General features: G+C 39.6%; 1 protein-coding gene across 2 annotated transcripts; it reads right to left on the bottom strand.

The window, feature by feature from the left end:
• Positions 1-1392: 1392 nt before the first annotated feature.
• TBX20 (T-box transcription factor 20) lies at positions 1393-47115 on the bottom strand. Of its 2 annotated transcripts, XM_043873436.1 has the most exons (9): positions 46920-47115; positions 46529-46614; positions 42941-43199; positions 41736-41900; positions 37723-37831; positions 34274-34432; positions 25503-25579; positions 4906-5018; positions 1393-2252 (listed from the first exon to the last, which is right to left on the bottom strand). In XM_043873436.1, the coding sequence occupies exons 1-9, from the start codon at positions 46970-46972 to the stop codon at positions 1912-1914; spliced, it is 1362 nt and encodes a 453-aa protein (XP_043729371.1). In that variant the 5' UTR covers positions 46973-47115; the 3' UTR covers positions 1393-1911. The 2 variants fall into 2 exon arrangements, with proteins under 2 accessions (XP_043729371.1, XP_043729372.1); XM_043873437.1 differs by having other exon boundaries at positions 46529-47061.
• Positions 47116-60948: the final 13833 nt, after the last annotated feature.

The following is a 60948-nucleotide window of genomic DNA, read 5'->3' as shown; positions in this document are numbered from 1 at the left end:
CACCTCTACTCTCAGCAGCAAGATTTCCCATCTCTTCGAACAGATTCAGTACTTTCATAGTTAGAACAAAGTAGAATGGATATTACATTAAAAAAAAGAGTATTGGGGAGCTTTGTGAAGAAGACAGGTTAAATCCTGTATCTAGAGTGCATTATATCTACAGCTGAAGGACTACAAACTTCATTAAACCTCTGTTATTAGGGAAATGAACTGTTGCAAAATGCCAAATATACTACCCTGATTGTAAATGCCTACATATATATGGCTCAAAAATAATACAAACATAACTATGATATAGTTAAACTATTATAAATATCAAAATAAGGCTTAAGATAGCAAGAGTTGACAATAAAGTGAATAAATTCTTCAGATTTACTTATAAGGACTTTTAACATTTCAGTCAGGGTATCATTGTGTTAACATGCAATTTCATATTATGGACCTAGAAGAATGATTGAGTCACTGAATGTAACACAGTGAGAAAAAAGAACCAATCAGATATATGAACATATAACTATTCATGACCACGGGTTAAGTGATTAAGTAGTGGCTACATGGGCATTGAGGATGGTCATTCATAAACCTTGTCAGTCAGTGGCAGTGGCTGATCAAACCACAAAGCAGATTTACTGAAAATGAGAATTTGATCTGGTGCATTTTAACATCCATAAGGTCTTCCAAGGGGCTTCCCTCGTGGCTCAGTGGAAAAGAATCTGCCTGCAATGCAGGAGATGCGGGTTCAATCCCTGGGTTGGGAAGATGCCCTGGAGAAGGAAATGACAACCCACTCCAGTATTCTTGCCTGGAAAATCCCATGGACAGAGGAGCCTGGCAGGGTACAGCCTATGGGGTCACAAAAGAGTCGGATACAACTTCGTGACTAAACAACAACAAACAAAGGTCTCTCAAAGCTGAAGTAAAAATGAAGGGGACTTTGGTACTCATGGCAGAGAAATTCCTTTCAGAATAGGGCAACCATCTTTTTATTATAGCTGTTAAGTGAAAGAAGGTCTCACATGTCAAGGTGTAGAGACTTTAGAGTGTCCCTCAGTGAATAAGTAAGCAGTGTATTTGCAATGCAATCTAGAAAAAGAAAACCTCAGTTTTACAATGTAACATATAGAGCCTCTTATTTCACAATTGTATATGGAAAATTTTTCCTACATAAATGGCAAATAATTGCAAGAAACAGAATTAGGAAGAAAGAAGACAAGACTGTGAAAAAGAACTTGTCAGGTACTGGCCCTTCAATATTATAGAAAGAACTTTGTGAACTCATTACCACCTACTCATCCACAAAATAGGATGCATTAGCATTATTATCTCAGCTCCTTCTCCAGCAAACTAACACAAAGGAAAACTAAACATGCTTGAGCTACAGCACTATAAATATTTCTCTATTGGCTCTCATTTCCACAGACAGAATGGGACTTAAGTTAGTCATTATGCATTATGGTCAGTATGTTATACAGTATTGCCTCTTTGAAGATTCTTTTAACCTGTGGAAACTGGAAAGAAAACCTATACATGTTGACTTTATACATTACTGCATTGACACAGCATTTTTAACCACTAGGAATAATGCACCTTAAGATTCATCTGCCTTGTATTATTAAACTTTCTGGGTAAATTGATAATCCTTTTAGTTCCAGGACTTAGGCTGGCTAAGAACTTTACACTGATTCTCTCTCAAACTCAAAAGCTGTCCCCCAGCTACAGATGAAGCCTGGTCCATGGTGCTTTCCCTCAGTGGTAGGTTTTATTGTTGAGTCCAGCTCTCCTCTTTCATAGGTCCCATGTCTCCTGGAGAGCCCCTGCTCCAACATCCCACATCCCACCCCCCCAACCCTGTCCTATATTTCCATACCCATCTGCACATTCTGGATCTGGACTCTCCTATGCTTAGAAGAGTCATACAAATGGCGTCATCACAGCAGAAGAATGGCGCAGTCCTTGGATAGCAGCATATGGCCCCTGCTGAAAGTAGTGATGATACCGGGGCATGTGGAATGAGGGGAATGTTGGGCCACTCCCCTGCATGGAGCTGGCAATGGCTGATGGGGTCAGAGGCATCCCAAGTCGGCTATATGGTGGCAGAGAGCCCTGTATGGGGTGAGGAATGGGTGTTGCTATGGATGCCGTGCTGGTGCCGAGAGCAGTCAGGGACTGTGGGTGCTGAAATGCAGGAAAACTGGATGAAGACGATACCCAGGAGCTAAGAGACAAATTATCAGATGTTGTAAAGGCTGATCCTGAAAGGAAAAAAAAAAAACTCATTAGACGAGAAACTCTACTTCAACATGCTAATCAAGAATTACATTATCTGTAAGCGTCAATTTAAAAAAATATATATAGATATAGATCTACAGTTTTAAAGAGAAACAGTTCAATCAGGAGGCATCTCTACCTTTCCACACAAGAGGATATCATTTATAGCATATATGGAAGAGAGAATTTGATAAATAGAAAAAGACCTACTCATTAGATTCCCTGCATACTCTCTAAGAGTGGCTACAGTGCTAGCACCCTGCCTTAAGATAATGACCTGATTCCCTTTAAAGAAGTTCCAAATAGCTGATCACTGTCGTAACCTCCAGCATCCCCATAAGTAAGGCTGGACAGATAAGCCTCAACAAAGCTACCTGGTTGCCAAAGCCATTGTGAAAACCCACAAGAGTGCTTTTCTTTTCTTCTTTAATTTTTTTTTTTAGCTTCTATAACCCTTTTCTTTTTGAAATAATGAGAATATTTACTATGTTGATTATATTTAAGACAGATACACAAAAATCAAACATATTTTAATGTGCCAGCTATACCCAGAAGTTGAAATGTGGGAATAATAAACACTACCAAAAATAAACAATAAATACTTAGAAATGACTCTAAAAAATGCATGATACTTACTTCAAGTTTTTCACACAACTCTACTTTAAGATGGAAGGAAAGGTTTTAATAATTGGAGACACATGCCATATTCTGGGATGAAAAATAAAATGTCTCTTTAAAATTCATTTATTCCCAAATTAATTTATTGGTTTAGTATAAAGCCAATGAATGGCTTCCCTGGTGGCTAGATGGTAAAGAATTTGTCAGTAATGCAGGTGACCTGAGTTCAATCCCTGGGTTGGAAGATCCCCTGGAGAAGGAAATGGCAACCCACTCCAGTATTCTTGCCTGGAGAATTCCATGGACAGAGGAGCCTGGTGGGTTACAGTCCATAGGATCACAAAGAGTCAAACACAACTGTGTGACTAACACCTTAACTTTCAAAGCCAATGAAATGCCAAACGTTTTTCCACGTTCAACTCAATTTGCAAAATTATCAGGACAAATAATGTTTAGAATATTAAGATATTTTTAATTGTAACAAGGATAGATTTTCCCTACCAGATATAAAAACACATTATCATGTTTTAAAAACAAAATACTGTGTTTATGAAAATAGCATAGTACTGAGCAAGATTAGAAGCCACATCAATAGAAAATAACAAATTGTCACAATATAATATATACGTGCATACTGTATTATCATATACTTAGTATATTGTAGGGGGACTTCCAGGTGATGCAGTGATAAAGAATCTGCCTGCCAGTGTAGGAGATACAAGAAATGTGGGTTTGATCCCTGGGTTGGGAAGATGCCCTGGAATAGGAAATGGCAACCCACTCCAGTATTCTTGCCTGGAAAATCCCATGGACAGAGGAGCCTGATGGGCTGTATGTAATCCATGGGGTCACAAAGAGTCGGACATGACTGAGGGACTAACAGACATTCAAAGCCTGAGCACACATGCACATCATTACAGACTATGAGGAATGACAGCTTAGTTTCCATAATTTTTTATTAGCTAATTAACAAGTTGCAAGAGTAAGTTTTTCTTATATCACAATATCTATCCAGAAGTTTAAACAAAGGTTGACAGTGAATTTTCCAACTGCATAATTACTACTAGCTCATTTGGATTTATTTACAAGAGATGTCATACATTCTGTCTGTTTATGCTATTACTTATCATGGACATAAAAATATGTCCATATAAGACTCTCCCTATACAAACATCCCTGTGCCTAGGCACCCTCTAGTCTCTTTTGTCTGAACTCTCAGATGCAAAGGGCTCCTCCCTTAACATCTGCACAGAGGAACTTTTTAATACTCCCGGACTCTCACCACCCAGGCCACCACCTCCACACAATACGCTCCACTAGGAGAACCTTCATTTTTCAAATATTTTCCATTCTAATTATTGATCCTAATAAGATATTCCTGATAGAAGTAAAACAGATATATTCCCTGATTTTCAGATTGTAAAACAGATTCAGAAAGACTAAGAAACTACCCCTCAAATCCACTAGTTCTTTGGTAGTAGGTAACAGAGAAATCGGAGAAAGCAATGGCATCCCACTCCAGTACTATTGCCTGGAAAATCCCATGGACAGAGGAGCCTGGTAGGCTGCAGTCCATAGGTTCATGAAGAGTCGGATACAACTGAGCGACTTCACTTTCACTTTTCACTTTCATGCATTGGAAAAGGAAATGGCAACCCACTCCAGTATTCTTGCCTGGAGAATCCCAGGGACAGAGGAGCCTAGTGGGCGCACAGAGTCAGACATGACTAAAGTGACTTAGCAGCAGCAGCAACAGAGAAATAACTCCTAAGCCCTGACTCAGAGGCTCAGTGTCCTTTAACTGGAAAACAAGCCACAGGAAAGCTTCAGGCAGCATAATCACTTAAGAGGTAAAGGCAAAATAATGATCAGCCTCAGGCTATCCCTTCCTGAAGAGGCTCCTGAAATACCTTGGGGCCATCTCTCTTCTGAGGACTAGAAGTCTCATCACCTCCCTGTCTTTGTTCTCCATTGGGCACTCTTGCTCCTAGCAGTTGCATAGCCTGGAAGCAGTCTTACCTCGATTTTGTGTTGTCTGAACCTCATCCCCCAGCACATCCTCTTCTCCTCCATAGGTACGGATGGGTGAGCGGGCATAGGAATGCTTTTGAATCAGGCTCTCCACACTTTCCCTAGGTTAGAGAATGACACATGGTGAGTAAACCAAAAAGTTAAGTAATCAGAGGAGAGGAGTCTTAAAAATGATTTACTAGTCAGTAAAACCCATTTTTATGCGAAGAGTTGACTCATTGGAAAAGACCCTGATGCTGGGAGGGATTGGGGGCAGGAGGAGAAGGGGACAACAGAAGATGAGATGGCTGGATGGCATCACCGATTCGATGGACATGAGTTTGAGTAAACTCCGGGAGTCGGTGATGGACAGGGAGGCCTGGCGTGCTGCGATTCATGGGGTCACAGAGTCGGACACGACTGAGCAACTGAACTGAACTGAAAACCATTTTCTCAAAAAAACCACCACTTCAGAGGCAGACAACATTCAAAACATACACATTTCATTGTAGACGCCTCAGAAACATGACCTCAAGCATACAAATATGAGAAACTTTGAATTTGTTTCTTATAAATACAAAGAAACAAATAGGACAGGATATGGACAGTCCCCCAAAATTCTACAAAATTAGGGGCAAATGTGAACAAGGAGCTATAAAACATAACCATAGGAATATAGAGTTTAAATGATGTTTAAAAAAAATATAACAATGAATTTACCACAAGGAGCTGCAGCCCTGTGACTTTATCAGTTAATGAACACAAAACACTCACCTGATATGAACGGCATTAATTGAACATCTGATGAAATACTGGCCCATAGTTCAAAATATCATTAGTCATACAAATACTCCGTGTTTACTAATAAAACCAGTAAGTGCATAGAGTATATGATAATTGCTGAGTCACTTACTCAAGGTCTTAATTCACTATAATATTAGAGCATGACTGTCTTTCTGGGTAACTTGGGTCATTAAGAAAAAAGTCAATTGAGATGCACAAACTTTAATAAAATGACAGCTATAATATTCAAGCTGGTAAATCTGATTAATCTAATTCAAGCTTTTAATCTAAGCCATGTGTCATACTGTTACTATTTAAAATGAATTTAGGAAAGAATTAGTTATTTTCACATGAGAAAAGAACTTGCTTCAGATACCCTGAAAGACAGCTTCTCTTTGTAAAGTTATAAAGGCTTGACCATCAGTGGGCTGAAATCATGGATGATGTATTTCTAAAGTGTATTCTACTGCCCATCCTAGGCATTTAGACTGTTCTCTCTCAGCATTTAAGTTCAAAAGCAGAGTGTAGTATCTGCCTCTCTAAAAATGCCCTAATATAAAATCATTTAAACCTTTTTCACATACACCCAAGAAAAACTGTTTAAATAATATAATAAATCATGGCTTTGTGAAATATTTTGCTTCTCTATAAGAAGTATATTATATTCATTTTTTCCTTGGAAAATCACTGGTAGCATTACTTATTCTCATCTCTAAGAGGGAGGAAAAAAAGGATTTTATTGAAGTGATTTATTTGTGTCAGGCCTGGAAGTGAACTGAAAGCAATGGCAGTTCTTATATAAAGGATGGCATAATTAAATTATTGCCTTTTAAGTGATTGAAAACAGTGGTGCAAATCAGGGCCATCTCTTCGAAGATGTTACAAAGAATAGACAGCCCATGTTGTTTACTTTATGTCTAATCCCTGTTTCCAGTAGGATGAAAAGTGCAAAGAATTTGTTTAGCCTGGAAGACTATTGTGAGGATTTCTAGACTACTGTGCTCTGGAAAATAAGGGATGACTCATTTAATGAGTTAAGTGATTTAGGTATTACAAGCTAGGACAGTGCCTTGTAATGCTCAGTTCTGTTATATCCCAAAGCAAGAGACAGTAGTTACTTTGGATTTTAATAGATAAATAAACTGGGTAACATTATTGAAGGTTGACTTTTCAATATCTAACACTAACTTATTTTTCCAGGCAAAAAGAATACATCATTATCTTAGGTATCTTTAAGAGCTCTCTTCTGACTAATAGGTAAGCATCAATTCCAAGAATAATATACATGTGAAGGACACAATCATAGCCAGAAGGTGGGCAAGATAATAGGATAACTGCAGTTATAAGTTGATTCTGCAAAAATGCTCCAGAAATACTAGAAGTCATCTGAACTATTTGTTCAAACTCCAGATAAGCAAAACCAACATACTCTCATCAGTATTGTGAGTTGACTGCCCTTCCTCTATCTCTGAAACTTCAGTACAAATTTCTTAATGCTCAAAATGCAAATCTTCCCTTTTCCTTCACACTCTCCTTTGCACCACTGCTGTACCTAATATATTCCTCTTTAAATGCATTTACTAGATGGATGGCAATTATGTGTTTGCATGATCATCTCTACCACTACACTGTTGGCCTCTGATTGAGGGAGAAAACAATGCTTTATCTAGGCAGTGGTTCTCAAACTTTAGTGTTTTATGAACTGTTTGTGTCCCCCAAATTCTTGTTGAAATCTTAATCCCCATTGTGATGATTTTAGGATGTGCATTCTTTAGTAGACAATTAGGTCTTAAGGGTGAAGCCCTCATGATGGGATTAGTACCCTTGTAAGAAGAGAATTTGCTTTAGCTTTCTTTTCCTCAGCCGTGTGAGGACACAGTGAGAAGATAGCTGTCTATGAACCAGAAAGCAGGTCCTCATGAAAAACTGAAATCTGCCAGCTCATTGATCTTAGACTCCCCAACTGTGAGAAATAAATGTCTGTTGTTTAAATCACTCACAGTCTATGGCATTTTTGTTATAGTAGCCCAACCAGACTAAGACAGTGTTCATCAGAATTGCTCAGAGGGCTGGCCAAAACACAGATTTTTGGACCCCACCCTCGAGTTTTTGATTTAGTAAGTCCAAAGTATGATTTCCAGTGTGTTTTCAGGTAACACTGATGCTGCTGATACGGAAGTCACACTTGGAGAACCACCACCCTAGTGTAGTAGTTACTGGAACCTGCTTAGCTCAAATCCTAGTCCTGCCACTTGTTTTGTGTGCCTTTGGGCAAATCATTTCACTTCTCTGTGCCTCAGTTTTGTTATCTGCAACATGAGGATATTAGGTCTTAGAATTATTATTAATTCTAATGGGAGGGAGGTCTGGGAGGGAGGGGACATGGTGTGCCTATGGCTGATTCTTATTGATGTATGACAGAAAACCACAAAATTCTGTAAAGCAATTATCCTTCAATTAAAAAATTTTTTAAAAATCTCACTAGGATTACGTGATACAGGCTTTAGACATTAGTCATCCTTGTTACTCATTTCACTTTTGTTAAGTAGTGCAAGTAATTAATTTTCTGTTCACTGGAAACTTCTCACCAATTATCTTTTGTAATTGTTGTGTTGGTTGTAATTGTTGTGTTGGTTGTAACAGAGATGTGGAGGATTTGGTATATTTAATTAAATCAATACTAGACTGAACTCAAAGAATAAACAAAATAATATGACTTAAAAAAAATATTGAATGAGTTAAACACACAGAGTTTATATTGGCATTTGGCATATAATAAGTGCTCAGTAATGTTTATAGGTAACAAAATTAAGTTACTATTAAGTATCAAAATCATATTCCTAAAGCTGGCTACATAATCATAATCATTTTAAATTAAATTGAGACTTCTAGTTGCTATAACATGCTATTCTTCATTTAAACCATCCTATAATATATATGGGGTCGCACGAGTTGGACACGACTGAAGCGACTTAGCAGCAGCAGCAGCAGCATAATATATATGTCACAGAGAAAATTAAGTAAAAATTAAATGTTATTTCAATTTACATTCTAACTTTCTCTCTTTCTAAATATAGACCTGGAAAAAAGCTGCATTCAGGGATAAAATGTCAGGTTTATTAAAATCAAATCTAATTTATAGGAAACAGAATATTTAAAGTTATCCTTGCTCATCAGTTTTCTCATGTTTATATCATGTCTTACTGAGCCTTTATAAATAACTTCTTGTCACAATATTTTTCTAAAGATTTATGCAGATAATGTTATAAATTACCATTAGATAATATATCAATATTTGTTGCTTCCACAAACTACTTAATAAATGAAAACTTTAGATAATATAATTGGAGATGTATTATAAATCATTAATTTTAATTTGAGAATAGAAATACACACAATGTACTTTGGAAAAACAAAGTAACTCTAATCTTTTTAAAAGCTCTTTCAGATTTTTGTATTTGACTTAATCTTACTAATTTTTCTTTTCAATAGTAATCTGTGTTTCTGGTTTTATATCATTATTAGCAACTTAAGTAAACTGTACCACTGTTGGGGAAAAAATAGTTCCCTAAGTCTAACCTTTGTGACTAGAACAAAGGTCCCAACCAAAGTACAGATTATGCAGCCTCTAAAAATAAACTTTAGTTAATTGTGAGGTAGGGAACAAATATCCTTCTTACAGATAGAAAGACACAAGCAAGAAAAAAAGAATAAATTACGACCATGAATCAACTGTGAATAACTTTGGTACTCTATCAAATTCACTGGTTTGTTTGACACTGTTTTGTAATATAAATGTTTCCTCTTAGAAGCTGTGAATAAATGAGCAACATTTTAAATGCAGGAACATAGATTGCTAGTTAAAAAAGTTTTGTTGTAACTACTTGTCATTCTGTTAAATGTCATCTCTTCTTTTTTGTGGTTATTGTCATCAGACTATTTCAATTTATTACACTAATAGATTTTATTTAAAAGCAGGCCTTAACCTGGCTACCAAACAAAATAACTTTCATTTTATACATACAGTCTCTTACACTAACTCTGTCTTCATTGGAGATGATGAAAAAGAAGTTTCTTTAATAAGAAGCTGTGTAGTCAGATTCCTTATCTGAGTCTGGTCTCTGCTTTCTCCCATTTAATGAAGGTATAGCAGGGAAATGGTGGGCTGGATAGATGATCTCTAAGATCTATTATGGCTCTAACAATTTATGAACCTACAAATATATAAATAGAAGTAAATTTTTTAAAGAGTCATTTTGAGAAAGTCCAGGACTCGTTGCAAAGAACCCTGAGTTCTAACCCCAAGTCTTCTACTGACGAATTGTTTGATCTGGCAGATCACTCTAGGTCCCACTTGCCTCACTGGTATAATGATAGGGAAACTAAAAATAGTTAAAAATCTTTCTGTGGTTCTTTTTGTCTTTAGTGTAGATTCTACTAGAGTGTTTTTGTTTTGTATGTTTTTGTTTTGGTAGTCATACCACCAACCTAATGATACACATTTAAGTTAATGTTTTATTGTATTTTTTATTTTTTGGAATTTAAAAAAGCATAATTTTCTTATATGGTTATTTAATAAATGATTTACATGATTTCAAGACAAATTTAGAGCACATGGCGTATTCAAAGGCAAAAAAAAAAAAAACAAATACACTCTAGTAGAATCTACACTAAGGACAAAAATAGCCATAAAAAGATTTTTAACTATTTCTAGTTGTCACATTGTTGGAGATAACTTGACATACATGTTCTAAGATTGCTATACTTCTACATGCTGTGGGATAAAGCACAGGAGCAGTGACAGAATATTCTCTCATAATTCCTGGTGTCACAGAGCTAGAGGCTCAGCATGAATGAGAAGAGATGTAGGTGTAAGGTCAGAGGGGTTCAGTAAAAACCTTATCATTCTGAGCAGAAGTGGGAAGGATTAGTATGAACTCAAGTAGGATTTTACCTTTAAGGTACATGTAGGTACACATACACACATACCCTTCAAATGAGAACAGAGTCTGTCTGGGGAGAGGAGGATTCTGAGAGGTGGAGACTCACATTTGACTTATTTAAAGTTTGAGCACTGGATTTTTACACATTTAAAATATCATTATTTTTCCATTTTATAATGCAAGTTTGGGAAACATTGGGAAAAGTATTTTCTACTTCCTTAATAATAAACTGGATTATGTTTTAGAAGCTTTTCTAACACTTACTTTCCCAAATGCCTTTTATACTGTTTTCTAAAGGCCCTACAAGTTTCTAGTACTCTGAAAGAGAAAAAAAAATTACAACCTATTTTTCAATTATTCATAATTTATGAGGCACAAGACAGAAGATATATAAAAGTATCATAGATAATTAAAATTTATAGATAATTTTTAAAAGTATGCATCTCCAGGTTGTTACTTTGTCATCCTGCTTTGCTGTCTTTCTTCTGGCTTGAACTACAGGTACTAAAATGATCCTAAGAACATGTCTCAAAAACTACCACTGTAAAGACAGGAAGGATAAAGTATTGGCAGAGATCAGATCTCACCAGCTTTGTCAATTAGCATCACCACATGGGCCTCATAATGAAATTATGAGTTTCTTCATTTTAAATATCATCCTAAGAAGGTAAAATTTCTGGGTAGGAGTTTTCCTCGCTGCCATCATTTCCACAGGCCCTTAAAGCTCTAAGCCTGGGATCAGCAAATTTTCTCTGTAAAGGCCAGATGGGAAACATTTTAAGCTTTGTAGGCCTTAGGATCTCTGTCAGATATACTCAGCTCTGTCTGTCATTGTAGCCCGAAAGCAACCACATATACATAAATTGAAAAACGTGATTGTCCTTTAATAAAAATGTATACACAATCAATTTTAATTTTATATTATTACATGTCACAAAATGTTATTTTTATAACTTTTTCAACCATTTAAAATGTAAAGATCATTCTTATCTTGAGGGCTATACCAAACAGGTGGTAGACAACAAGAGTTTTCCAACCCCTGCTCTAAGCTATTTAACATATTAGAGATGGGCCCCACTTACCCCACACAGCTCTTTATGAAAACTTTACTGCCTCAGAAACTCCACAAGCCAGCTCAGAGCTATGTTAGAACCAACTCTACTTTCTTTTTGGCACCAGAAGTCCTTATTTCCTGTGAACCTCTTCAGCAGATCTGCCAAAAAATAACTGATGCTCCATTGCCTGATATAGATAAAACTATAAACTTTCAGAATATCAAATTTGCAACCCTGTTTCCAAAAGTTTTCTTCTTTTGCTAAACTAATAGAGAGTATTTGAGCTCTGAGCAAAAGGACCTGATTCCCATTGGGCTTGTGTCCAAATTTCATGTGTTTGAAAGTTTTGTTCAATGCCAGGGAGTTTTGAACATATTTTACAGAGACGCTCAGTGTGAATCCTGAACCACTAAGGTGAGATAAGCCTATGTATTTCATTCTCTGCCCCACTGACATGACTGAGAAAACAAGGTGGGGTTCAGGAAATTAAGAGTGCCAGCTGCAAACTGACATTTTAGTCACAGGGAAGGAAGTGGAGGCAGCATCAAACAGCTTGGGTTCATTGCTTGATACGGAGGAGAAGGGTACCTGGGGGCAGTGAGGGTGCAGTGGGGAAGAAATGAAAAGCCCTCTGTCAGAGCTTAACCTAAACCCCACCTTGGACCATCAGAGTTCAATGACAGAGGCAGGTCTTTGAGCAGCTGATGAAAAGCAGATTCTCACTCTGCTGGAGGCTTTGAGGAAGGAATCCCACAGCAGCACTCTCTCAGCTGCACACCGTGGCTTTGGTACACTAAAAGGTGCGGGGCCAGTGACCACCATGGGCTCTGGAAAAAGGCCATGAGGTGGCTTTTTTGGGCATGGAGTGGGAGCTGCTGATTTCTAGCTGCTGAGGCAGACAGGGTAACTTGATCAAAGTTAATGTAAAGTTAAAACTCCCTTTTCCAAGGCTATCTCCTCCTACCTGTAACAACTTCCTAACCCAAACAGAATAATTATATTTCCACATGGACACAGTCACAATAAATTTAAATTATTACCCCTTTTTCAGTCTGCACCTGAAAGATTTTATAGATCCACATGGTTTTATTCACAATTAATCTCAGCTCCTAACACTAAACAGACACTCCATTCTATACATGAGCTAGAGAAAGATAAGTGGACATTACAAAAATACTCTGCAATCCAAAAGAAGAAAACTAATTTTAAAAAACGTAACAAGCAATCTCTTTTGAAACTGCCTTGTTCCAAGAAACAGGGAGAAGTATTTTAAGTCTCTAACTGTACGTTCAAGTTTTTAGTGAGATTTAAGAACACCCTGTATTGATAAAGCAGGAACTTGCAGACATGAAAAGGAAACAGTTTGGAAATGTAAAAGTATACTTGAAAAATGACAATATAGTAATTACCACATTTTAAAAGAACTTAATAAGGAGAGCAAACAGAATACCTGATGCCGTGGAAAACAGACTCAACAAATTAGAAGATTCATATAAGAAATCCTTCCAGTATCAGAGTAAACAGTTAAAAAGATAAAAATTACTAAACAATAGATAAGAAGTAGGGAATTGATGTAACCTATATAAATAGGAATTTTAGTATGTCTGAATAGAGCAGACAGATTAGAAGCCAGAAGAGGAGAAAAAAAATTTTCTTGAGATGAGCAACAACTTGATTTTTCAAATTGAAGGGCTCAATTGTATTGTAAATACAAATGAAAAAAAATTTACAGTTAAACAAATACTGGTACAATTTCCGAATTTCAAAGAAAACTTTCTAAAAGCATATTTTATCAGACAGAAAAAAAAGGCAACTGTCCCACAATGGAAAGACAGTGGTTTAGCATCAGCTTTTACCCTATCTATAGTATTTAAAAACTAGACAACAAGGAAAGGTTGAAGAGTTCTGAGGAGAAAAACTGTGACCCTAGTCAGGTTTATAATAATGGCAACAGATCCTCTCAGATATATAGGAACTAATAAAGAGAATAACCCATATATCCTTCCTCAACCAATTATTCAACATTTATCAACAGCTGAGAAGAGTCTGAACACAATTTCAGTAATGAGTACAACAGAAGTGAACATTAAACAATGAAATGAATAGGACTAGAATTAAATTTAAATCATTTCAGTTGATAGATTTCTGATCCTTACATTAAGAAAAAGAGTTTAAAGAGAAGATGAAGAAGATACATGAATAAGAAGCTGGATTTTAAGTCCCAGATTATTTAAACCAAAACTAGAGGTTGAGGGAGGGGCACTACAAGGAAATAATCACATAATAAATATCTCCAATACTCTGGCCTGGGGAATTCCATGGATTGTACAGTCCATGGGGTCACAAAGAGTCAGACATGACTTTCACTTTCACTTCACTTTCAAATATCTCCTATTTTACAAGAAAAGAAAATGTATAGTTTCATTCCTAACAATAACATAGAAATATCAATTTTACAATTATGTCTTTCAGAATTTAAAAGCATAATTATATTTAAAAGAAATACAATGAATAAGAGAAAGGATTTTGGTTTCAGACAAACCAACCTGGGTGTGAGGCTCAGCTGTCACAAATTACACTATGTGAATCATAAAGTATTAATCTCTTTAAGCTTCAGCCGAATAGGAATAATAATCATTCTTTATTACAGAATTATTTTGAAGTATAACTGAAATAAAATGTGTCAACTATTATAGCCCACTGCCTGTAACACATGGTGACTATGGAATGTTAACCATAATAAAGAGGGGGAAGACTTGATAAATTTACAAAAGACAGGAAGAGAAAATAAAAGGTAAAATGAATAGCTGAACTTAACAAAGAGCAGAAACAGTTAAAAAGAAACAAAACCAAACATATCAGCAGTTGTAACACTTGGGAGATAGACAGAATTTTTCTATTAAAACACAAAGACCTTCAGACAAATTAAAAATACAGGTAGTCTGTATGACATTTTACAAAAATACATATCATTATTTACTCAATAAATATTTGAGTGTTTACTATGTACCAGGCACTATTTGAGGTTCTGGGGATATAGTAGGAAACAAAAGGCAAAGCACTGGACCAATCAGATATTAGGGGCTGCATATTCTAAGCAGAGGGTGAGTATAAAGGCCCTAATTGAGGCTGAGATGGACCTGGCTATGTAAAAAAAAAAAAAAAAAAAACAAGCAAGACAAAGGTAGATGAGTTCAGAAAGATAACTGGGAGGGCTGGGATCAAACTATGGCACCTTCCAGGCCTTGTCTGGACTTTGGGTTTCACAGTGAATGGGAAGATGAGTCACTGGAAAGTTCTAAGCAAGACTGATGTGATTTGACTGACTTTTTTTCTTAAAAGATCATTCTGATTGGTGAACTGAAAGCTGACTTAAGAGCAGTAAGAATGGACATAGAAAAATCAACAGAAAAGTAACATCTAGGAAACATGATAGTGTCCTAGATAAGGGTGGTAGCAGCAGGAAAGGTAAGAAGTAGTTGGACTTCTCTGGGTATGGTTTGAAAAATTAATCAACTGTATGTAGAAGTGAAAGTCGCTCAGTTGTATCTGACTCTTTGCGACCCCATGGATTATACAGTCCATGGAATTCTCCAGACCAGAATACTGGAGTGGGTAACCTTTCCTTTCTCCAGGGGATCTTCCCAACCCAGGGATCAAACCCAGGTCTCCCACATTGCAGGCAGATTCTTTACTGGCTGAGCCACAAGGGAAAGTGAGAGATAAAGGCAAGCCAGGAAGGGTGACTCCCAGTCTTTTGGCTGAGCAATGGGAAGAATGCAGCTGAGAACGGAACTGTAAGAGAAGCACAGATGTAGAAGAGTATGATTGGGCATCCTGTCATAGATGTGTGAAATTTAAGGCACCCTTAAGGGAGAGGGAAAAAGAAAAGAGACAGCCAGAGCTTTGACTCTAGAGAAACCAGAACCAGAGATGTAAATTTGATAGAAGTCAGCATATAATGGCATTTAAAGGCATGAAGCTAACTGCTCAGATCACTCAGGAAGGGGATGTGGACTGAGAAGAGAAGAAATCCAAGGACTAAGGCCTGGACCATATTACTGTTTTACAGATAGAGGACAAGGGGGAGAACCAAGAAGTGGACGGAGAAAGAATGGCCACTGGAGTAGAATAAAAACCAGAGATTGTGAGAGGTCTTGGAAGCAAAGAGGAAAAATGGAAGAATAAATGGCAAAGAGGAAAAAGGGAGAGAATAAATGACAATGTCAAACCCCGGTAACTCTACTTAAGGAGCTTCACTATAAGAAGGAGTAGAAAACTGGGAGAATCAGTAACTCAAAAGACACATGGCATCAAGAGGAGGCTGTTTTTTACTTGATGAAAGAAACGGCAAGATATTTGCTTAATGATGCAAGAGAAGAGGGGTCTCTTGCTGTTAGAACAAAGATTTTTAAAAATTAAAAGGCAAATAAAACCAACAAATGTTAAGGTATAGCAATATAAGGTTAGACAAAGCAGAACTCAAGACAGGCATTAAATGGGATAGAAGTAAACGCACATCTGACTGATAAACTATGGAACAAACCAAAAAAGTAGTTAAAGGTATTCACCCAAAGAATTCCCCAGATGAATTTATGCACAAGATTGTAAAGGGTCACTTCTTTGGATTTAAACTGATCAAGCAATAAAAAGCAGGAAGATATTTCAATTCATTCAGACTAGCAGAAACCTGATACTAAAAACTGACAAGGAAGAAGAAACAAAATGTATCTCTATTATGAAGACTGATACAAAAAGTCTTAAGTGTTAATAAAGTATGGGTAAATTAAATTCAGCAATGTATTACAAGAAAAACAGAATCCAGATAGGATATATTCCAGAAATACAAGGATGGAAGGATGGCTCACCATAGACAGTATGACTAGAATTAATCCTGTTGTTATTTACAAGTAGAAAAATAATTAAAACTGTCTCCATGCATGTTAAAAGAGTGTTTAAAGTCAGTAACATTCAGAATAGCAAAAAGTTCTTAATTTAGGCATGGAAAGGTATTACCTCAGTATGATAAAGAATACCAATCCAAAACCAAAAGCCAATGAAAACCATATATAATGATAAAATACTAGAGGCATTACTAAATAAGTCAAGAACAAGAGAAAAATGCTAACTATCACAATTACATTTTAATAGTGTTCTGGAAATTTTAGTCAATGTAATATAACAAAAAAAGACATTGTAAAAAGCATGACTATTAGAAAGAAAAAGATAAAATTGTCATTTTTGCAGTTGATATGGAGAGCTAAGTGGAAAACTCAAGAGACTAAGAAAAATTATTAAAACTAATGTTTTTTTAAGTTCAGTAAAATGGCAGGATGCCAATGACATATAGGAATCAATAACTTTTTATAGACTAGACAGATTTCTAATTAAAAATTCTATTTTCAAAAGTAAGCCACCCCCATGGCTGATTCATGTCAATGTATGGCAAAAAACCACTACAATATTATAAAGTAATTAGCCTGCAACTAATAAAAATAAATGAGAAAAAAAAAAAGTAAGCCACCCCTAAAATAACCTTCTAGTACACACAAGACAAAAGAAAGCTATCATGAGCCATATATGTAATTTTAAATAGTCTGTCAAAACTTTAAAAAGCAGATGAGATTAATTTTAGTAATTATTTAACCCAATATACCTGCAAAATATTATTTCAGCATGTTACCAATATCCTAAAACTTGTTGAGATATTTTCAGCCTTGTTTCACACTAAATCCTGAAAATCAGTGTCTGTTTTGTGTTTTTGTTTTTTGGGTACTTACAGTACTTCTCAATATGGAATAGCCACATTTCTTCACTAACCATCTATGGCCATTGGCTATTAAATTGGACAATGTAATTCTAATAAACCTAGCTATGTGCCTGAAAAAAATGTGTAGGACTTACAGACTTGAAAATACCCTAACTTCTAAAGAACATAAGAAGTTTCAGTAAAAAGACAAACATATGATGTATTCTTAGACGTCTCAGTACTGTAAAGACATCATTTTTTCTCCCCCAAATTATTATACAAGTTCAACACAAGCCCAGCCAAAATTCCAATGACTTTTTCTTTTAGAAAACTGGACAAAATGATTCCAAACACTGGAAGTATAAATGTCAAACAGTATCAAGAAAACTTGAAAATGACAAGTAAAAAGATCTGGAGTTTGTCATATCAGATACCTGACTCCTCTTTTTTCCTGTTGCCTGGTAATGTTTATTCTACTTTCTCTGTCAGTATTCAGTACTATATATTTTCTAACATATTCCTTTCCCACTTACTCTATTTGTACAAAACAAAAACAAAAACCCTAACAGAAGAAACTTAATTTTGAACATTTAAATATCTTCATAGTCATTTCTCCTTTCTCAGAAGTAATACCATGCTTTCACTTACTATCTTTCTTTCACTTAGAAAGTGTCCCTTCACTCCCCCAAAAAGAAAACAACTGACAGACTATCTGTAAGTTATATTTACTGTATGGCACTAGCAGATAATTCTCTCCCTGAACTAAATAGCTATAAATCAGATATTGAGAAACACTTTTGGACTTTTGATTTGCTTCTTAGCTGTCCATTTGTAGGTATATGTACAAAGCATCTAATGAAAATACCTTCTACTTTTGTTAATGGCACTAGTTTTCCTTTACAAATGAGGGTGATGTTGTCCTTGGGAGTAAGGCTACACGTGAAGAATGTGAGACATTAGGTATCTGAATAGAACCTCATAAAATGAGAGTGAGAAAATCAGAATGGCTTTTAGAGTATTTACAAAGCTTGTGCAGATGTAGAAGGAATAATACTGTGAGTTTAGAGGTATAAGGCATACAGATTCAGTCCTAAAGGCATTTTTGTTTGGGTATCCCATACAGGAGCTGTAAATCTGGGACAGGAAACTTGAAATCATTAAGGTCACGTATTTATAACACCATATTCAATTAGGTTAGAAAAGTGCAATTTCTGTCATCATGTCATAAAAAGATGTGTTTTTCTCTCAGATCTCTTATTTTACAAACGCTCTCTATATTGTTACAAATAGGACTGTTTTCCATCAGTTACAAGGGGCAATTCAATTACTAGATGGTTTAGTGCAGTAACTGACTCCAGACTAATTTAATTTCTTTAGGTCTCCAAAGATCAATTGATCTGATTTGTTCCATCCCCAAAGGCTGTTTAGGAAAAATTCAGACTTAAATACCTGGAAATGAAATCCAAAACCTTGGCCAATTTCACACTACTTAGGTCATCTTGCAAACTTGGAGCTAGTCTCATAAGATGCTCTTTTAGCCCTCAGATGACTGAAAGCTTCTAAGTTTCATGTACATGTGAGTGTTCCCGACATCAGGATGTTTACTCAGTTAAGTGGAAAATGTGGCTGCATGCATTATCAAGTCCGTTACTCTAAATGGCAGTCAGTCTGGGTCCTTGTCTCTCATACATGTAAGTAAAACAAAATGGGCTATTTTTATTCTAGAAGTATTTTATTAAGATTATTGAAAATAACTTGGATGGGGTAAAACTATGCTCATCTCAGTTCAGTTCAGTTCAGTCGTTCAGTCATGTCTGACTCTTTGCAACACCATGGACTGCAGTATGCCAGGCTTACCTGTCTATCACCAACTCTCAGAATTTACTCAAACTCATGTCCATTGAGTTGGTAATGCCATCCAACCATCTCATCCTCTGTCATCCCCTTCTCCTCCCACATTCATCATTCCAGGCATCAGGATCTTTTCAAATGAGTCAAGTTTTCACATCAGGTGGCCAAAGTTTTGGAGTTTCAGCTTCAGTATCAGTCCTTCCAATGAGTATTCAAGACTGATTTCCTTTAGGATGGACTGGTTGGATCTCCTTGCAGTCCAAGGGACTCTCAAGAGTCTTCTCCAACACCACAGTTCAAAAGCATCAATTTTTCGGTGCTCAGCTTTCTTCACCGTCCAACTCTCACATCCATACATGACCACTGGAAAAACCAAACCTTTGACTAGACAGACCTTGGTTGGCAAAGTAATGTTTCTGCTTTTTAATATGTTGTCTAGGTTGGTCATAACTTTTCTTCCAAGAAGCAAGTGTCTTTTAATTTCATGGCTGCAAACACCATCTGCAGTGATTTTGGAGCCCAAAAAATATAAAGTCTTGTCACTGTTTCCATTGTTTCCCCATCTATTTGCCATGAAGTGATGGGACGAGATGCCATGATCTTTGTTTTCTGAATGTTGAGCTTTAACCCAATTTTTTCACTCTCCTTTCACTTTCATCAAGAGGCTCTTTAGTTCTTCTTTGCTTTCTGGCATAAGGGTGGTATCATCTGCACATCTGAGGTTATTGACATTTCTCCGGGCAATCTTGATTCCAGTTTGTGCTTCATCCAGTCCAGTATTTCTCGTGATGTCCTCTGCATATAAGTTAAATAAGCAGGGTGACAATATACAGCCTTGACATACTTCTTTCCCAATTTGGAATCAGTCTGTTGTTCCATGTCCAGTTCTAACTGTTGCTTCTTGACCTGCATACAGATTTCTCAGGAGGCAGGTCAGCTGGTCTGGTATTCCCATCTCTTTCTGAATTTTCCACAGTTTATTGTGATCCACACAGTCAAAGGCTTTGGTATAGTCAATAAAGCAGAAGTAGATGTTTTTCTGGAACTCTCTCGCTTTTTCAATGATCCAATGGATGTTGGCCATTTAATCTCTGGTTCCTCTGCCCTCTCTAAATCTAGCTTGAACATCTGGAATTTCATGGTTCACATACTGTTGAAGCCTGGCTTGGAGAATTTTAAGCATTACTTTCCTAGCGTGTGAGATGAGTGCAATTGTGCGGTAGTTTGAGCATTCTTTGGCATTGCCTTTCTTTGGGATTGGAATGAAAACTGACCTTTTCCAGTCCTGTGGCCACTGTTGAGTTTTCCAAATTTGCTGGCATACCCAGTGCAGCACTTTCACAGCATCATCTTTTAGGATTTGAAATAGCTCAACTGGAATTCCATCACCTCCACTAGCTTTGTTCATAGTGATGCTTCCTAAGGCCCACTTGACTTTGCATTCCAGGATGTCTGGCTCTAGGTGAGTGATCACACCATTGTGATTATCTGGGTCATGAAGATCTTTTTTGCATAGTCTTCTGTGTATTCTTACCACCTCTTCTTAATATCTTCTGCTTCTGTTAGGTTCAAACCATTTCTGTCCTTTATTGTGCCCATTTTGGCATGAAATATTCCATTGGTGTCTCTAATTTTCTTGAAGAGATCTCTAGTCTTTCCCATTCTATTGTTTTCCTCTATTTCTTTGCACTGATGACTGAGGAAGGCTTTCTTATCTCTAGTTGATATTCTTTGGAACTCTGCATTCAAATGGGGATATCTTTCCTTTTCTTCTTTGCCTTTTGCTTCTCTTCTTTTCACAGCTATTTGTAAGACCTCCTCAGACAACCCTTTTATCTTTTTGCATTTCTTTTTCTCTGGGATGATCTTGATCACTGCCTCACAGTGTCACAAACCTCCATCCATAATTCTTCAGGCACTCTATCAGAGTCAGTCCCTTGAATCTATTTCTCACTTCCACTGTATAATTGTAAGGGATTTGATTTAGGTCATACCTGAATGGCCTAGTGGTTTTCCCTACTTTCTTCAATTTAAGTCTGAATTTGGCAATAAGGTGTTCATGAGCTGAGTCAAAGTCAGCTCTGTTTTGCTTTTGCTGACTGTATAGAGTTTTTCCATCTTTGCCTGCAAAAAATATAATCAGTCTGATTTTGGTATTGACCATCTGGTCATTTCCATGTGTAGAGTCTTCCCTTGTGTTGTTGGAGAGGGTTTTGCTATGACCAGTGCGTTCTCTTGGCAAAACTCTATTAGCCTTTGCCCTGCTTCATTTTGTACTTCAAGGCCAAATTTGCCTGTTATTCCAGGTATTTCTTGACTCCCTACTTTTGCATTCCAGTCCCTTATAATGAAAAGGACACCTTTTGGGGGGTGTTAATTCTTGAAGGTCTTGTAGGTCTTCATAGAACCATTCAACTTCTTCAGCATTACTAGTCGGGTTATAGACTTGGATTCCTGTGATATTGAATGATTTGCCTTGGAAATGAACAGAGACCATCCTGTTGTTTTTGAGATTGCATCCAAGTATTGCATTTTGGACTCTTTTGTTGACTATGATGGCTACTCCATTTCTTCTAAGGGATTCTTGCCCATAGTAGTAGATATAATGGTCATCTGAGTTAAATTCACCCGTTCCAGTCCATTTTAGTCTGCTGACTCCTAAAATGTCAATGTTCACTCTTGCCATCTCCTGTTTGACCACTTCCAATTTGCCTTGATTCATGGACCTAACATTCCAGGTTCCTATGCAATATTGCTCATAGGAACAATAGCATCGGACTTTACTTCCATCACTAGTCACATCCACAACTGGATGTTGTTTTTGCTCTGGCTCCATCTCTTCATTCTTTCTGGAGTTATTTCTCCACTGATCTCCAGTAGCATATTGGGCACCTACTGACCTGGGGAGTTCATCTTTCAGTGTCCTATCTTTTTGCCTTTTCATACTGTTCTCAAGGCAAGAATACTAAAGTGGTTTGCCATTCCCTTCTCCAGTGGACCACGTTTTATCAAGACTGTCCACCATGACCCATCCATCTTGGAAGGCCCTACATGTCATGGCTCATAGTTTCACTGAGTTAGACAAGGCTGTAGTCCCTGTGATCAGATTGGTTAGTTTTCTATGATTGTAGCTTTCAGTCTGTCTGCCCTCTGATGTATAAGGATAAGAGGCTTATGGAAGCTTCCTGATGGGAGATACTGTGGGGGAAACTGGGTCTCATTCTGATGGGCGGGGCCATGCTCAGTTCAGTTCAGTTCAGTCGCTCAGTCATGTCTGACTCTTTCTGACCCCATGAATCGCAGCATGCCAGGCCTCCCTGTCCATCACCAATTCCCGGAGTTTATTCAAACTCACATCCATCGAGTGGGTGATGCCATCTAGCTATCTCATCCTCTAAACCTTTAATCCGATCTTCTGTTGATGGGCTGGGCTGTGTTCCCTTCCTTGTTATCTGACCTGAGGCCAAACTGTGGTTGGAGGTAATGAAGATGATACTTTGACAGCAAAGGTCATCTAGTCAAGGCTATGGTTTTTCCAGTGGTCATGTATGGATGTGAGAGCTGGACTGTGAAGAAAGCTGAGCGCTGAAAAATTAATGCTTTTGAACTGCAGTGTTGGAGAAGACTCTTGAGAGTCCCTTGGACTGCAAGGAGATCCAACCAGTCCATCCCAAAGGAGATCAGTCCTGGGTGTTCATTGGAAGGACTGATGCTGAAGCTGAAACTCCAATACTTTGGCCACCTCATGCGAAAAGATGACTCATTGGAAAAGACCCTGATGCAGGGAAAGATTGGGGGCAGGAGGAGAAGGGGACGACAGAGGATGAGATGGCTGGATGGCATCACCGACTCAATGGACATGAGTTTGAGTAAGCTCCGGGAGTTGGTGATGGATAGGGAGGCCTGGCGTGCTGCGATTCATGGGGTCGCAAAGAGTTGGACACGACTGAGCGACTGAACTGAACTGAGTGAAGATAATGGTGACCTCCTTCAAAAGTTCCCATGCAGGCACTGCTACAGGCAATGCCCCCAACCCTGCAGCAGGCCACTGCCGACCCACTGCCAGATGCTCATCTAGTAAAATACAATTATTTTACATTTTCAGATTTTGAAAGTGCTTTCATAAATGTCATCTTACATGGTCCTCATAATAAAGTGAGCAGCGTTATGTTCTCCATTTTCTACATGAGGAAACAGACTCAGGGTAACTTCTGAGGATCACTTAGAAGTGATCTTACTTAACTTACTTACTTAAGATCTTATTTAAGTGATCTACTTCTCTAGGTAACTTCTCTAGGATCACTCAGCCAGGAAAAGGCAGAGCAGGGACTCTAACCCATGGCTTTGTCTTCATATACCATGCTCAACCCCTGACCTGAAACAGAAGATATGAGGCACACTATAAAAACACATCTCTACTGTCCCACTGAACCACTCTTCATTTTTGCCTGATACCTGATAAGAAAAGAGAAAAAATTCACTTATTATAATCCCACTTGCATAAATCTGGTGTGAATCAGTGCCTTTGACACTCTAGAAACAGGAGATGAGAAAGATCACACCTAAATGGAAGTAGCCTTTTTAAAACACCTCCTGGTGGCTCAGATGGTAAAGTATCTGCCGACAATGTGGGAGACCCAGGTTTGATCCCTGGGTTGGGAAGATTCCCTTGGAGACGGAAATGGCAACCCACTCCAGTACTCTTGTCTGGAAAATCCCATGGGCGGAGGAGCCTGGTAGGCTACAGTTCACGGGGTCACAAAATGTCTTTGTAAATGTGGACTCCTTTGTCACCCACGCTGCTAATACCACTTTCTCACTGATTTGGATGTTATGGCCTATTTGCATGCCTATATTCTACCTAATCGAAGAGTTACCTTCTTGCCATCCATTTTGCAAGGGATTTTCAACCACAAGCTCAAGTTCCCTTCCCTGATCTCAGTACCCCCAATCACTTGTCAGGCTCTTCAACTAATTAATCTTTTCTACTCAAATGCCTGCCCAACTTTCAGTCTCTCCTGCTGGATTCTTTGTCTCCCCACTGAGCTTCTATATCTTTCCCCGCAAAATCAAAACCACACCTTTATGCTCTGGCATTGGGAAGGATGATGGAAGGATCAGATATTGCTAAAATTTATAATCCTTTAATTTGAGTTGCCAGGACAGGAAAGAGAAGTGCTGAGGTCAGGACATGTGACCATGTGGTAGATAATGAAGTGTGTCAGAACCATGTAGCAGTTGGTGGGGAAATCACATAAAGATCTGGAGATAAAATAAACCAGAGGGCTGGTAGTTAGGGTACTCCACCTGTCTATAAAGATACCAGGACATATAAGAGATTAAATACAGAGGATGAATAAAATCTGATGATTTAATGTATAAAATGGCGGCTGTTTTATAATTTAAATTTGCAAAGACAGTAGAATTTAAGTGTGTTCACCAAAAATAAAACAGTAAGTACAGAAAGTTGCATAGTACGCTTAGGAGTACAAATAATCAGTTAGGTTGAAAAAAAATCTTTTCTTTGAAAAAAACATTTTTGACATTCATATTGGTTAACTGTGCATCTCAGTATAGTCATTACTCATCACACATCACATCACATTACTCATCACAGTCTCACACTGTGTGAACCATTTTAATTAAAAATTAGGGTCAACTACAGGCACATGATTGTCACTTGCCTTAAAGGTCCTGTTATCCAATAGCTTTCCTATTAAACACAAGCATTCTACACTGTAGATAAAATATGCACCTGGATTTAAACTGCCTCTTTTTCCTTCAAAATTCCAAACTACCTTTATACTCTTTATGTTAGCAAATATATCCACTTCAGAAAGCAAAGGCTATTAAGATTCTATTTTCTCTGTGGATTGCCACTTAAGACATGAAGCTTAATATCATCAAGAGGACTGAGTCTTTGATAACAAACAAGCCCTATTTTTTGCAGTTGAATTAATGTCCTGTTCAAAGAAACCACTGCACTCAGAAATGGAGCATAGAATAGATCCAGCTGCAGTGGCTGTCAGAACTTCAGCAGTTGCATATCTGTAGGGTTTATAACCGGAAATGAAGGTCAGGCAGAGAACCGGAGACTATACAGAGTATTGGAGACTATATACAGTAAAATTATGTCTCTTTGGTGTTGCAAGGAGTGTGCTCTTACAAACTAGTGCTTTTCTTTATCTTATCTGGGCAAAAAAGTAAACAGAAAATTCTCATTACCTCTCAATGTCCGTGAGCCTGGAGGAGTCCCGGAATCCTTTGGCAAAAGGGTTACTATCTATTTTCAGCTTGGTTATCTGGAAAGGGAAGATGGGTAACAAAACAGTGTCATGTCTGTGGTCAAGGAAACAAAATCAGAAATAAAAAGTTTGTTCATTTTCCATCATAGCACCCCAAGAATGTCTAAGAATATCTTAATGTCACTCAGTATTGTGATAAAGGTTGAAATTGCTAAAGAAATTCACAAATTTGGGTGAATTGGTCAGAGAAGGCATCAAGGAAAAGGAAGTATTTGAGGACAGAGTATCTGTTCCTAAAACAGGCTGGAAGTCAATAAATAGAGACAGTTAGAAATGGGGGCCTTTTATGAACAGTGTGCCTGATGTGAGAAGTATTTAAGAGTAGTGAAAGGTTAGGGTGGACTAGGGAATGAGGAAACTGTCCAGAATTGGACAATACCTGCCAGCATGGGTGGGTAACGGGGAATGAAAACAAGAATGTTGCCTCATGCCGACTTGACAGCCTCATTTGTTAATACCATGGGCACCAATATATACCATAATATACCCCAGTAATAGCTTCATGTTCAACACTGTACTGAAAAACATGATATAAATACATGATATAAAGTTTTCAGCATATAAATTTACCCCATTCCCTTTCCATCTGACTAAATTAGAATCAAATTAATGGGTCTCCTGTTACCCTCCCATAGAATGTTACAGACTCTACGCTTATTTGGAAAAAAGTATTTGAAAAAATAGTCTTATTTCCTAATAAGAATCATAGTCTGAAGTATTAAGTGTCTATGCTATGCTAGCCATAATTCCCACAGTACACAATATTAACATAGAAAGATTCATTAAAACATATGCACTTCATGTTTCAGGGAAAATATATTAGGTACAAAAAAATAAGTAAATAAAGGAAACACTAATTAAAAGATATTTGACTTGCAAAATTCCTGAGTATCAGAGCTAAAAGGCATGGAGGAGAATGTAGGACACAACTAGTTAGTATCTGAGTTAGAACCACAGACACCTTTAAAGAGAGTCATAGCTCATTTGTGTCCAAAAGAGAGCCCACATTCATCTTTGGAGAGAGGGAGAAACACACACAGCAATAGTCTTAACTGAAAAAAAGTTAGAGGTTGAGGGAGGCATGCCTTCTTCTTTCAAAGTAAATAGTAAACACAATTAAAAACAGAATAACAATTAACAACAGTTTGAAATATTGTTTTGCCAATACTTTTCCTTTGATCAGAATGTATCTACTGTTCACTTTAAACCATTAACACCTAGAGAATTGCTTTATTCATTACAAAAGAAAATCATTGTTTTTCTTTCTCAAGTTTTCTCAGTCTGTGCTAAGCAATGTGCAAAGTACAAAAAGCTCACTCAGAATAGAACTTCCCACACTGTCCTGGCCAGAGAGATGCTACTTCTCTAGCATTAATGTTGGCAAGTTGTAAGATTGATTCTTTGATATTAGTTTTTTTTCTTATAAAAGTTATTTATTTATTCTTATTTTCTAGCATATTTTATTTATTTAAATTTATTTTTAAGGACACCTGGCAGTACCTCAGAAATTCTTATTTTTAGCCTATGATATTTACTCTGGAGCAGTCAAAAATAAAATTGCTAATTTCCTTTTTAGCTTAGTTAAAGGAAAATGGTAAACAGTGAAGAAAATAACCTAGATAAGTAAGAAACCTGTTCTTAATGGACGGCAACAGGACTTTAAGTGTGCATAGAAAGAAATATACAGGAACTGCTGAGGTTGTCCCTAATGTATGGCCATCAATAGTTTGTAGAGAACCTCTCTCACACTCAGCCACCTCTTTAGTTAAGGGTATGGATTTCTAAAGGGTGAAGTCTATTTTAACCATTCTTTTCAGACTAGGATTTAGTACTGAAGGTCAATTTTCAGGGCAAAGGCAAAATATTTTGTTTGAAATAAATTATAAACATCTTATAAAGTCCAAACAATCAATATATTCTAGGATTATAAATTATCAACAAGATTTTTGAATCCTCAAAGACAGGATTTTTTTCGTCTCTTTCTACTGAATAATTATAAATGAAATATTTCAGATTTCCAAATTGCTTTATAGTTCATGAAAACACTTTCACAATAATTCATCAACAAAACTGAGAACATGCAGTCCCTAAAATTCCACGGAGCAGGCAGAGGGATACACAGCTGACCAGAACTGGAAGTCATTTAAGTGTTACTAAAAAGGATGGCACCACATCCACTGCAGTGTTACTGACATTAAGGGTGAACCAAACCCAGAAATTTTCAAACTGAAACTGTGAGGTAGATGAATAAAGTTAAGGCTCCTTTCAAGTTTAGTTCCTACAAGCTCATTTGTAAGATTAAAAAGTGAATGGATTTGCCAGTGGATAAAATTTTCTGAAGACAGAAGCAAATAATATCTGGTGGAGAAACAATTTTGAACAGAGTCCTTTTGCAACCATCTCAGGAATTCCCTGGCAGTCCAGTGGGTAGGATTCAGTGCTTTCACTGCCAGGCCCTGGGTTCAGTCCACGGTCAGGGAACTAAGATCCTGCAAGCCGTGCAGTGCAGCAATAAAAAAATGAAATACAATTTTTAAAAATGTGAACCACATCAAGCTTTCTTTGAGTCTTCATAAACTAAAAGAATATAAAATATTATCCGTATAATAACTAAAGACCGTCTACCCACTTTGTCCCTGAAAAGGATTTTGAGAATTGTATTTGTTGTTATTTGTATTTCCAAAAGATAAAGACTATTAGCTTAGAATGTGATGATTGTGGAGTTTCTGTAGAGAGTAAATACTTTCAGTGTGTGTTGTCAGCTAATGTGTCACAGTATCTAGTATTACCACCATAACTTTGAATGAGGAAGTAAATAAAATTCAACACAGGTTTTCAGATTTCTTTGGAACTTTCTTTCATTTATTAGAATCTTTCTCTTTCTAGTATCTTTATAGTCCTTCTTTCATCATCCCCAAGAGTACCAGTGGTAACTTTTCTACTTTATAGTTTGATACAATTTCAAACTGTAACTTCAAGAATAGTATATACAGCTAGATTTACCAATTGGTTCACACACTTTAGTGTGCTAGTTAGAAAAGGAGCTCAGGACATTAACCCAGTATTTACTTTCTCTATGGGCCATGTTACCTAATTCCTGTTATCTAATAATTACTTTTGAAAGTTAGAGGATAAAAGCTGAATAGATCTTTTACTACAGTTGTTTGGGGGCCCTGAACTAACCACTGCAGTCTTGAACAGGCTTTATGAAGTACTGATTAGCAACACAGGAACTGTGGGTTAAACTTCTTAATGAGCTCACTGTGGTATCGCTAGACTCAGTCTATCAGGCTGCCAACAATAAGTTCCTGAGAAATGTTTGTTGAACTTTGCTTCAAAAACAAGCAGTCAGAAATATGATTTCATGTTTACCAGTTATAGACTAAGCGAAATTCTTTTTAAGTTTATATAAAAAGCATTTCATTTTGTTTTCTATTTTCAGAAAAAGAAATTTTTAAATAGCAAAGTTTTAACATTCTAGTTAATCATACATTTTTAAAAGTTTAGGCACAGATTTTATCCCATAGATATTTAAATAAAAACCAGTAGCTAACAGAAATACATTTTTGCAGATATAGTTTTACATCCTTTTATGAAATTTGGGAGAACTGAAAAAGTGATACATTTGAGAACTGATGAAAGAAAGGATCTGAGTTATATACAGTGATTTCAGTTGGACATCATTTTCGTAATATAAAACGCCTGCAGCTTTTAACACCATTGAACAATGTCACCCATGTCAAAGGTAAAACTAAAAGAAGGATCCCAAAATAGTCAATTACTAAACATAATATGTGTAGAACCCCATGTGAAACTACTGAAATGTCTTTATGAGTCAACAACAAATTTTAAAAACGCAGTGTTTTTCATTTTGTGAGGAAAAACAATTAGCAAGTAAGGACAGTAGTATGTGCTTAAGAAATCCTGCAGTTTCAAGTGTATCTACACACATGCAAATCACAGACTGAACGTGAAAAGTGAAAGTGTCAGTCACTCAGTGTATCTGACTTTTTGTGACCCCATGAACTGTAACTCGCCAGGCTCCTCCGTCCATAGAGTTCTCCAGGCAAGAATACTGGAGTGTAAAACAAACAAACAAAAAAAGAATACTGGAGTGGGTTGCCGTTCCCTTCTCCGGGTATCTTCCCGACCCAGGGATCGAACCTGGGCCTCCTGCATTGCAGATAGATACTTTACCATTTGGGCCACCAGGGAAGCCCATTCCAGAAAAAATATACCCCCCCCCCTTTTTTTTTTTCATGTATCATCTTGAAAATATGGATCATAATGCATTTCCTAACCACAAAATTCACTTTTTCGACATCTCCTTTATCTATAGATAAGTGTATGCATAAATAGAGGGCAGAATTTTACACTGCCAGCTGCACCAAACAGAAAGGGACTTTTTCCAATAGTTATTATTCCATGTGGTATCACTGGGCTCTGAGGAGAGCTGAGGTTCCCAACCACACGGTGAAATTGGCCCTCAGAGACCATTTCTCCAATTATCAGGAAAAGATCTGTCCAAAGGCATTTAAAAATGAAACCTGACCTACACTTCAACTCTACAGCAATGGCCTGCCTGCTCAAAAACAATGTATGACCTTTAAATCTTAAATTATAAAATAGTTTGTTGAGAGTGTAATGTATTTAGCTTTAAACTAATAATGTAAAGAAATGCAATCATTTCCTCACAAAAACCAGAGGAAAAAAATAGGAAAAAAAGTGCCTTTATCATTTCTCACAAATAAAACTACCAGATACAATAAATGAGAAGCTTTCTCACAAATTCTATTGGAAACTTTGATTTTGCTGTTAATATATATGAAAGTAATGTCTACCCAAAGTTTAAGAGATATAAATATGATCTTAAGTGTGAAATTTTAAATCTTTTCTTTATTTTGTTATTTAGCCATGAAAAACTTACTTTATATTATACTTAGTACATATTTAATTTGTTTAATTCCTATATATTTATTTTATGTTTATTATAGGCAAATCAGTAGACAAGCATGATATAGCAGTGTTTATTTCTATGCTTCTACCTTTAAAGCCATAACCCCTAGCACAATGCCAGTGTAGGGGGGGTGGGATGTACACATACATACACACACACACACACACACACACATGTGTGTGTGTGCACGCACACGGCATTGTGCTAGGGATTATGGCTTTAAAGGTAGAAGCATAGAAATAAACTCAGACCTGGCAGGATCTATTGAGAAAATCAGTTCTGAATTTAGTCATTTTTATTGTGGATTATTTGGCAATGAGATGATATACTAATCATATTAATCACTACACTTAATGATGCAGTGAAAGCTAGATAGGCACTGGTCGGTGGATTTTTGAGTCCACTTATAATCTTAGCTAGAAATAAACACTTCTCAAGAGGGGTGACTAGTATTGGGATATGTGGTTATTAGAATCTTAACCTGTTTTAACTAAGTATTTTCAAATCCAGTTTCCCAGCCTTGACACTGTCAGTGGTCACTTTCTTAATCTTGCAATCTAGCATGATGCTTTCAAAAAGTAGGAATTAACACCCAAAAGGAATTGTCCCACTTCCCAGATTTGTGACCTTGGGGTAGTGTATTAACCATTCTGAACCTCAGTTTCTTCATCCACAAAATCAAGCTCATAGGGCCTTATTCAGGGGATTAGTATCAGAATTAAGTGAGATATTGATTAAAAATATATAGAGATTTTTTTTTTCTAAGTTAAAAGTAACATCCAAACCATGAACCTTTGGTGAATACTAGTTTAGGGGAAGGGGGTAGGGGTTATAAAGACATTTGTTGGTCCATCCTGAAATTTTTAATACAAACTCAGTTTTAAATGTGTTAAAGATATTGTGGTTACAAAATAATCTTATTGTCAGTCTGGGCTTGTAGAAGTACTTACAAGTAAAGTATCATGATGCATACAACTTAGTTTCAAATGACTGAGAGAAGGGGGAAAGTATATACCTAAAGAGAGGTTGAGAAATGGAGCAGGGAAGGTAAAAAACTGGAAAAATGTTAATTGTTGAATCTGGGTAGAGCATACATGTGCTTCATTTTACTATTTGTTTAACTTTTGGATTTTGAAAATCTTCCAAATAAATGTTGAGTGGGAACAAAAGAATTCAATGAGATAATGTCACTAAAGCATACAGCTCCTGTAAGAAACAGCTAATGCCAGCAGATATTCTGTCAATTTAGAATGATGACCATCTTGTTACACTGACTGCTGTCAGTGTGAGGAGCTCCCTGCACAGAGCAGGTAAGCAGTGAGCACATGCTGAGAAGAAAAGAAATTAACGTAAAGAACTAAAACCCTTTAAAATAGGATGTCTTGAATCCATCAGGGTCACAAGCTGAGAGGAGGTGAGTTTTGCTTTCTTGGGGACACCAAGTACCTAAAGCTTAGAGGTTAAGAACACTGACATTTAACGCCTAACCACCTGGATTTAAATCTCTGATAGAAGCAGCAAGGTCTCATTGGATAAGTTATTTAACTCCAGGCCTCAATTCTTTTGGCTATGAAATGCAACATAAAAATACTGTTGTTCCTACCTCAAAATATTATTGTGAGGATTAAATAAGACAATGTACTTTAAATGGTGCTTTGCACATGGTAAGTACCCAAATATTAGCTATTATTATAATCATGTAGATAATAGCCTCCTGTTCCATTTTATGTGATATGAGAGATCCTGCCAATATTTATTCAGGATTGTGCTTTTGCCAATTAGACCAAATCTCAGATGTTATACTTAAAATTCCCTTAATTTTGTTCTGTCCATAATTTTCACAGATGATTTTCATAAAAGCAATGAAGTTTTCACATGACGAATTTTTGTTTCATTCTCAAACATCAACAGGGTCTCTTGTATTTCCCTAATAGCTCAGATGGTAAAGCATCCACCAGCAATGCAAGAATTCTGGGTTCGATCCTTGGGTTGGGAAGATCCCTTGGAGAAGGAAATGGCAACCCACTCCAATATTCTTGCCTGGATAATTCCATGGACAGAGGAGCCTGGCAGGCTACAGTCCATGCAGTTGCAAAGAGTTGAACACAACTGAGCAACTAACACACACACACACACACACAATGTTATATGAGTCTTTCCCTGGTAACTCAGTAAGTAAAGAATGTGCCTGCAGTGCAGGAGATGTGGGTTCGATCCCTGGGTTGGGAAGATCCCCCGAAGAAGGAAATGGCAAACCACTCCAGTATCCTTGCCTGGAAAATCTCATGTACAGAGGAGCCTGGTGGGTTGCAGTCCATGGGGTCGCAAAGAGTCGGACACAACTGAGTGACTAATACTTTCTTTTTTCAAAGTTTATAGTATAAAAGCTACTAATTCAGTTAATATAAGTTGAATGAATGTTTCAGGAATCTTTCCTGAACCTGTGACATATATATACATGTGTCCTCAAATAAACTGAAAATGGGATTGTTGATGTCAGTGTTCTAGATTCTAAGAAAAGTAAGATTAGTGTTTTAGGCCTCTGTGGGCTTCAGTCTATACCCAAATTTTTAACTTGGGCATTCTCTGAAAGTTGCCACTCTTATTTTAGGGATAATAAAAAAGTTATAGTACTTTGCTTTCACTTAAAGATAAATAGTATAATAACATTCATACATTGATTTCATTATTTATACATTATTTCATTTTTTAAAATGCCACTAATTTTGAAAAATCCATATGGTGACAAATCCTCTTTGGACATTCCAGAGACAGTCTAATAGTCACAACATGCCTTTCTGATAGAGTGCCTTAGAGTTTCCAAAGGCATGTTTATGCACAGCATCTCATTTGAGCCTTACAGGAATTCCCTAAGATGGGCCAGTTCTTAGTCCCAGTTTATAGGCAAAGAAAATGGCAGCCACAGTGATGAACTGAAGTCTACTCAAAGTCATATAGAAAGCCTTCAAGTTTATGCTGACCATGAAAGAAGAATAAATGGGGAAGAATCTTAATAGCACCCAGTCCTTAGCAACACTTTGATAATTATTTACCAACTTAGTCTAAGCCTTAGAAATGCATAAATTTTAAATATGATTTACAAGAGTATAAAATATAAAACTCAATATTATAAATTAGATATCTTGATGTTTACATAATACAGTTTATTATCTAAAGAGGTATTTAAAATCATTCTACTATAATTAGCCTGAATTTCAGCTGAATAAGTCTCACGAAATATCTAACAAATCAATAGTTTGGATAGTTGGCTAGACTGTGTGTGCTAATTTAGCAGAAAAACTTTAAAACTTTTTAAAAATTTTTAATTAAATTAAAATTTAAAAAATTTTAATTTAAAATTAAAATTTTTTAAAAAAATTTAAAAGAACTTTAAAATTTTATGAATTCATGAGTATATGGTTATGTACATCATGAGGCCCTACCAAGAGGAGGTAAAGGAAGCTGGTAAGAAGTCAGTTTGGGATAGGTTTTGGCAGGAGAATGGGCCGTAAACAGCTTGACTGGGAAAGTAACGGTTCTAAGAAACACAGACCTTTATAACACTGAGCTGCAGTCACTCAACATACTTGGAGGTCCCGGGGCTGAGTCTCCATAGCTTTCTTCAAAGTAAACTTCCATTTTGAGTACTGGGATAGCCCTTCTCTCCAAGAAGATAAAAGCATCTCCTAAAACCTCATCTTTTTTGGCAAAGAAATTGTGAAGGGTACACTCACCAGTTGATTCTGGTAGGCAGTGACTGCTGTAAAAACTGTTTCTGGGAAGATGAATGTTCTGAATTCTTCAGACTTCAGATTGAGTAATGAGGCTGTGTGGTCTTTCTTCTTAATGATGTGCACCCGTGGCTGGTACTTATGCATTGAGTTCAAAATTATCTACAACAAAGAATGGCAAGCACAGTACTGAAATTTAGGTTTTTATTTTGCTAAACAGGCCCAATTACAATGAGGCAAAGAAATAATCATAAAATCTACAGTTTCAAATGCAGTTTTAAGATTAAAATCGACCCTTTCCATTCTTCAGGCAAGTAATTTGTACATAATACTGCAGAGTCATCATTGTGAATCACATTTTACCAAAACAACTGCAAATAACACAGGTTGTTTCAAGTGTTCTTTCTAAAATTATAATAGAGGAAAAAGTCATCTGGAGGATAGGTTTATTTTGAAAAAAGAAAGTTTTTGTTTTTTAGTCTGGTTAGACCAAAGGCAGTATGTCTCTAAATTTTCTAAAGTAAGAAATTACATATTTGAGGAAGCAGACTGTTACTTGGGACAGTTAGGGTTTGGGGGTTGAGGTGGGTGGTGGATGGTAGGGAAATGAAACTTAAAAGGCGGTGAGGTGTGAGATAGACTTTGGTTGGAATACTGAATCCGATACTTTCTCGCTCTTTTAATCTTGGGTCAAGTGATCGTACCTTTCTCACCCCATTTTCTTAAATGCAAAAGCATTTAAGTTTTAAACTCACAGGAGTTGTGGTGAGAATCAGATGATGTAACTCTTGTAAATCACATAGCAAATAGGAAGTGCTCAGTAAACATAACTGTATTATCATCATCATCATGTCTGATAGCTTCATTGATTCCAACTTCCAGTTACAAACTAAATAGGAATGATAATGACAGCTGTCTTCCATTCTATAGCTAATAAAAGTTGCCCAATACTTAGAAATCAGAAACATACCCTTGTTTACAAAGGCACTATTTTTCATGTATCATTTAAATAAAATACAATTGCCATTATGAAATTTGAACAACAAAATTTACTTTCAGATATTAAAAGATTTTCTACATCTTCCCCCAATGCCACACCCAGACAGCTACCTAAGTATACAAAATTGAGTATGTTTTTCTTGGGATAACAGGGCTCACATTGTATGCCCTTCGCCTCAGGAGCCTAGCAGAGAGCATGGTTCTCAGAGGAGGTGTTGGATACATGCTGTGGCAGGACCAGGGTCAACAGCATGCAGTATTGTCGCTCTCTTGTTTCCTTGGCTAACTTGGGTGTGGGTGAATGTTAATGCTGGTTGACTTTAGGAGAGTTAAATACTAGTCACTGTGAGATAACTGATATAGAATCAATCTATTTCTGTACTGAGATATAAACCAACAGAGTTACAGGGCATTAACTGGCATTGAATTTTGAACATGCCATCTTTTTATGATCCCAAATCTGAATAGGAATTACTGAAGCAAATGAGAGCTTCAAATGAATCAAAATAACCTTTAAAAAGTTATCTCTTTGTATAATGCATTTATTCCAAGGAATTCAAGAATCTGTGCTCAGTCCTAAAACTGGAATAAACTTGAAGTGACAAAGCCAAACATTTGCCTCCTGAAACTGGTATAAGAAAAACCTGAGCATTCACTTATATGTTGTACTAAGAAGATAAGAGTTTTCAAATCACATACGCACACACATACATACACAATGGAAAAAGCCCTAAGCTTTAAATAAGGTCCCCTCTTCCTTATTTATACCAGCCCTAGGTTAATTTCCTTTAGGAAAGGGTATCGGACAGACTCAGACTCAGACCTGAGACTGAGTCTCAGACCCCAGGGCTTCTTGAACCTCTGCTCAGGCTTTCATGGATCTAAGAAGTACTGATAGAAATGTAGACTTTATTTCATTGGAGAAATAAATTCCTGGAAATAAGAAATTTTCCTATTATAAAACCAAAAATGTATCTGTAAAGAGGGGCTTCTTCAGGGCTGATTCAGAGAACTTGTCTAAACAACACAAGATCTAAAAAATTTCCTTGTAGTTTTCAGAACATACTGTTTCTAGTGAAAAAGAGTTATATTAAATAATAAAATTTTAAAGCCAAAGTGGATATTAGCAATCATCTAAGATTTAGGCAAACAATTTGTCACGATCTGATCTTGGCATAATCAGACTAGAACCCAGAGCTCCTGAAGTATGGCTTAGTGCTGTTCCTCTTCATGAAACTGATGCTGAAAGGAAAACACACCAATTCTGAACAACCGAGTTGTACGTTAACCTAGTTACTCTGACTTGGTCAGGAAAAACAAAGTCTCCTGTGGGCATATGAATGGTGGCAGTGCCTGAAGTGATTTACTTGGTTTTAGGTTCAATCCAATTTTTAGAAACCATGTCTAGAGCTCTCTAATTTATTATCTATGTATATGTAACCATTTTTTTTTTTAAAGTTTTGAAACTCTTCTTCTAAATTGCATAGATCCAATAAAAATTAAAATCTTAAGTAACAAGAGCCTTAATAAAAGGGATAAGAGAGAGAATAATTATATCAGAATATCTAAGCCAAGAAGAGGAATTATGAAAATACCAACTTGCTTTCTGGCATACAGGGCAAAGGAAAAAAAAAGAAAGAAACAGCATTCTCATCATCACAAAGAAGCATGCATGTCTGTCTGAAGTTTCCTTAGCATAAAATCTAAAACACTTTTTAAAATTTAAATCTTTACTTAAGGGCATGAAATAACATCACAGATAGTTCCTTAAAAAGCAGTCTTAGCATGTGTAAAAGCCTGTGTCAATGGCTGTTCTATTAAATGTTGATAGGAGCTCAGAATTCCAGTTTCTCTTTTCTCTACATTTTGATGAATTCCTTATTGATACATAAAATCAAATCATTTTGTTTTTAACTGCAAGACTTCTCTGTGTTCTAAATATTCATAAGATTCACTACAGAGGAGATATATAATAAGCGAACAGCACTTTTCCAAATTTATTTGTACATAAAACCCTTTGGTCCCATTGTATCTCATAAGAATGTATTCTGCAGAACACACTTTGGGAAACCTCCATAGGAGGTCTCAGCCCCATTCCCTTTATGCTGTGTTATCTATCACTGATAGAAATTAAATATTTAATCCCAGAATGGGCCATAGTAACCTCCAAAATGCACATGCCCTGTGTTTAGTTGGCACAGGTGGTAAAGCATTTGCAGAAGTGTGATTCCAAGGCGCCAAAGGTCCCTGACCCTCTTACATAGAAATGGCATGCAGCATCTCTGTATGTGTAAGGGTTCCCCAAAGAACACAAGAATGTTCTCACAGAATGACTCAGAGCGGGAAGGTTGGAGGGGAAAAGGGAGAAAACGAAGAGACTTCAAGAGAGAGAGTTTCACGTGGCTTCTCCATTCTAGCCCAGGGAATCCATGCAGTCCAAGCACTGTACTTACATGGCCATGCTGATCCAGTTCATTGTTGGTGAGTTTCACCTTTTCAAAAGACACCATCTGTTTGAGTAGCTGCTCGCCAGTAAAAGGAGAGTCTGGATGTACATACAACCTAAGAAAATTATGACAGAATTTTATTGAGACATTTTAAAAAAATCTCTCTGTGGGTTTTAAAATATCCTGATTCTAAAGGAACACAAAAATCTCATATAAATGGTGAACTTTTATTTGCCTCATTTAATCTCAAATTTAATAATACAGCAATGCCAAAATAATGCTAAAACATACAGATGTGTTTCTTTGTGTACCAATGATTTTAAAGGGGTAATACTTAATACATTTTCTGTTATTAATTTTCAAGGGATAATACTTAATACATTTTCTATTATTTGCTGAGCAAGTTGTTTTTTTAAAGGTGTTTTTTTTTTTCCATCTAATTAATCAACTACTGGTCTGCTTCTGTCAAATATAAAATTCAATTGTAGGTATTTTCAAAAGAAGGTCTAGGTTATACTAATTGCATAATGAGTTCCTAGTATAAATATTGCTAAAAGGCAGTGAAGACAAATAATTTAAGAGGAAACAATTCTAGAGAATCTATCCATTTAAACTCGAAGGTGGCTCAGTTTAAAGTTTGTTTTCTTTATAAGCATGACAGAGTAATTTTAATACAGTGACCCAGGGAACTTTTAATAGCTCACATAGTCTATTTGCTTCTCCTGGTACCTTAATATTATTTCTTTCATCATTACCTCGTTAAGTGCTCGCTAATGAGAGTGAAAACAAGTTGGGTAAGCTTCAAATTATTTAGTGTATTTATCTGTAAGTAGACTAAGCACTCCCCCCTCCCAAAAAAAAGCTTTGATGGGGGGGAAATGTACTTATCAGGTGTTTGTCATTTATTGATCAGCTGCTATGTTTTTGGCTAGCTTTTACCTACTGACAGTTAAATGCAAGTCATTTGCTTTACCTGCAAAGCTTTAAACTAAGTACAACCCTTTGTAAATCACAATCCTAATATCCACTCAACAGAAGCTTTTCTGAAGTCATGGGAGATCATAGAACTAATAACAGGAGAAGGAAATGTCCTTGATTTAACGGGATAAATTCCTTTATCCATGCCACAGGTTATTTATATTTATATTTTGTAGAGAATCTTTGTAACTACCATTAAACATACATATTATGGAGGGAATAAAGGAAAGGAAAAAAGTTTAAAAAAAAAAAGCCTTTCCTAACAATATTCATGTGAAGAATAAGAAGTCTATGCCCTGGTTTGTCACACAGAGGACTAACAATAGAAGAATTGGAATCATAGGCTGCAACTCACAAAGCCCACCAGAATCTAAGCAGAAAACAGGCTAACATTACTAAAGATTCTTACCAGACCCATACAAGAACTTTAAAGGTTTTAGGTATTTGTCTGCCTGAATAATTTTTTAAAGGAGTGCTCAGAATTGCCTTTCAGTTGAAGTATTCTTCAGTGACACACCATAATATTAAATCGCTTTTCAAGTATCACCCTTCCAAGGCTGTTACTCTATAGACACAGTTGTTTTACTAATAAGCACCACATCCTGATTAGAAAAGACACTGATGCTGGGAAAAATTGAAGGTAGGAGGAGAAGGAGACGACAGAGGACGAGATGGTTGGATGGCATCGCTGACTGAATAGACATGAGTTTGAGCAAGCTCTGGAAGATGATGAAGGACAGGGAAGCCTGGCGTGCTGCAGTCCATAGGGTCACAAAGAGCCAGACAGGACTGAGGGCCTAAGCAACAACAACCACATCCTACCCACGCCTCCAAAGAGGACTAAAAATATTTAGTCCTAAAAGTTGATGAGACAGTCCCTCTTTATGTATCAATTTACCACATATAATAAGATTAATAAATATTAATTTAAATATCAACTTTTTTAAAAAAAGGAAATGTCCTATATGAAAAAAACATTATTTAGGTTATGTATAATGTCTTGCCCATTACTATGATCAAATGATACTGTCAAGCATCATTTCTTCTGATTAGAAACAAGTGACTGATGAATTTTAGTCTAAAATAAAGTCTTTCAAAGAGCTATAATTGCAAGGAATTTCTACCATAAGTGCAAAAATGATCACCTCCCAAATTCTTTACCTTTCCCATATGTAGCTAGAAATTATAGCAGTGTCTTTTAATAGCAATAAAAAATAGTTGCTTGTATAATCTAGAATATTTCTATCCTATAAGGCACAAACATTTTAATCTAATATCAATATAAATAAACTGAACTAGGATGAATGAAAAAGCATACAGGAAGCCCCGCTTCTCTCAAGTCTCGTGGGACTTAAAATTCCAGCAATAGCTTAAACATGCTTCAGTTAAGATAGTGTATTGGTACATGCTTTCTTTTTCCAGCCAGAACAGATTAGTAACATAAACAAGGCATGTCATATTTCCAACTGGCCTAAACCAGTTCCCCATACCTTTAGATAGGAGGAAAATGTATGCTAAATAAGAGTGATTAACTTCTTAGAGGAAGGACTTAGAGAAAAAAGAAAAGGGGTGGGGGAGGCTGCTTGTAAAAATGGTTAGGAATCTGCTAAAATACTCGGCTCTCTGTCTCTTTTCTTTCTCTCTTTCCCCTTTAAAAAAAAATTGTAAATATTGGAAAGAAGCTCTAGATTAATGTGAACTGGCTAGTTAATAGTAAATAGTAGAGAACACTAATTATATTTAAATATCTATTGTAAATTTGTCATTTACAGTCACTCAAAATGAGTGTCATTAAAATTTGTTTTTAGTCCTGATTATTATTTAATATATCGATTTGGAAAGGCTGGGATCCTTCCTAGTCTCTTGTGGGAATGGAAAACTCAGAGAGGCTCCTTTTAATCTTGTCTCTAGTGTACTTAACAGACTGTAAGCTTAATAATGTGATCGACTACTAAGTAAGCTTAATATTCCATTTGAACTATATGTGTAAATTATCTGTGTTGATTCTGTGCCTTGACTTAAGACTCCAAACTATATACTTAAAAAGAACCATACTTTGAACCATAACATCAAAGTTCCTTAACCCGTACATTTAAATAAATCCTTAGCCTTGATATGAACTGCCTATCAATTATAAAAATTACAGTCATAAAACAACTTTAAAGCTGTAAGTTTTGGTTTTAGAGCCCTAAATGTATAATCAGCTATGTAAATGTAAAGTGTAAAATGTAAAGATTCACTGTTTGTATTAAACAGTGCCTGTTAGATTTCTGTTCTTCAGCTAGTCATAGTAACATAAAGTAAAAATGCCATTTCCTTCCCTCCAGAATGCTCATTTGGGCAAAGCAGCAGCCATAAAGGTTGCATGTGATTTGTTAAACAGGGTTCTCCTGGAAAAACATTACCAATGACTAGCACAAAAATGGACATGTTTTGTTTGGGTCATTACCTAACATATTAATTGAATAATTTTTCAGTAAAAGTATATTAACCTGATGTTGAATTACATTTATCCACTAATTATGGAGGGGGGGGAGAGTTTGTTGTTCATACTTAAAAATCTCTGAGCCTTTTACTAGTCAAAAAAAAACCCACATTTACCAAAATGATGTTTACTATGTGAAGTTATAACTACACTATAATAAATATCTACTAAAAGCTACAAATACACTAAAATGCACACTTTTAAAAAGAATTTTAGGGCAGTCACTTCATCAGTAGGTTTATTCTGTTGGGTGTTAGCCAAATAGAAATGAGGGGTGTCATATGAAATGGGTCCAGATTTCTAACAAATATTCCAACTGAAATTTAAGAAAAGCTTTGAAATGAATTATGAAGAAAGATAATATTAAAGGCAATGTTCTGAGTACAAACTCTGCCTTTCTCAGAGATTAATCCATATTTTGTATAGTTAATCCTGGAGTGCCTGGGCTCGGAACGCCTTCTTACCAGAACTCACGGCTTTAGAAACAGACCTGCTGAAAATTCAAAGAGCCAGGGCAGGAGACATTTTGCTTGGCTGAAAATCTGGAGACACAAACCTGGCTGGCAGTGGAGGGTCCGCTTTGCCAGCCACCAGCCAGGAGGACCGGTGGTAGGCATAGCGGTACCTCTTGTTGTCCACAGGGACGATGTCCATCAGGACTATGTACTTGGCCTCAGAATCCACACCGGAAAAGGACACACGGATGGTAGGAAACATCCTCCTGACACAGTGAGACAAAGAGAATCGCCAGAATTAGAGAGGAAGAGAGGTCCCTTCCCTCTCTACCCAGCCCCCAAACTCTTTGTTTCCTGTAAAGCCACAGAGATGTGAATACAGAGACTGACCTTCTCCCAAGCCTAGATAATCTTAAGTGTCATCTCTACAGGAGTCCTCATTAATACCCAAAGGTCTGCAATTAGGGGAAATCCTGTGCTATATCATCAACCCCATTAGGCTCTGAACCGATGTGAGCCTAAACCGATGTCTCCAGAGCAGACAGAGTCCTGTAACCTCCTTGTGTTGCAGGGAGAAAACTCACCCCTGTCTTAGTAGAAAGCCAGAGCGGAGTTCTCAGGTTGGTTTTCTTTTCAGCAGACTCTGAGAGGGTGCGTCCCAGAGACCTGAGAGCTGGAGCCTTCGGGCGCCAAGGGGCCACCGATCCCTAGAGCCTTAGCCCCAGTCCCAGGAGCTGCCTTCCTGCCTTCCCTGAGTCAGCCCCGACTTCGGTGTCTAGGGCCCCCGCACCAGAGCTCCTTCCTACCAGGAGTGTGGTCATTTCAAATTTCATTCTATCTCCCTGATTTTAATTTTAGTTTTTAATGGGAGCTTCTGCAAATAAAAGGAAGATAAAAAGGTGATAAAAAGGAAGCCACCTGCCTCCCTCACAACACGGAGCAGCCCACCCTGCACGGGAACAGCCCGCCCTCAACCGCAGCAGGCACAAGTCAAGTTCCCGCTTCCCTCCATATGCAAACTTAGCACCCAAAAGACAACAGGCTGCAGGGAGCAAGAGAGCCCAGTCTCTTGCCCTTAGGGTGGGGGCAGGGCTTCCTATAGCCAGATCCCAAGAAAGCAAATGCCTGGACATCTGTCTCAGTTGATCTTTCCAAAAGCAAGTCAGTGGAAGGAAACCCTCCTTGGGCAAAGCATCCCCTTCAAGCTCAGTACCAGCAGTTTCACCCAGTTCCTGGAGACTCCCTATGCCACTCAGGGCACCGTTCCCTCCTCCCCACTGCTCAGCCAACAAGGCCCTCCTGCTACCTGCCAGACTTGGTGATGATCATCTCCGTGCCTAGCTCATGGAATTTGTCCCAGAGCTCCTTGGTCTCCAGGCTGCAGGCAATTTTGGCCATTTCCTCGCTGGGGATGATGGGGGTGGTGGGGATCAGTGGCTCAGTGCACAGAGAGGAGGAGGAGGGGCTGCTGCTGCCCGCACCGCTGCCACCAAACTCCCCGTGAGCATCTAGGCTGGTCAGCTCTCCCAGGGGCTGAGCGCAGGAAGACTTCTCAACAAATTGTTCTGCAGGCAAAAAGAATTGAGAATGACAGCTCATTCTGTCAATCAAAGATATAAGGAGGACAGCAGCACAACTAAAATAGGTACCCAGATTTGACTTTGGAAAAGTTATGCTCAGGATCTCCAGGAGGGCAGTGGAAACCATTCACTACATAAACCAAGCCTGAGAGTCCTGTGGAGTGGCACGGCTCCTGCTTGCTTGCTTACTGAACCAAATGAGTGAGTTCTAGAACCATGGCTTGTTACCATTACTTGAAACCCACTTTGGAGAAGAAAAAATGTGAGGAGTGGATACTGGGGACGACAATGATCATAAAGAATTAAAAACAAATATTCCTGTTGTTATCCCTCCACATTCTTCTCAGTTTGTGGGCCCTGGTACCAGTTCTTCCTCTCTGACAAAGAGGAGACACTTTTTCCACGGAGATCAAAGCAGCGAAAATATCAGCTCCTTCCTCACTTTGAGAGGAACCTCCCTTCCCTCCTGGAGCCCTCTCCCCATAAGACAAAATGAAAAGGGGGTGTGGTGTTGGGGATGTGGTTTTTTTAAAAAAAAAATTAAGTCACTTCACTTCTTTGCCCGGTTCTCAGTTTCCCAGACTTTCAGATGTTAGATTGGAACATTTTTATAATTTCCCTCTCAGTCTGAGATCTTATGAAAGACTAACATATTGCTTGTTAAATCACGGGAGTATGCTCTCCAATTTTTTGGACTTGGCTTGAAACAATTACTTGAGGGACAATGTGTGTATTTTCTCTCTCTCAAAAAATGTTCTGTGAGGAAAAGAACCCCAAACCCAGACTAGCAGAGTGTTAAAGTAGGAAGAACAGTTTTCCATCAACCATCAGACTAGAATACCACTGCCTATGAACCAAACATTCTCCTCCACAGCTGATAAGGGCCTGGGACTACACCAGTCACTTTGATGGAATACAGGGGGAGTTTTGTAATTGGCCCAATTATCTTGCGTCCCTTAAAAAAGAAACTACTTGAATCGACAATGTGAAACTGAACTCCAAAACAACTCTGTTCTAAGTGCCCTCAAGGAATTGAAATAAGTTCTAAGTACACATACACACACACACACAATGTTTTATTTCTCTTTGACTTGGGGCAGGCAAGCAGGAGGTAGAGAATTTTAACCTTCTCTTACAATAATAATCCAACTCATGAAAAAATTTTTAAATAAGAATAATCAAATTAATTATCATATCCTTGTTTTCAAATTCAAAGAGAACCATGCAATCACAAAATTATATTTTCTACTAATATTTTCAGAAACACATTCACATAACATCTTTATAGGGAATTAATAAGTAGCCTTAAAATTTTTCTGACAATTGAAAAAGGCAAATTCCCCAAGCTCCAAACTAACCAGTGTGTGAGGGTTGGGAAATGGAAGAAGAAAATGATACAGAAATGTTCTAACACAATGTTTTATGTCAGTTGTATCTCAATTTAAAAAAATTTAATGACTTAGTTGTCTGAGGTGGTTCTTTTGAATAGACCTAATGTGTTTAAATAAGCAATCATGAGACACCTCTGACTCCCACCCTATACTTTCTTTAGCATCTCGCTAGTGTTGCATTCTCTCTTAACAGGTATTTCACGTGCTGGAGTCCTCAGCTTATAGTCAATAATAGTGCTCTGTTGAACTGGCCCTAGAAAGGGACTAGGATGCCTTCAGGTTCTCTCAGAGTCTGTCTCAAAAGCCCCAGGGGAGGAAGGATGCTCATTTTACAGACTGGAATGAGGTGGGGGTACTTTGAGCTGTGAATGGTTTTATAGTTTAGAATTCAGAGGAAGGTATTTTTCCCCCCTCAGGAAAGTAGAGAAGGAAGCAACGTTGAAATGACAGTAGAGCTGAAGCTAGCATGTTTCCCAGTCTACTGTACACCTGTCAGAAATTTTAACCTGAAATTCTCTTTTCTTGCTAGCTGCCAAACAGTAGTGGGGGCATTTATTTATAAAGAATTTGGAGGCCTCCTAAACAGGAGTGGATACTGTCGGGAAGGGCCACAAAGTTAACTTTGAAATTGGTGGTGAATTTTTTCCTAAACAGTTGGAGTTTATCTGATTGGTTATTTCCATTTCTTTGGCAGGTTTAGATTTACACGGGAGGTTAGATAGGAAGAACCAGAGAAAGAGAGTGAAAACCACGGAGGAGAGACTTTTTGACATGTTTTCTGCAGACCTTCCTGTTTCCTTTGCCTTGGTTCTAGTTTCTGCAGGGATTCTAGCTCTCTCTTCTCTCTGCTGAGGCCCCTTATTTTTCTTCTCTAACATTTCATCTTCCATATTATTATTGTGTTTCAAGGTGTGAGATGTTAAAATGTTGAGAAAGGACAGGGAGAAGAAGAAAAAAATTGAAGTTAAGAAGTTTTAAAAAATTACCCTAAGTTTACTTGATGCTTTTCACTATTTTAGGACTACCAGATGATCAGAATATGAACTAAGTATTACCCAGGGACCCAAAAGGTGATGATGAGAACACTTCTTTCTCCCAGTTGTGAAGGGACTTGAAACACATCTCCAGCAGTTTCTTTCTCACACAATTCCTTCACACAATTCACTCATGCTAAGGGTAGTATAGTCACTTTTCTCCCTTTGCTCTGAGCATAGTGTCTTCTATAAATGGTAAAGGTTGTTACATAAACAGTATAGCTAAAAGTTGAGGAATTTGGGAAATGGTTACTGGCTAATGTTTTTGCCAACCTCCACTGAAAGTGACAGCAGCTATGAAATGATGCCTTACTGATATATCTGGAGCTTCTCTGAAGAAAATGGTTCATTCGGGTAGATCTGGCTTATTCTACAGCACCTGATCGGGGTCTTAAGGAGCTGACTTTGTGTAATCTATTCAAGTCAGGAAAAAACAAAATTAAACTAGTTTCTTGTGAAGTGACAGTCTCCTTGGTTGCAAATGCACAAGCAGGTGTTAGATGCATCATAAATTCTGTCGAGTCTTAAAAAGGGGCTTTTATCATTATTCATCCCTAAATCTTTTATCCCAAAAATGTTACACACACACACCCCGGATGTTCGACTTGACAAAAGCATTCTAGACAAATCGGTAAGGAAAGCGATGTATGAGGTATGAAACTGGTTGCATATAGCAACACTGTGAAGTCCCCAAAGAATCTGGGCCTAAGAGGGGAAAAAAAAAAAAAAATTCCCACCCGCAATATAGTCTATGGTCAGAGCTGCCGCGCGAACCGGAAAAGGTGGCCACCCTCAAGAACGTCGTGCAGCTAGGGGACAGAAGGACAAACAAATGTGCCCCCCACCCGCCATGCCTGCCCATCCCGGACAGTCTAGCAGCCCGACTTACCCAGTGGTTTGATAGTGTTCTCCGTTGCTTCCTTCTCTTTGGAGCCGCCGCTCGACATCAGCGCGGCGATGGAGAAGGCGTTGGCCCTGGAAGAAAGCTGGGGCTTGGGCGATGCCGTGAACTCCATGGCCCCCAGTGTGCGGTCCTGGCCAGGGACCGGGCCTGCCGAACTGCTGTCCAGCTTCCCCAAAAGTGACAAAGACCGAAACACAGCGCAAAGTTTCCAAGTGCAGCCAGAGGGGAGCCAGAGACTCTATATGAGTCAGCCCCAACCTCCCAAGAGCTCCACACCGGTGTCTCCTTTCCCCCACCGCAAGAGCCTAATTTAGCCGCTGAGACTTCGAACTAGCCAGAGAGTACCAATTGCGGGCTCAACCGGGTGTGCAAGTACCGGGACGCTCCGCAGGGGCACAGGCTGCGCCGCCGGAAGCTGAAGACTTGCATGAGCTGCGCTAAGCCCAGAGGTCCTGCAGCACCCGCTCCACGTCTTTCCTCCCTCCCCACTCTGGGGACAGTCAGAGCGGCTCAGAGTCGCTGAAAGGGGGCGGATGCCTGGGAGCCTGAGCGTGGCCGTGCGAGCGCGGCGGGGCGCGGAGGACACTGCGCCCGGGCGCTCGAAGCCCTGCGCCTTAATTTGCTGGCAGCGGCGATCCCGGCGGCCTGCAGCCAGTCAGCGCTGCCACACGTCACCGCTTCCTGATTCCGCCGCCGGGGGCGGGGCTGCGGGCCGGGTGGGGAGGGTGCGCCCGGAGCGCGGTGTCCGTGTGGCCTCACGCACAGCCCGGTGGAACCTGGCATCCGTTCGGGGAATGGGGTGCCAGCACCAGGCTAGTGCAGCCACCGCAGATGCAGCCCGTCAGGTCTCGCAATTCCGGAGTGGGAGGGAGGTGCTCGCTGTCGGGAGGGGGCATTTTTGTCTCGTCTTAAGACCTGGGATCCTAGGAGTGGCCCACTGCGGGAATCTAGACCAGAGGAAGCCTCGGGGAGTTCTTGATTCTCCCATTCTTTTTCTTACTGGTAATCAAAGTTCCAAAAGAAAGTTGGAAAGTGCTAGAAGTGGGACAGAAACTGGCGCCGTAGAGTCGGCGCCTACCGGATAGATCCCATTTGCCCGGCAGCGTGAAGGGCTGGATCCCAGAGCCCGATGGGCTTCAGAATCGGACTGCTAGACAATGGGTCTGGAGAGAAGCAACCTTGATAACGATGCGCTAAGGGTGGGCTGTAAGCATTTGGCCAAGGATGCTCTCAGAACCACGGCTGCTTCTGCACACTGGTGCGCCTCTCGTTCGGGGTTCCTATTCCCAAAAGGGACTGGAAAATCAGGCCTTGACGGAAGGGAAGGTGAGGGGAGATCGATGTGCTGGTGGCGCGGCACCCTGCGGGGACCATGCGACGCGCAGTGGGAGAGTGCGAGCCCCGCCGCGCCCGCGCTTGGCGGACGCCAAGCCTTCGGTCTTCACAAACTCGGACTTCCCACGGCCTTGTGGGGGTCGTCTTGTTGGCCTTGCTCAGCTTGAATAACTCAAATTCTCCAAATTCGCGGGGTAATCCGCTTCACTCGGAGCCGTGTAAACTCAGGCTGACACACACACTCAAGCTGTACATGTAAATATTTGCTCCCCTTTCCAGTCGGTCTGGCGATTAGGAGCCTCTTGGTAGGTCTTTAAAAAAAGAAAGAGAAGAAGGAAAACAGCCCCCCATTTCTCACCCCCACATTTTCCTCTCTCCATGGCACAGACATTCTCCACCCCTTGAAACAAACTTACGAGGGGAAAAAGCTGAAACTCAAAAGTTGAAATCAGGCATGTAAGTAACATGATGACAGGTGGGGGACTTGTGAGTTAAGACTGTCTTGTCAATATGTCAATAGTTTCTAACAACATACTGCATAACAGTGACTAAGGAATAATTTTGAAATACCTCTGTGTACACAGAACGTATGTGTACATTTGGGGGAAATTCGTAAAACTATAGATTTTTGTGCTGGAAACGATTTATACTGTCTAGCCCATGTCTATTTGCTTTGACAGTGAGAAACCGAGTCTGGCTAGCAGGGTGATGCATCTCCCCTTAAATCGCCCCAACCGGCTAGAAGCACAGGACCTGCACTCCAGGCAGAGATCTTGATCACACCCCAGCCCTGCCGCTGTGCCTGGTCTCTTCACACCGGAGATCCATAGTAAAGTAACGCTGGTTGAGAATGCTTTCAGCTTAAACCTTAGTAAGATAGAAGCAGCACCACTTCATGTGCCTGAAGGTTCGTTTCTATTCTTGAGTCTCGGGTCCTTTGCTGCTTTTGGACAACCCAGACCCTTGGATTAACAAATCTTCCCCCCAGCAGGCAAACACACTCCACCTCAATCAATGCAACAGTGACATTTCCCTTGTTTAAATGTAAGGCACACAAGCTTGTTCCTGTCCTGTCTCAAATGCTTAGGGTTTGGCCAGGAAGGAAGAATTCTGTCAAGAGCGGGTGTCTTTGGGGGCGGGGGGGGGGGCGTTGTTTGTTGGGATGAGAGATGGCATAGTGAGTCTAGAATTTCACGCTTCAATTGAGCATCGAAAATCTTATTTGCTGGTTTTAGTTTTCAAAAACTTATTGTGAAATTATACCTCGATTAAAAAAACAATGCATTTCTACACAGAGGAAGCATCATATCTTTTCTTAATTATCTTAGTGGTTGAAGCTGGAATTTGAATAATTTCATGACAGGGACATTTTTAGAAAATTTGGCAGAGCAAGGGGGAAAATGCTTTGCCCCCAGTCAGTTTCCACTTTTCCAATTGCCCACGCACTCAGTCCGGTTCTGGGTCTTTGGTGGGCAGCGAACTTGGACTGTTCATCCTTCTAAAGACAAAATGGGAAGCTAAACTAGCTAAGCTAGTGCGCAGAGGCAGGCGCCAAATCAGAGAAACTGAAAAGTCCACTTTAAACAAACTCGGGGCTCGAGAGGTGAGACTTTTGGGGATCCCTAAAAAGCAATGCATCTTGTTGGTGTTGAAACCGCAGCAATAAAAATGTATACTGCAACATAATTATCTGCGGCGCACTGTCCCTGCTCTTAGATTTATTGCTTTTGCAAATCAATACTGTGCTGTAAAAGCCGGGAACCGGTACTTGGCAGGAAGGTGCCATCATAGAGTGATTAAAAGCCCACCCGAAGAGAAGATCGCCCGGTTCTGAGGTCCCTTCGTGTTAGCGCGGGTTAATAGGTAAAGCCACCGAGGGGGTTGAAACTAAGTAATCACATTAACACTTTCCAGAAGGTCCTTCTTAGGCTGACGTCAGGCGGGGGTGGGGGTAGGGGTGAGACTGGGGAAAGAGGGGTCCGGATAGTCCATTGCACTTGGAGAAGACTTTGAATCTTGACTTTAACCCGCTTTAGCCCCCCCTGAGACTCGGTATAAGTTACCTCAATTTCTTAAAGCCTTAGTTTCATCATCTAAATTAATTTATTCCTACCTGGAATATTGCTGTAGGTTAAACTAGATAAAGTTCATAAAGCGCCTGAACAGTTACCCCAGTATAAATGAACTATAAATACAGAATTTTATTGTATTTAATTTTTGAACTGCAATTTTGCGATCTCAGAAATGTTTCTTTCGCATGCTCACATGCAGGTAGCTGTGCAGACAGTTTTGGAGTGTATGGATTGGGGTCTCATGGTGATAATGGACGATTATTTACAACTTGCTAAACTTTGGAACTCAGGAATTAAAATTTGAGGTTATATGCCTGAAATTGGTTATACGGAGTTTGATTATATGGAGGACCGGAAGATGTCTCCTCATACACAGCGCCGCTTCAAATTTTCCTCTGTAACCCCCGAAACTCAAAAGTTGGTCGACTTCAGAACTGTGCAGGAAGAAACGGTTTCACGATTTCGGCCAATGGCTTCTCGCTTAAATGAATGTTGAAGCTAACGCAGAACCCTCCGCTGACAGCGGTAGGAACCCTCCACCGGCATAGGAGACGAGAGCTGTGCCGGAGCCGCAGGACCCGGTGCCAGACCGAGAGCTCCGCCGGGTACCCGAGGGCGAGAAAGGAGACCGGTTTCTCAACACCCGGGCAGCTCTACTCTCGAGATCCCGTCCCCATCCTGTCCTCCGCTCTTTTTGGTAAACGCCTTAAAAGCAAAAGAAATGGGCCTCGGTGCCTTTGGATTCCTCAATTCGGTTTACCGAACAGGAAACCCACCCGAAGTAGTGTGGGGAGCGCGGCCGCAATCCCTTGAAAGCAGCTGCTACACGTCCCGGGGGCGCGCCGAGAGAAGCGCGCATCGTCGTGCCGCGTAGGGAGCGCGCATTGCGGCCTCGGATTTCATTGTGCGAGGAATGGTGTGGTCCAAACCTTTCCTCAGAGGAACCGTGGAGTTCCTCTGGAGTTACAAGTACACATCCTGATGGAGTTAAGTTTTCTTGAATCCAAGTGTCTGCGAGAAGCTCCCCGTCCAGCTTTGGCTGCAAGAACGGGCCGGTCCTCCGGAGCTCCGGTCCACCCCGGAGGCCCCAGGAACGGGCGAAGCAAGGCACCCCGCCCAATTCCGTTTCTAAGGGCGAGGCAAAGATAAGTTTTTCAAGAGGCGCGGCCAGAGTGTGTCATCTGACTGTCCCTTTGTGGGGATGGGTGGATAGGTGGGTGGGTGGGTGTTCGCACGCGCGCTTACACGCGGCCGGGACTTCACTCTGGCGCCGAGCTGTGGAACCGAGGAAAGGGATGTCGTGTGGGCCTAAGGCAGGTCGCACGCATCTCCAGGGCCTACGTCCTCAGATAGTGAAGGGAAAAATTCTTCGGGGGCCAGAGCCCCGGGCACTTCTCAGGCTCAAGGAGGCCTTCGACTGTGGGTGCGCGCCACCACCAGGCTACTGGAACTTGCACTCCCGCGGCCTTCTCGGGTTCCCATGGTGTGGCGCCACCAAGCCTAAACGCGGAGATCAGGTGCGGAGCCCCAGAGCCTCCTCAAAGACTGTTCCCTCAGGGCTGCGACCCTCCAACTCCTTCCCTTGACCACTCGCATGCTTGTACATACCCCAGGAGCTCGAGGCTGCAAGCACCGCAGGCCTCCTCCTGACCAGGGAAGAACTTGTGCGCTAGAATTGGGTGCACAACTCGAAGCGTGATCCCAAGAACAGCAAAGAAAGATCTCTTCTGAGCCTGTGAGCTAGGAATCCAAATCTGTTCTCTTTCACCCCTTCTCCACCGTCCCTGCTCTTCCTCCACACGTGCTCCCGCCCGCCTTCCCAATCCTTTTGGGACATCCTCACCTTCTGTCTCTCAAGGCCTGGCTGCTGAACAATCATGTGTTTAACACTTAGATATTTCGTACACCATGAATTTTTGCATGAATTTTTATTCTTTAACTTACTGCATTAAAATATTTTTTGTTAGCCTTAAATTTTAGGCTTCATCATAATCTCGGCCGACTTAGGGAGGTTAAGAATTTGATCGAAATTATACTGATAATAAGCAGTAGAACGGAGGTTGCCAGGCAAATCTCTAGTTTCGAAAGCATCCCCTCCCCCGTCACTATTATCACGCACATGGGACTGACTCAATGGGAACTCCCGCTAGGAGGAGGAAAGCGGGCAGAGGATGGTGCCCTGCTTCAGGGTGAAGGTCTTCTTGGCCAGGTCCCAGGTGCCCTGGTCTAGCAGTGTGGAAGCATGAGGCTTGCGTGGATAGCGAAGGCAGTAGCCAGACAGGACACGACTGAGCATGCTTCCTGAGCTGTGGTTTCTTAGGTGTTTAAAAACAAACTCAAAAGTAAGTGAGGCAACTTCCATAAAAGAGCAACCACAGCTCTCTTTTGAGCGCTACTCCTCCCGCAAAGCAGTGTCAGTTTTGCAGATATCATATATCACCTAATGAAACTTACAGCGTTTACTGCATTTTGGAAGGTGATCCAGCTTTCCAGCAACTAAGTGATTGCTGGAGGAGGTTCTGCCTTTGTTTTTCAGGAGCTGGAACCTGCTGTTTGGTGACAACTTGCCCAGGTCCTTATCAAGAATTTTGGGAGCTCAAGGCAGGGAAGACCCAGGCAGGAAGTAGTCCTGCAGGGTCTCTGCAGCCTGCTCCCATTGCAAGTCTACCCAGAAGCAATTTGATTGAAGCTCATCTTAGTCTCTTCCCTGTGGAGGGCAAAATACACTCAGTAACGACTTGGGTGCCTGTTCTCAAATGTCAACATGTTCTAGAGGACTTGAAGCATGTGTTAGTGTAAGGGAACAAAGATGTATGTATCTCACAAAAGATAGAGTGCAGAGTATTTGTTCATTTATCTGATATTACCTGGTATTTACCCTGGGCTGGGTACTGTGCTTAGTTGGATGAATAAACCACTGATCAGAACCCTAATATTTCTGCCTTGTGCAACTCATAGTCTGGTGGGAGACAACAATAATAAGCACATAAAACTGCTCACAACACACACACACACACGCACACACAGTAGAACTTGTGATAAAGACTTGTGGAAACAAGGAGCAGCGATCATTGCCGATTAAACCTATGGTTATGGACATTCCCTCCTTCTGGACAAGGCATTCCTTCCTTATGGGGGGCGGGGCAGGGATGGTGTTGGATAATTTGCATATGATTCCTGCCTATCAAGGATTCAAAACCTAGCTGGAGATTATAAAAGAGCATCAATGTGAAAAGTATACATCACAGTCCTCTCAACATTGAACTGAAAGAACTCTTAGGATGTAGGGGCATAAAGGCAGACTAAACAACTTTAATTTAAAAAGCTTGCAGAAGAAGGTATGGGGCCTGGCATTAGAAACATTAGAAACACCAGTTTGGAGAAAATGCCTCTATTTCCATATCTGTAAAAACAAACTACATCAAGTGTGTTGTGAAGATTAATGTCTTCATGAGGGTAAAGGACTTCACAGATATTAGTATTACCCAACTCTGGAACTTGGGCAAGGCCCCTTTTCAGTTTGATACATATTACACATTTGTAATGGATACAGATTAGATCTGATGGAGAACTGTGTTCAAGAGCCCCAGTTTCCACCTTGGAATTGTAAGGAATGTAAGAAAAAGCTTTCTCTCTGGGGTCTGTGAAAGTGTCTGGGTCTTATTCAATTTCTGTGGTGTAAGAGAAACCCATAGGTTGCCACTAGGAAGGGGCCAGGTCCCTGGGGATGCTCAAGACACTTGGCCTCTCTGTCCTGAATGCCCTCCTTGGAAAGGCTTGGAGGTCCATAGTTGGCCTCTGGACTGCATTTCCTTCCATTAACTCACGTGATTGGAAGGCGTTCTATGTACATTTCAAGCCTGGCTGCTAGTTTTTCAACGCATTACAAAGAGCTATTGCGTACTAATATGTGCTAGTCTCTGCAGTAGGCTTTCCAAGAAATAAGTAATGTTGATAATAATAACAGTCTCGTAGCATTATCATGTACATTTTAAAGTTGCAGAAAATGAGGCTCCGAACGCTGAACGCGAAGTAACTCACTTGATCTGGGCACACGAACGGATAGTTTCATGGGGAAGAGCAGTTGATCTTGGACTGTGTGGGTCGAGTCTTTCGGCTCCACAATCTTAACCTCTAACCCACATCGAATGCTGTCGTTAACCTGGTTAGTTTCCAGTTCTGGAAACAGAGGCAGTTCGGAGGAAAGGGCTAAATTTTTCTCAGTCTGTTTGTAAATAACAGCCCCAGAAACCCGTAAACATCTGCCTTTGTTGTTGGTCCACCTGCTCGAACGTTGATCCTTCAAATATGAGCAGCTATAACTCGCTTGCCCATGGTCCACTCTCCCCGCGCGCAAAGCAGAAGGAGGGCCAAGTAAAGGTCTTTCATTGTCACACGTAGACCGCGAGTCCAGGCGCTTTGTCACTATTTTCTTCTTTTCTGGGGTTAATTACCCATTAATCTACAGGTTTCGAGGAGGCGGTGAGGGGGATGGAGGCGGGGCGGCCTTGGAGATCGTGCACAGCTTGACTGGCCTCTGCGTACCCTGCAAGTATGGGAGGAAGAAGAAGCCAGCTTTGTCCTTTGCTAGTCAAATGACCCTGGGTTATCTGGACTGCTCTAAGCCTTAGTTTCCCTAGCGCGAAGCGAGAGGCTCGCACAGTGCCCGGCGCCGGCTGAGCACACTGGGAGCCGCGGCCCCAGTAAGGCCAATGCGATGGCAGGAAGCCGACACTCCGCAACCGAGAGGCGCAGACTCACCGAGCCCTGGGGCTTGCAAGGCTCACTGTCGCCTCGCGGATCCGCTAGTTCTCTCCCTCCAATCCACCCTCTCCTTTGCGGCTGTCATAGGATCAGACCTCCACGTTGGAGAGACCACGACAGACCAGAGTGACGGGGACAACAGCACTGTATGCCCGACTCCACCAAGTTTCATCACTTGGTGACGCTAGAGATGGAATCAGATTCCTAAAGATGCTTCCTAAAACGACGCCGTAGGGGTCCCTGCGAACGACCGAACAGAGGAGAAGCAGACCCTAACCCACTTTTCTGCTAGCGGTCCTCGGGCCACCCTCCCGCACACGCGGTTCCAACCCAGGACCGGAGGCCCAAGACAGTACCCTCAGCTCCAACCGCCGCAGTCCGTGCGGCCGGGACGCAGACATTAAAGTTAGAGCTCCCGCCACTGCCAGTCCCTGCCTAGTCGGCGCGGTGACGGTGGCGCTGGCGGCGGCGGGGGCCTTCCCTTGGCTGCCCCGCCATTTAATCAGGGCTATTATCAGACTGGGCTTGCAGGATGGCGCCGGCCGAGCTTTACCCCCATTAGCGTAGGGCAGGGTGGGGGCTGGGTCCCCAGACCGCCGTCTGTCCCAACGCAGCTGCAGCGCTTCTGGGGCGCTTTGAGAAAGGCCGAGCCGCGGGGTCTGGTGGCGGCTAGTGCTGTCTCAAACCACTTCTTCTCAAGCTGACAGTTTATTAGACTTTTATTTCCTACCTCCAAACTCGACCTTTACTAGCTCTTTGGCGTTGGAGCAAATCACTGAACTTTTTTGAGACTCAGTTTCTCATCTGTAAAATGGATCTGCTTAGATACTTCGCTCAAGGTCCTCTTGAAGATAAACTCAGATGATGCATCTAAGATAAACTAAGAAGGTTCAGACCACAAATGGTGTTAATACTATTATTACACTAGAATTTTATCTGTTTTTTTTTTAAAGCATTCCCCACCCCCACCCCGGCCCGTTTAATTAAAAAAAAAAAAAAGTGTAGAGGGACCAAAGAAGTCCAAAGACTACTTAAAGACTTGCTGGATTTGTTCATGACTTGCTGGGATCTAATTTCTCCTCTGCCACTTGCTCTCCGTGTGACTTTGGGGACTTCATGTCTCTTTGTGCCTCTTTGCCTTAGCTGTAAAATGGATGGAATACCACCGCCTGCGTTATTAGACTGTTGGGCACATTAAATAAGATGATGCATGGGTCTTCCCCGATGGCACAGATGGTAAAGAATCCACCTGCAATGCAGGAGACCCAGGTTTGATCCCTGGGTGCGGAAGATCCTCTGGAAATGGAAATGGCTACTCACTCTCATATTCTCACCTGGAGAATCCCATGGACAGAGGAGCCTGGCTGGCTACAGTCCATGGGTTCGCAAAAATTTGGACACGACAGACTAACACATGCACGTGTAGAATGCTGAGTAGGGTCTCCTTAAGCATAGGTTACTAGTTATTAGCAAAGTGTTTTTACAAACCACATTCTTTAGGTTTGTTTTTAATCTTCCTACAAGCAAGCAACTGTCTCCTGATGTTAAGGAATATTCATGTTGGGGTTGGGGTGTCAGGTTTAGGGCTGAATGTCAGGTCTGGAAATGCCAGGAAAGAGAATCATACAACTGTGTCTTCTAGCCTCTGAAGTTTCCTCTTTGCATTCCCATCACAATGCCCTATTGACGTCGTCCATTTAAAGATAAAAGTCTCAACAGCACAATCAGTCACTGTTATTTTCAGATGGCTGCTAAAAAATTAGCACTCTCGGCAACCCCAGTATTCTCGACAGTAGTTTCTAATCAGCAAAATATAATTAACAAAGCAAGACTAATTATTAAAGTGACCTTCTAAGTAGTGAATGTTTGTGAATATTCTTAAGTGGGATGTGCCAGGCACAGAGCCCAATCCTTAAGGACTGTGCTCAGCTTCAGTCAGCACTGGTCTCACCTCATCGGTCTCCCCAAAATCCTAGAGGTGCTTTTGAATTGACTTTCTTCATCTGACATGAAGTAAATGGCCCATGTAATGGTTATTTCAAGTGCTTATATGTGCTTGGCAATATCCTAAGCACTTTACCTGTATTATCTCATTTTCCCCACTTTACAGATGAGGAGACTATAGAATTTCATGGACAAAGGCACAGAGAGGTTATTTAACTTACTATAAATCACACAGCTAATAGTTGGTGGAGTATAGGTTTAAATTCTTATTTTCCTTTCTCTTGTGCCCCCATCTCCCAGCACTTACAGCCCCTTCTCTTTCGCAACTCCAAAAACACTTAAACCAATGTGTCTGGAAGAAATCAAGCAAACAAAATACCTCAGAAAGTTCTGTGCTTCTAAGGAGGCACCTAGGGATAGAAGCTACCATTCGTGGCAGGATTCTGAAGGCCTTTACTAGTCAGGATGACTTCTTGTCAGTCACTTATCCTTTGTGCCACAGTACATTCTTCTGGAAGATGATTGAATGCTTCTTATATAACTGCTAGTTATAGTGTATAAGTAACATTTGTGTGTGTGTGAAAGTCGTTCAGTTGTGTCCCACTCTTTGTGACCCCATGGACTGTAGCCTGCCAGGCTCCTTTGTCCATGAAATTCTCCAGGCCAGAATACTGGAGTGGGTAACTGTTCCCTTCTCCAGGGGATCTTCCCTACCCAGGGATTGAACCCAGGTATCCCAAATTGCAAGGCGGTTCTTTACCATCTGAGCCACCAGGAAAGCCCTAAATAACATTTACCTAGACCTAATGTATATCAAAGTCTGTGGTAAGTGCTTTTATATACATCATTTCATTGTAAAATACATTTCATAGATTTTATTTGATAGGAAATATTTTCTGCATCACAGGGCTTTTGTGATGACCCAATAGATCACATTATTAGGAAGTATTAAAAAATAAGACATTATTATAAATGGCTATTCTTTAAAAATTCTGAAAAAAATGCTTTTTTTGAACAGTGATCTTTCACTGTGAGGCTCAAAGTCTACCTGAATCCAAAGCACCTAGGAATTTTGTGTATTTCTTTCTTCTACTCAGAGTGACTAGACTCAGGTCCCCTGGTGCCTAACAGAGCACCCCAAGAGACTCCTGAATTCCTAGTCTTTTTCATGGCACTACAGTCTTCCTATTGACCACATTTAGCTTTGTATTTGACCAGAGCCAGTGAGAAACAAGAAATTCCCAGCACTTCTGAGAAGCCATCTGTGATTAATCAAGATATCCCACACTGAAACTTACAACTTTCATAATTTCCCACCACACCTTTAACAGGAAAGGGTGGCTTCTTATTCTGATATGTCTGTTGTTTCTGTCAAGAGTAAATACTAGAAAAAGCATGGCTGACTCTGCACAAGTTGAGAAAAAAAGAACCACCAGCAATTACCCCCTATCCCAGCCCACCCCACCACACACAAACACGTTACTTAGAGGGCTGTGAGGTCCTTAGGTTGGATTACTATACAGCAGGGATCAGGACATTGTGGAATGTTTGAAAAGGCCAACAGGGTCAATAAAATTCAGCCTCTCCCATCTTGTGGATGAGGAAATGGAAAATTGAAGCCTAGATCATAAAGTGACACACCCAAAGTCACTTATGCTGCTGGTCATATCCTTGAACCAGGTTGCTTGATTTCAAATTAATGTTGATTCTTTGACAGGGACTCTGCTTAGGGGCAAGAAAGCCTTCTTGTTATCTGTCATTGTTTCCTAATTTATGTAGCTACACTCTCTCATTCAAGGCTCACACATATTGGGTTTTGGTGATGCTCATGAAGTCCAAAGAACCCAATCTGAATTCTGCAGCAAGGCTTCATCTGGGCATGAGCACAGAAGAAAACTCAGAATCCTGCTCTTGGCATCCAGCTTTGACTTCTAGAGCAGTTCCTCGTCATCTGGATTGTATTGTAGAGCAGTCATCTTTGGATTTAAGATTGCCAGGCCTACAGGATTGATTTGCTCATTTTGCTGGGGGTGGTGGGAGGGTGGGAGAAGAAGAGAAGGATTTACATATGACCAGATAAAACGCAAGTATATGAAACACAATTTTAAGGAAGGGGGAGGGGTTGAGATAATGTGTACACTGGTTAGGATTCTATGTTGCTCAGTTCAGTTCAGTTGCTCAGTCTTGTCTGACTCTTTGCAGTCCCCATGGACTGCTAGTGGCAAATTTTTTCAACTTAGTTTAACAATAAAAGGAATTTGTCAGCCTATCTATTTAAATAGGTAAAGTGTGATTCAAGGCACAAAGGAAATCTTTTTCTCATATCTGGCTTCTTGGTGTTGGTGGTAATTTTTCTTAGGCTTTTTTTTTTGAGATCACAAGATAGCTGTCTGCTGGTCTCCTAGCTATGTTCTTCCTTCTTGTACCTACATATTAGGAAATAGTCATCAAAGGAGTCCAGAAAATGTCATTTATATCTCATTGGCCCTGGTTTAGGATAATGTGCCTTGAACCCTTCAAACCATGATCCAAAGGATTGGGGTTCACTGATTGGCTTGTTTGGGAGTTTGTAGCCCATAAAGTTTCAGGGTAGTGGAAGTCCTCCCAAACCATGTGACTGAGACCAGGAAAGGGGTGACTTCATTAAAGAGAAATGAGGTTACTATTGGCCAACATGAGCTTGGGAAACCTTGCTTAAGAAAGTTTTCTTTCTTTTTTTTTTTTTTGCTTTTCAGGAGACTTGGGAATGGTTTCCCAAAGGAAGCTTATGAGAACCCAGGTTGCTTCAGATGTTACGTATTTTTGTACATCTTTCTAACAACAACAAAAATTTTATCATTTTCAAATGGTATTTAAAAAATCAAAAGAATAATAGTATTTTGTAACATATGAAAATTATACAAAACTCAAATTTCAATGTCCACAAATAACCCCTGTTTGCAGGGGTTAGCAAACATTTTCTGTAAAGGGCCATATAGAGAATATTTTGGCTTGCAGGCCATATGGTCTCTGTTACAATTATTCAACTCTGCCATTGTAAAATAATAGCAGTCATAGGCAATATGTAAACAAACAAAGTGGCTGTGTTCTGATAAAAATTATTTTTATGGACACTGAAATTTGAAAGTCATATAATTGTCGCTTGTCACGAAAATTTTTCTTAAATTGATATTTTCAACCACGTTAAAATGTAAAGATCATTCTTGGCTGCACTGTGCTAAGTTGTTTCAGTTGTGTCCATCTTTTTGTGACCCCTGGACTGTAGCCTGCCAGGCTCCTCTGTCCATGGGATTCTCCAGGCAAGAATTTTGGAATGGGCTACCATGCCCTCTTCCAGGGGATCTTCCTGACCCAGGGATTGAATCCGCGTCTCTTAACATCTCCAGTATTAGCAGGCAGGTTTTTTACCACTAGCACCACCTGGGAAAGTGGTATTCTTGGCTAGCGAGCTATATAAAAACAGGTGATTGGTCAGATTTGGCCCATGGGCCATACTTTGCAGGCCCATTTTACTGGCTGCCTTTGTAGGCCAACAGCAGAGCTGAGTAGCTGTGACAGAGACCACATTGCCTAGGAAGCTTAAAATATTTACCAGTTGGCCTTGTATTAAAAAACTTTGCTGCTGCTTACTCTAGAATGATACTTTTCACACTTTAATTTACATACAGAGCATTTGGGGGTCTTGTTAAAATACAGATTCTGATTCTGCAAGTTTGGGTCAGTCTGCATTTCAGCAAGTTGTGAGATGGCCCACATTTGGAGGATTTTTTCAATCCTTCTTGGGGCCTCCTATAACAGAAAGCTGAGAGGAACTCTTCTCTCACTCCACACCCACTTGTTGAATTAAAATCATTTTTTCAGAAGGCTAGGGATCTGCATATTACATAAACAGATTTTAACTCTGTGGTTCTTTTTGAGAAGGATTAATCTAAATGCTTTAATGAAAATTCAGTAACAAATTCACCGAGGACAGGATTAGCCTAACAATTGACTTCAGAGCTGGTGAGATTTTGGTGACATTTGTTCAGCCAAGGATTAATACTATATTTTTAAAAATTTATTTATTATAGCACACAGGTTGTTTATTTGTTGGTTAGTCTCCAAGGAATGAACGCTGCTTATACTATCTTAATTTCCTGTGGAGACAGTGATTTAGGTATACTGATTGCTGGTTGACTGGCACATACACCACATTTTCCCCATTTTAGTTATACATTTATGATCTGCCATATCTGCTAACGTATGTGCATGTGCATGCTCAGTTGTGTCCAACTCTTTGCGACCCCGTGG

Source organism: Cervus elaphus, chromosome 18 (assembly GCF_910594005.1).
Source record: "Cervus elaphus chromosome 18, mCerEla1.1, whole genome shotgun sequence".
NCBI lineage: Eukaryota > Metazoa > Chordata > Mammalia > Artiodactyla > Cervidae > Cervus > Cervus elaphus.
Note: the sequence above shows the minus strand (reverse complement) of the source record. Positions and strands in the feature narration are given on the sequence as shown.

Excerpts from the sequence above, each read along its gene's own strand:
- TBX20 (XM_043873436.1), bottom strand. The coding sequence starts at position 46,972 with ATGCAAGTCTTCAGCTTCCGGCGGCGCAGCCTGTGCCCCTGCGGAGCG. Across the intron at positions 41,901-42,940 it reads ATCATCACCAAGTCTGGCAG|GAGGATGTTTCCTACCATCC; the intron begins GTAGCAGGAGGG and ends TCACTGTGTCAG. Across the intron at positions 2,253-4,905 it reads TCAGACAACACAAAATCGAG|GATCAGCCTTTACAACATCT; the intron begins GTAAGACTGCTT and ends TTTTCCTTTCAG.